The sequence below is a fragment of the Cricetulus griseus genome, chromosome 2, assembly GCF_003668045.3.
Source record: "Cricetulus griseus strain 17A/GY chromosome 2, alternate assembly CriGri-PICRH-1.0, whole genome shotgun sequence".
In the NCBI taxonomy this organism is placed as follows: domain Eukaryota; kingdom Metazoa; phylum Chordata; class Mammalia; order Rodentia; family Cricetidae; genus Cricetulus; species Cricetulus griseus.
Window position 1 is genome coordinate 368,134,612 of NC_048595.1, and position 67,406 is coordinate 368,202,017.

General features: G+C 48.6%; 1 protein-coding gene across 1 annotated transcript; it reads left to right on the forward strand.

The window, feature by feature from the left end:
* The first annotated feature begins 2,172 nt into the window (after positions 1–2,172).
* On the forward strand, positions 2,173–52,767 carry LOC103161085 (lysophosphatidylcholine acyltransferase 1). The gene is made up of 14 exons (XM_027400131.2): positions 2,173–2,461; positions 21,129–21,271; positions 26,688–26,902; positions 32,984–33,096; positions 34,306–34,366; positions 35,971–36,029; positions 38,057–38,091; positions 39,443–39,497; positions 41,705–41,787; positions 46,622–46,747; positions 47,145–47,298; positions 47,589–47,687; positions 50,008–50,149; positions 50,676–52,767. The coding sequence occupies exons 1-14, from the start codon at positions 2,327–2,329 to the stop codon at positions 50,858–50,860; spliced, it is 1,605 nt and encodes a 534-aa protein (XP_027255932.1). The 5' UTR covers positions 2,173–2,326; the 3' UTR covers positions 50,861–52,767.
* Positions 52,768–67,406: the final 14,639 nt, after the last annotated feature.

Consider the following 67,406-nt stretch of genomic DNA (forward strand, 5'->3'; position numbering starts at 1 on the left):
CATCAGGACCCAAGGATCCATAGTGGGTTTCCACCTGGCCATGCTTCTCACAGGGCCTACACAAAGGCAGAGCAGGGCAGGTAGTTAAGGCAAGTCCTCTCCTGGGACTCGAACACTGATCCTGCCTGGCCTAGTCACTCTGCTTAGATTGTGGGGCTGGGACAGTGCCCCTCTCACCACATTCCTTTCAGGTATTCATACTGTACTGTGAACATCCTGGGGGTGTGAATGAATGACTACAAACTGGGATGAAGAAACAGCTGTATCTTCTCACAGCCCAGAAAGATAGAAGTTTAAGATCCAGGTAGAGGCAATTCTCCCTGATATCCCTAATGGAGGCCCCTCCCAGCTCTCTCCAGCTTCAAGTGGCTGAGTAGCCTATATCAGCAAAACTCTGGTCTCACATGCATCCCCTCCTGCACTTGTATCCTTGTTCAAAACCCCCATTTATAAGGGCAGTCAGTAATACTGGATAGGTCCTGCCAACCTATTAGATTCTTCTTGATCATCTGCAAGAGACTTTCCACATAAAGTTACCTCCATAGGTGCTGCATAGTAGGACTTGGGGGAACACAACTCAGTCCACAACATACTCTAACAGATCCCCAAGCCAAGAGCTTTAATTGGATGTCTGCTCATCTCTGTAGGCATTTCTCTTACACACTGCCAAGAACAAATTTGTGTGTGTGTGTTGGTATTTTGCTTTTTGAGACAAGGTCTCCTTACCTAATCCAGGCTGGCCTGGAATTTGCAGTGCTCTTGCCTCAACCTCCTCGCTTGAGCAACAATGATGTACCAGCACACCGGGCTTATATCAAGTATATATGACTCCATCCTGTCCTCTGTGACTGGAAGACCTGGGTTAACACACCTACACAAGATGTCCACAACTCTCTGAGACCCAGCTTTGAGGCTACAGAAATCCTGACCAAGAACCCCCTCAGGTCTCTGCCTGTAGACTTCAGGTGGCACCTGAACAGCCTGTCTTACTTGGGGTAAAGGTCTATATGCAAACGGGCCTCTGTGTCCTGGGTTTTCTTGACAAGTTGCTGCAGATCCTTGGTTACTGCACTCTTATGTCTAAGATGGGAGCAAATGGGAATTAAAAGCTAGGGTCAGCAGAATGCTCATAGCTGGGCCACAGGGCAACACAACAGAATATTAGGGCTGTTCACAATCCGTAAGTCCTTCCACAGGCTTCTCAGGCCAGAGGAAAAGCTGTGTGTACTAATGCTGCAAGGCTCACCTTACAGCATAGACAAAGGGAGTCTCAAGGGGTAGTCGGGTGTGGAATACAAGATGAAGCTTTGAAGTGACAGGACCTGCGACTGCTCAAAACACAGAACAGGGCTCAGCACGGCCCCAATTGTCAGCAGTTATCAGAGGTTCTGGTCACTCCATGAACAGGCTTCTATGAACAGGTCTGGGAGCTCTGGTGTCCACAGGAACACAGGGCTTTGGGGGAGGTGAGACAGGAAGCTAAGGGGGGCCTGGAATTCTGCAGAACTTGGCTCCTTCTTCCAGTCTGGTGATTGACTGGACCCTCAAGTCTCCCACCACCTGCTTGTTGACGGTTCTATGATACACAAATAAATACACCTAGTATTGCTACAAAAGACATTTTTGAGTTTTTCAAATGTGTACATTTTGACGGGAAAGCTATTTTGTGTCCTAGTTAAAAACAGTGATACAAACTACAAAAGGCATTCAGTGAGTCAAATGTATACATTTTAACAGGAAGGCTATTTTGAGCCCTAGTTAACAGGGTAACACAAATTTGGGTCCCCTAACGCATTCCTTTAATCCAGGATGGCCACTGATGGATTACAATGGTTAGGGGAAGAAAGCTGCCTGCGAGGACAGTACTGCGCGGAGAAGCGGGCATGGCGCAGACCTGGGTGGTTCCAAGAACCTCCTTCCAGGGTCGCAGGTGCCGGCGTAGGCTGCCTCAGCTGCGTCAGTGGGATCCTCAGCGGCCGCTGCGCCCACAAGCGTCGTTTCTGCGGCCTAAATCTCAGGGTGTCCCCACTCATTGGAAACCATAGGTTTCCTCCGGGTTCTAGGAAGGTCCAAGCGCCTCGAGCTGCGCAGGCGCAATCATAGTCCAGAGCGGGCGGGGCGGGGCGGGGCGTCCCGTTGGCCCCACCCACGTCACGCTGCCCCTCCCGCGCCTGCGCCTCCGGGCGGCCGCGCATCCTCGGCCCTCTCCCGCGCGCTCTGCTACCTCTGCCGCGTTCTGCTCCTCTGCGCTCGGCTCTGTTCCGCTCCGCTGAGCTCCGTCGGCTGTGCTCCATCTGCACCACTCGGTTCCCAGGCGCGAGCCGCCATGAGGCTGCGGGGCCGCGGGCCGCGGGCCGCCCCCTCCTCCAGCTCAGGGGCAGGCGACGCGCGGAGGCTAGCGCCCCCGGGGCGGAACCCCTTCGTGCACGAACTGCGGCTGAGCGCCCTGCAGAAGGCCCAGGTGGGTTCTCCGCAGCGCTGCTGTACTCTGCCCAGGATGCGCCCGGGATGCGGTGGGGAGGGGCTGGGCGCCGCCCGGTCCTTGGAGAGCCGCGCCCCTCCCCTGCAGCACCCTTCCAGCCCGCGCCAGGGTCCCGGTTCCCGCCGCCTGCGCGCAAGCTGACTTACACCCTCTTTGGTTTCGGCGCGGGACCTTGCACTCCATCCCTTGGGCCCCACAACCTCATCCCGGCCTGGCGCGGGTTCCCGCCAGCAGGAGGCCTGGTGGTGGGCGGGGTGGGGGTGTCCCTCGTATCTAGCAGCCCCTTTCGAGAGCCTCCGCTCAGCTAGGAGGCCGACTGTGTTTTGGTGGCCTAGTGCCGGAACCTGGATGGTCATCTGGAGCAGCAGCGGACGTGTGAACCCCCTGGCATAACCCGGCGGGAGGATTTCCACATCCATGTTTGCAGATTGTTTCCTGTGTTGAGTACACTATTTCGGCTGTTAGCGACGCTCCCTGGGGTGATTGTGCTCTGAATCAACTTTATACAACCTAGTTCCCACGTGAGAGGAAACCGGTGTGCTGCGGTTTATTGGTGGGAACCTGGATCCAGGCACAGTTACCATCTGTTCCTGTGGCTCTCACTGTGAGACCTGGCACGCGGAACCTCTCCTACTCTGGGACCAGGTCTGTGGTGCTGTGGTCACTGTGGGGGCCTTTCTTTGAGTATTGGGTAGAGTTCACGGTTTCAGACTTCCGTGGCCTGTGGTTTATGGGCAGAGTAGTATTTCTAGCTATGAAGAACCAACTCTGAGAGGAGGTGGTGTTTTTAGATGTGTAATTTATCAGACGTAGTATTAAGGTGAAGTTTGTGAAGTCCGTTGAAGTTGTCACTTTCCCAGGCACCGGCTTCTTCTCAAAGCCTCTAAATGGGGTTGGCTATCGTCTGTGGGAACATGATGGTCGACATTTGAACACGGAGAGGGGTAAGGAAAAATTGCTTCATATCGGGCCCCAGGTCTTATCCCCTTCCCTGCTTGTATCTGGAGCCAGACAGATAGGAGACAAGGCAGCTGCCTGTGGAACTCTGCCTGGAGCCTCTGCTGCTTTCCCTACTGCCTGGGGTTGTGACCAGCAGGAAGGCTTAGGGAGCAGTCATCCCTGAGTCTAATTATCCCTCTGTTTCATGCCACAACCTCCTACCCTACAACTCTCTTCACAGTCTTCCTTCTTCCTCCTGGATCTGCTGCTTGAAAACCTTCCAGAGATAATCCTCCAAGGGAGCCCTGACACCTTCTTGTGGATTTTGGGGCTCCTCCCTGGCCAAGTCCATGCTGGTTCACCCTACTCCATTCCAGCCTGGTTACCCTGCTGCCACCTTAAACAACCCATCCCTAGTAATTCTTTCCACTCCTAGCCTTCTTAGCCTCCCTCTACCCTGTCTTGGTAGGTTCCCACCACCATCCTAATCTGGTCTGCCTCACTGTCGTGTTGCCTCCACCTCATACTTTATGTTCCTCTCCCCCTCCCGTCTCTACTCAGTGTGCATGAAGCTTCTTCCTCTCAGAAAGCTAGCTCCCCACTCTTTATGCATCAATCCTTGCCACAACCTTAACCCACTTAGTCTGATGATTCTAGAGCCAGGTCTTTGTTGCCCAAAACATGTGCCCTTGAGGTCCTGCCCAGAACTTTGGTATGTGCAACTGCTTGGGTGTCTGTAGCCTGTTGGTAAATGTCCTCAGAATTCCCTGTTACACATCCCCTGAGCTGTGCTTTGCAGAGTCTTTGCCTTTATGGAAGACTTTATTGAAAAGTTTTCTGTCAAGCAAAAGAATTCTGCTTCCCCTTAAGGAGGAGGTCCCTTTAAAAAGTCTGAAGCTCAGAAACTTCCTACTCCAAGTGGTTCTAAACTGCCCTGGGAGGGGTTACTGTGTAGCTTTGGATTAAGGACACACAGGCCACCTCAGCCCCCAGCAGCCCATCTGTCACTTAACTACAGATTTAGCAAGCAGCTTAAGCATTTAGTGGACAGAAAATAACAGGCTAAGATCTGCACACTGGGGTCTGAAGTACTTGCCGCTTTCTGTCGCAGCAAGTATACAGATGAAGGGCAGGTTTCAGAAGGTCTTGTGCTGTCAGCTAAAGTTCTTCACAGTTTGTTATTTTTGAAGCCATGAAGCGGTTTTCTGTCACAGGGTTTTTGGGGTAACTCCCCATGGACTCTGGTACAACCATTTCCCGTCCCAGCTCTGATGGGTTTTCCCGGTTTTGAAATTTAACTAGATCTGAGTTTACTTCCTGGACAGCAGAGTCACTTTCTACTGGAGCCAGTCCTAGTTTAGTGCAGGTTCAGAGGCAGCTGCAGCCCCACCAACCAAGTCCATTCCAGAGAAGGTGATGGTGAGGTCAGGTATCTGACAAGTTCTGCCCTAACTTCGGATCCCTGAGTGGAATTTGCCTAAACACTGGAAGTCTCTTCTGGCAGGCTTTTCTTCTGGTGTCTGAGTTAAGGCAAAGCACAGCTGGACTGTCACTGTGGCCTGGCTCCAATAGGAATGGTGATGCCAGAGCAAAGTCCTGACAGCACACATCCTGCCACTCCTGCAGATGGCTGGCGTTTTGTATTTAGTCTCCAGGCCCCAGGCATATGGGTACAGGGAGGTGCCACCCACTGGACACTGCACGAAACTTAATGAGGGGCACTCATATTTAAAAGATCTTGTTGCACCCCACCATGCTGTGTGGAGGTGCAGGTGTTCTACAGGCTTATGGACAACAAACACGGGGAGAGTGCTGGACAGGGAAGATTTATAGGAGGAGAGGAGAGGAGAGAAACTAGCGTAGCTGGCTTGGCTGCACAGTGCTTAGCCCTTCCAAGAATGGCTGGAGCTGATGTTAGGTTTGGGATGCATACTATCTGCAACATTGCATCTGTTGCTGCCTGTGTGCCTCTAGAAGACCCAAAGTTGTTTCCCTGTGTCTGGCATTCGGTCGCTGTGAGCTACAGCCCCTAGACTCTAAGGCCTAGAGGCAGGTGGAAGGCCAGCCTGAGTTCCTGCGTCACGGATGAAGACTGAAGTGTCCCTGTCTCACAATAGTGTGGTACCTTAGTGAAGACGTCTGCCTGCCCTTACAGGGAGCCTTCATCTGTAGTCTTTCTAATGTTCTAGAAGGTGGTAACTAAAGAGTGGGAAGGCATAGTCCAGGGAAAGACCTAACTTTCACTTTTATTGCGTTTTAGAATTTGGACTTTTAGCAGCATGAGTGTTTTATTTGTATGTAGGTACTTTACATGTAAATGTACACTTTTGTTTCTTAGCCGACTGGAAAGCACGAATCTGTGCAGTAGTTAAGGCATGAAGCCTGTTTTAACCCAGTGTTATTAGACGAACTCATTTGAATGTCCTTGTGCAAATGTTGGTTTATAAGGGACAGCAGATATCTTTGCTGTTGTCCTCGCTGATTTGGTGCTTGCGTGTGTGTGTGTGTGTGTGTGTGTGTGTGTGTGTGTGTGTGTGTGTGTGTGTGTGTGGTGTGCACACATACACGAGGCCAGAGGTTGACATTCGAATGTTTTTATCAGCCTTCACTTTACGTTTTGAGATACGGTCCCTTACTGGAGTTTATTCACCACTTCACATGACCGATTGGCTAGAGATTTTCTTTTCCGTCTCCCCAGCACTGGGGTTACAGACACTCACTGCCACCACAGGCTTTTATGTGGGTGCTGGGATTGAATACAGATCTTCATGCTTATGTAGCAAGCACATTACCAGTTGGGCCATCTGCCCAACCCCAGTCCTGTTTTTTGTTTTACTTTTTAACTCTGTGCTTCACTTCTGCAGCCCCTTAGTGTTAGCAGTGAGTGGCAGCTGGCTTTTGTCCTGCTGTTGACTGTGCTCTGCACTTTTCTGCACACACACACACACAGAGCCTGGTCCCCAACTAAGGCCTAGGTAGAGCGTCACCTTCCACAGCACAGATGGGAGCTGACACTGGAGAGCTTCCTCTCACCATGACCCTGGTCACAGTTCCCAGCAGAGTCCAGCAGAGCACACACCTTTGAAGGTATAAATATAATTCTGGCCTTTTGCCTGGGGCTGGTCTCAAGAGAGTGATGTCAAGACCTACCCTCTGCACAGTGTCCAGGACCTGGTTCCTTGCTGGATTCAGCTGGTGTCACAGCTTCCTCTGCAGTTGCTTGGATGCTAGTGTGCCAGGAGGAGCCACTGGCTGGTTTCTTACCTTGTGTTCTTTTTCAGCTGTAACTCCAGCCCTTTCCTATGTAAGCCTTTTTCTTTTTCTTTCTTTTTTTTTTCTTCCATAGAAGTAGCAGTGACCTATACCTAACCTATGAAATGCGCTTAAGAGTATTGAATTTTAAGGGAAGCTGTGGTTCCTGGGGACCCTAGGTCAGCCACCAGTAGGCCTGTGCCAGTTTCATGAAGTCAGGCACTATAGGCGATCTCCATAGGGTGGTGCACATGGCAGCTGGGAACTTGCAGTATGGTTATGGAGCTTCAGGCTGTTTGCATGCTGCTCCTGGAGGCAGCTCTCCTGTACATATCCCCTTGTGGCAACCTCAGTCTTTATTGTCACCATTGATACACTATATTTTTTTGTGTGTGTGCAATTGAATTACCTATTTCTCAACTTTTTTTCTTTTTTTCACTTTTCATGTGTGCATTCATGTTTACTTGTGTCGGGTGTGAGCATGTGGGGGCTCATGCATATGAGGACCCAAGGATGATCTTGGGAATCATTTTCAATGGCTCTTCCATCTCGTTCAATGAAGCAGGGTTTCTTAATCACACCCGGATCTCAGCAATTATATGGTCAGTTTGGCAAGTGAGCTTGCTTTGACGATCCCATCTCTGCTTTACGAGGCTACAGTTAAAGGTGAGCTGCTACACTCCACTGGGGATTTTCTTGGATTCAGGGAATCCCAAACTCTGTTCCTCACACTTGAGTGGCAAGCAGCTTCATCAGTGAGCCATCTCCCTAGCCAGTATTTCTTGTTTTTAAACAATGGCAACTGTGTGCCTTAAATGGTGGCCGTCTGGACCCAGCTGCAGACCCCAGGCTTGGAGCCCACCTGCTGGCCTTATCAGGCACCTGTGTGTTCGCTGCTTCCATTTCCCCCAAAATAGCAGAGTACCCACCTACTCCCCTGCAATGTTTGAGAGGATTCCCCGAACTTCCTTCCCCGGGCCTATGGTGAGGCAAATCTTTCATCAACTTCTGTCTCTCGAAGCCGCATTCCAGCTTGCCTGAGCCAAGGATCCAGGATGACCTACCTAACACAGGCCCGATCCATAGTCTAGTTTCATTGGACATAACCTAGGGAAAGTGCAGTCAGACCAGATGACCAGGGCTGCAGTTGCTCAACGCTCAGTCCTTGTGTGTCTACTGCAGTATGTTAGAGTATCCTTACCACTCCTGGCTGGAATTCCTGATGTCTCTCTTGTTCCTCAAGCCTGTAGTCTAGATGTGGAAATGAGTCCAGAGGGAAGTGCCCAGTGTTGGGGAGGCGGGTGTTCATGGGCTCCAATAATAGGGTGCTTTATTGTATCACCATGGCAATTTTCTAGTGAGTTAAACCTAACTCGTGTGTTCCTGGGCTTTTTCCATGTGGAAGCCCTTCAGCATGCTGCATGGGCCATGGGTAGAGGTACTAGCCGTGGTTTTACCTGGGACATGCCACTGGGGTGGGCCATTTATGTTGGGGACAGCTCCTTCCCTGAATCAACGCGTTACTGTTCAGTTGTGTTGGCTGTACAGTCAGAAGAATGACTTATTTTCCCTAAGAAATTATTTGTCATCTACAGGCTTTTTAAAAACACAGTTTTTTAACTACCCAAGTAGACATCGAGCTGGACTGACCTAAAGTCTGAGAGGGCAAGGACTGGCTCCTGGCCATGCGGTGGAGAGGAGAGCTTGTGCTGGCCTGTGCAGAGATCAATGCCTGTGGGCTTGTGTCAGATAGCAAGTGCTACACTTTCAGAGTCGCTGAGGGTCTTTTTGCCGCTTAGTTATCCTGTAAGGGGACAATTGCTATGGACAGATCAAACTCCAGGGCCACCTGTCCAACAGGACGTCTGTCACCTACAGGAAGGAGTCCTTGGTTACTTTGCCAAATGTCCTGCCACTTGTTCTTTGACTTTCTCATATGACCTCAGAAGTTCCCCAAAGCCCAGCCCGCTCCCAAACTGACTTCATCCTCCCCTTCTCTTCATAGACCTCTTCATTCTGGCCAGCAGCCTGAGACTGTATAACTCCACTAGTCAGTGAGTGGGAACCTTCCCTCTAGAGGCGTGGGTTTATCCAAGTCAACTCCCATCCTTCAGAGGGAGTCCCTGTGGTGGTTTGAATAGGAATGACTCCTATAGACTCATGTATTTGAATGTCTGAGCCACAGGAAGTGGCACTGTTAGGAGATGCGGCTGCAGCTGGAGTGGCCTGCCACCCAAGGGCTCTGCCGAAAGTCCTGAAGGTTTACATTTGGGGGCTGTATGCACTGTCTTCAAATAATGAGACTCAAAAACAGAAGCTGGTCCTAAATCCCTCTCCAGAGCTGCAGGGACTCAGTGGCGGTTGACCTACCTTAGGGAGCATCAGAGGCAGGACTTCCCACCGCGGAGGTGGGCTTTGAGGTCTTAGATGCTCAAGCTATGCCCAGTGTGATACACAGTCTCCCTCTGTTGCCTGTGGATCAAGATGTAGAGCTCTCAGCTCCTTCTCCAATACCATGTCTGCCTGCATGCTGCCATGCTTCTTGCCGTGACAATAATGGACTAAACCAACTTCTGAAACTGTAAGCCAGCCCCAATTAAATGTTTTCCTTTATAAGAGTTTCCGTGGTCATGGTGTCTCTTCACAGCAATAGAAGCCCAGAGACAGTCCCAGTACACCTCCTTCCCTCACCAGCTAAAACAAATAAGATGTCCATATGGTATTTGTGGTCTTTTCCATCAGGGAGCTCAGAGTGTGCTAGGGGGAGGGGTGCCCAACCAAAGAGGTTGTATAAGCCACAGAGCATGTAAGCCGCCTCCTTTCCAAATAACCTTCCTGCTGAACAGTGAAAGCAGCTGGAATTCTCTGGGGCTTGAATCTCATGACTCCATTGCTCAGCACAAACATTGGGTCTTTGAGACAGCTATAGATTGGGGTGGGTCTTTCTCCTGGCCTCAGCTGAGTCCTGGTTCCCCAAGGAAGATGGGACCAGAGTTGAGTCCCTATACAGCTCTCAGTCCTGTCTGTCCCACTGCATGGTAGACCTGTTAGGAGAGATGTTGGGAGATGTTGGGCCCCAGCCCCCACAGGGTCTCTGTGAGTTGATAACCACAGGTGCATCCTGTTTTCTAGTCCTGGATTACAGCCCAGGCCTTACCCCGCTTGCATCAAAAATACGAGCTCTTACACCCGGGGTTTTGCCACTGTGCTGTAAGCCTGCATATAAGGCTGTTCCCTGCCTGGAATAAAGGCAGATATACACACACTCTCATATCACTAGTGCCTGGATGGCTCAGTTTTTAATTAAATCTCCAGGATTTTGCCTGATACTTAGTCATGGTGCAGACCCCACAAGTGGAGGTTCCATTAGACTTAGTTGTGGTGCAGACGCCACAGGACCTCTACTGTTAATGCTCGTGCAGGGGTCCCCTCCCCTGTGTTGTCTGATATTCATGGGTTCCAGCCCCCATGACCACTGACCTAGAGAACACATTGCTGCAGACTTACCCCTGTATCTCAATATTAGAGTTAGAATGTGAACATAGTGCTTAGGTTGAGGAGAGCATGGTTTATCCTGCGCCCTATCTGGCTGGTATCCCTATGTCCTGGACACTTCCAGGAAAGACTTGATGAAGGAACAGCATGCTGATATGTAGGCACTTCTCTGCCAACTGACACTTGAAGTACCTCTTCTTCTTGGAGCCCCCACCCTCAGCGAACAGGGGCAGGGTTAGGATCGGTGGGAGCCAGTAGAAGCAGATTGCTTAACTTAGGCTCTCTCTGGTCTCCCGAGACTGGAGTGTTCACCTATAAGAAGCTGGAGCCTCCTCCAGAGTCACAGGCCCCGGGAAGCTGTTGGCAGGGCTCCCATCTCAGTTCCACCTGTTCCTGGTAGCCTTGGGCTGTTTATACTCGTGGTGCTGAGATGAGTGCCTGGAAAACTCCCTTTTGAAGGACTGTAATTATGGGGAGTCCTGCCCCCCAGTGCTCCCTAAAGTAGGTCACCTGCCACTGATTCCCTGCAGCTCTGGAGAGGGATTTAGAACCAGTTTCTGGTTTTGAGTCTCATTCTTAGAAGACAGTGCATACAGCCCCCAAATGTAAGTCTTCAGGAGTTTCTGTTTCGACAGAGCCCAGGCAGGCCACCCTGACAGGATCCCAGCTGCAGTCTGTGACATTGCAGTGCTACAAGATCTACAAGACTGTTAGAGCAGAGCTAGGGGGATCAGAGGGACACAGCCACCCCCTGCCACCACCATCTCACACACAAGGAGAGGACTTATGTTGATAATTGTGTGTGTAGTAGGGAGAGTGGGAAAAGCAGCCCTGGGAGACCTCTGAGGCCAGAGGAGAGGTTCCCACCATGCCTGCCAGGTTGTTCCTGAGTCAGAATAAACATTGACCTGGGTACCCATGTGTGCTGTTCAGCCTGGACCTTCCCACCAAAGAGCTCTGTCCTTTCTGCCCTGATGGGGGAATGTCCTTCCCTTGGTTGATGAATAAAACACTGTTTGGACAATAGAGGCAGGGAGATAGATGTGACTAGGAGAAGGGGAGAATTCTGGGAAAGGTAGGCAGAGAGAGAGACCGCAAGAGATGCCATGTAGAGACTGGGAAGATAGGATTTGCTAGGCATTCTCTGGTAAGATAAGGCCATGTAGAAATACATAGATTAGTAGTTATGGGATAATAGTGAAGAGAGCTACCCAGTAAGAAGCTCTAGCCATCGGCCAAAAGTTTTGTAATTAATATAGTGTCTGTGTGCTTGTTTGGGGCTGAGAAGGTTTGGCGGGACCTGGAGGGACAAGAGAAACTCCACCAACACTGTCTCTTGTGTGGGACACTGTCTTCTGCCCATTTTCTCCAGTCCTTCTGTCCTGTAGTCACTGTAGTCCTGTAGTCACTGCAGAGGCCTCTTAGAGCATGTGCTCCCTATATACCCTCAGCCTCGTGCCACACCCTCCAGCACATGCCCAGCAGTGCAGACAGGATCTTGGTTTATGCAGTTCTCAGTTGCATCAAGTAGACTTAGACATCACAGGTGTTGAGATGCGTCTGCTGAGTGACAAGATGACTTTTCTATTATATGCCTCTCTGTTTAGTCACATCACCCATGTATTAGTACAGGGATCTGCCTGCAATGGGGTTCTGTGCCAGATAGCATGTGGGGCAGAGGCTGGTTAAGTGGCTAGTCCACAGGCTCCTGGCTGGGAGAAGACATTACAGTAGGGCCAGAGGGAGGGTGTCTAGGAGTCTGTATCTACAAGCCACAGAGCTGATGAAAGCTGGGCCTTTCTAAGGGCTGCGCATGTTCTTCACCTTGAGCACAGGGCTATAGGGCTCTCGGAGCCCAGAGGCCTATGTGATGAGGCTAAAGAGTAGAGATAGAAAGGTCTTGACTAGCTAAGGCCTATCCAGAACCCTCTCTTGGCATTGTCTATTTTACCCTCTGGCCTCAGGGGAATCCTCCCCTAACCCCCTGCCATAAGGGAGGGTAACAGCTTCCAGTGTGGTAATCTCTAAATCTTAGAGTGAGGTGGCCACAGCCTGGGTGTGCTTAGGGTGTTACTTCTAAACTTATCCTGAACTCACATATTCTCTGGCCCTTCAGTGTCTCTAACTGAGCATGTTCTTCAGGGTTCCCAGGCCTGCAGTTTACCCCCCCACCCCCGCCCCTGTCCCCACCCTATGTGTCAGTGCCTTGCTTCTTTTCTGCCAAAGGCTGCTCTGTGTGATGGTGTAGCTTTTCCTCTGACTGCACAGATGTTAGGGCCAGGTCTTGGCACTCCATGGCTGAGATAGACAGCTACACAGCCAGCCTACATTGCTGTGTATGGGGTTTGCACGGGGTGCAGGTTACCCAGCACCCCACCTATCACATAAGGAGACATAACCATGTGGTGTCAGGACCTGTGCTGTGGGACTTGCTGAACTAGAGGGATGGACAGGTACCCAGTGGGCACAAGTCCCAGCACCTGCCTATAGAGGCACAGCTGTTAGCAGGGAATAGCCAAGTGGTAGTACTACATACGAAATGGCCTGTGGAGACCTGAGCGGGTAACCAGCGTGACCTCCCAGGTCCTTATTTGTTAAGTCAGGGGTTTCCAGAGCCCTCTCGGGGCCTGGGGTTTTCTTGCTCATAGGGTATCTCCAGCGAGAGAGATGTGTTCCCAACCTGTGTCATCGTTTGCAAAGACATCAACCATATGTGGTTGTGATGGGGAAAAACAGGACTGTACCTGAGACAAGGGAGCTATCCCTCTCAAATCCACATGTGCAGTGTGCCCTTCTGTGGTCTTACTTAGCCTGCAGCCTTCCGTGGTCACACACCAGTTTCACCAGGATCTAGGGCAAATGCCAGGGTGTTCTGGTACTACCCCAAGGATGCTCTCCCCAACAGTGCCATCTCTATCAATGAGGAACTGTACACAGGCCTGAATTGGAGGTGGGGGGGATCCAGCTGACAAAACAGCTTCTGGGATCTTCCCACCAGACCCACAAAGGTTGCTGAGAGCTGTCTGCCCCAGGTTAGTAGTAAGCACTCCTCATTTCCACACTGTGCGCTGAGACTGATCAAAGTGGCTGTGAGGACTATATAGCAATGGTGTGTGGCAGGGACAGCCCTCTAGGAAAATCACTCCTAATTGCCCATGTGGTTCTTAAGGTGAGTCTGTGAGTTTTGAGTGTTTCCCCCAAAGACAGGCTCACATCTGCACCAAGAAAGGCTGAGACTTCACTAGACAGCCCTTGGGTGGACCTGGCGTAGACCTGGGGAGTTGGGACTGAAGGTTTGGAAGGAAAAATAGCTCTGTCTTAGAAAAGCTATATTTAATTTTAGATTTGAGTGGGAGAACTAAGAAGCTCTTATAAATAGCCATAGGCACAGCCTCTCTGAGGAGAGTTCTGGTGGAGACGTGGCCGCTCGCTGTGCATGAACATCTGAATACTTCGGCCCGATATACAGTTGGGATCTAAGGCCATCATGACAGGGGCACTAACATGTCAGCGAGGAATGAACACAGTGTACATATGGGCAAAAGATGTAGACAAGTGGGCGAGTCACAGAGGACACACAGCATCCAGCAGATAGTACTGCACTGTTGAAGCTGTTGTTCATCTGCCTCCTGCACCCTGTGTCAGGCCTCATCTTGAGCCTCTGGGGTGTGCAGGATACTGAGCAGTGGGCAGGTGCTGTGGGATTGGTCAGACAAACCTGTTTGATAGAGCTGTTTGTGAAAAGATAAAACTGCCTGCAGCAGCGGAAGACGTGTTCTTGTCCCCTTCTACTCTCTGTGTGGCCACGAGCCTCGGTTCTGAGTGTGGCTGTTGAAAGCTCCCTGCCTCAGAGCCGTGTTCAGTCGGAACAGAGTCACCCTGGACCTCATTAAAGTATCAAGGCTACATAAGGCATGGGGTGCCTGTTGGCTAGTCTCCTTATTTGCTTCTGTATGGTCTGGATCTAGTTGAAGTCACCTGGGGCTCTGGGTGGCCTTGTGGGGCTGTGGGCTTCAGCAAATGTGCCTTGGGGTTCCAGCTGAGGGATATGTGTGGGATTCATAGTGCTTTTTAAAGCCTGCATGTACTCTAAAAGGAAAGTGTAAGTTAAACTGCGTGCGTCTTTCTTGTGTGGTTTGGGGCAGTGGCTCTCTTGTAGGTAGGTTTCAATGGTTGTACTGCTCCACATATTGGTTGTTAGTTCCTGGTTTGGGGTGTTGGCTCACAGTTGACCCCAGGGCTAATTTTCCCAGGTGTCTCAGTGCCCTGGAGGCATCCCTGTAGTTTTTACCTCTCATCTCTAAGCCATTTGGGAAGTTCATTGCTATATCTTCAGAGTCTCATTGACTATCAGCCTACCAAGATATCTTTTTGGAACACACAGGGACCATATCATCTGCCTTCCCTTTTAAACTCAAGCAAGTCCTTTTAGGAATGACGTTGCTTACATCAGGGCTCTGGTTAGGCTCCTGCTTCTGACTCCTGTCACTTGGTACTTAATGTTTCCCCCGTTACTTCTCATCCTGAGGTCATACAGACCAGGGACATGTGACATTTGCAGCCTTATTTCTACCCCCTCCTTGGCCACCTTAGCCATCACAAACCCAAGAGCCAGAGGTCCATCTTGGGCTGCATTCTGAATCTGTTTTTATAGGTAAAATCAGAAGGAACTGGTAAGAGAGAAAGACAACTGTGGCTGTGTGTCCCTCAGGTAGGACCTGTGGGGCAGGACAGCTATACCCTAGAGAGAGGAAGCTGGAAGGAGTGCACACTCAGCCACCATGCTGGTGACCATGAGTGTCAGGAGGTCTGGGGTGATGTCATTGCGGTGGTACTGTCCCTGTGTCAGAGCCAGCATGTGTCGGAGATATATGCATCCTGAGAAGGCCCTGATATCCGTTGTATCCCCAAGAGGTTTCTCCTATTGCTCACGGAACCTTGGCCTTGGGCTCTGATGATCTGTCACCTTGTTCCACCCCCTGGCCAGTTTCCCCTCAATTTTCCCCCCTATGGTTTGAAGTACAACACTGCCTCCCTGGTAAGATTTTCTTAGGATTCCGTGGGCGGGCAGGCTGGTCCTGTGGTGTAAGGACACATCTCTGTTTCCCACTCAGGGTGGCCTACCGGAGTTTCTCATTCCCTCTGGGGTGGTTAAGGGTTTGGGGCAGTTCTTTGTGTGTTCCACTCAGGCTGCTCTCCGTGTCCCCTGCAGCCCTTCATGTTGTATACCAGTCCATCCAATCCCTGAGCAAATCTCCTAGCTCCTTCCCTGACTTTCTGGATGAGGAAGTGACATGTAGACCTGCCGGCTTCTGATCCATCACCTCAGGAGCTTGTAGCAGGTCTCTGGCACCAGGTGCTCCGGTGGTTGAGTGTGAGGGTTAGATCCCTGTTGGTTAATTTTACAGTTCTACGTGCCCTGACTTGGGCTGAGTATACGTGGATGTTGGCTTATTGCTGTGGTTGGTTCCTTGATGTGGTCCCAGCTAAGTTGCTGGCTGTGTTATAGAACCCCCATCTGTGTCCTCCAGACTGCTACACCTGTCAGGGACTCCTCCAGGTGGCCATCTCTGTGACCGATAGCTATGTTTGCCCCAAATGCTGACATCATCCAGGCAGATGCAGAACCATCTGTTTGTTTCACCGTCCCTATGCTGGTTGCCTCGGATCTGTCCTTGGTGCTTTGTGTAACTCCAAGCTCCACCCTCAGCTGTCCCACAGAGAACCTAGGCTCACCTGTCCCCCAGTGGTGCCCCTGGGGTGGCATCCAGCCCTGCTGCCACCAGCAACAATAAAGTTGGCAGCCTCAGACTGTCTCCATGATCGATGGAGGAGCACATTTCCCCCAGGGTACAGAATTTACCCATATTCCCACTGAGCATACAAGGCCCGCACCACCTTCTGCATGGACCCGTGTAGCATAAAGTACCGGGTGCTCACTTGTCCTAGAATCTTCCAGGCTTTGCTTCACGGGTCACAGAAGTTGCCCTGTCAGGTGGATGGTAGCCCCTTAGAACTGGCACATCCCTGGTAGGCGGAAAGAGACCCTCAAGTCTGGAAATGGCCAAAGCTCTGGGACTTTGGAGAGTGAATGTGTGGAAGGGGCTTTGCCCAAAGACTGGACAATGAGGCAGAGAGAATGACCACCACCAGAGTGCAGGGACACCCTCTGCCAGTAGCTCTGGGTCATTGTGGTACCTGCCTAGGGCAGGGACAGAATGGGACCTTGGCCATCAACCTGGATTGGCCCATATCTAAGTCCCGGACAAAGCTGAGAGTCTTTAAGCAGCCTTCCAGGAAGTGTCTGACTGTGACCCTTGGTTGATTTTTCTAAGGAGCCAGAATGAGAACTCCCAAGGGGTCCCTCAGAATCTAATTTAGACTGTGTCCTGTGGTGCTGTGATGGACTGTGTGTGTACCAATGCCTATCCATCTAGACTGTGTTTCTCTTAATTGGTTGGTTTGTTATTATCAACCTTCAGAGGGCAATTGAAGTTAACACAGCCCCGAGCCAGTGTAATTCCTTACTGAACTGTGCTGCAATTACTCACTTCTGGCTCATGGGCAAGATAACCACATAGTTTGCTTGGCCTGGCACCTTTGAGAGTGATGTTGAGTCTTCACTCTCCACAGTGGGACTTAGGAAGGTGGGGCTGTGGATCCCAGCATCTGTGGGCTCCACCTTCTGTGTCCATGGGATTTTCATGGTGTTGCAGCCTGGAGTCCAGCTCAGTTGTCACCTGTCAGCATAGCTGAGTCCTTTACTCTCACATCTCTCTCCTCTTTCATCTGTCCCGTAGCCTGTCTGTCCCTTCATTCATACTCGTGACCAGCTCTTCCCTGGCCAGATCCTGTTTCCAATCTGCCACATGCTACCTCACTTCTGTAGTGGACAGACATTTCTGCATGTAGTTTTGGTAACATTTTGTAAAAGCTCTGCTGGACTTTCCATACACGCTGCATGGCATCCAGCATGGCACTGGGCCTCATGGGTGTGGATAGTGGAATCCTGTCTCACTCCCAGAATTTCACTAGCACACACTGCTCATGATGTAGACAGAGCTCTCGATTTCGTAAGCTACAGCAAGAAAAGGTGTCTTGCGGCTTTGGTAGAGAGGCAGGCCCTGCCTTGGCGGTGGCCGCCCACACCTGGAAGGCAAGGTGTCTGGAAAGTTGTCGGACGCTCTGTTGCTCTTCAGGCTAGCCTGCTTTTCTAAGAATGCTTCTTGTGACTGCCTAGAGCTTCTCCTTCCCACACTCCACACAGTCACCACTAGATTCAGCTACTCTGGTGTCATAGTCTCCTGGTTAGCTGTTTCCTTTGCTGGGGCTTAGAAACCTTGGCCTCTCCTATAGCTGTGGTCCCCTGGTCTGTTCAGACCACTTTGCCACTGATGAAGTAGGGACCAGTGGCTAGGCTGAGTCTGCATGAAGATGGTAGCCTGTGGAGAAGTCAGAAGACATGAGCAGAGGGTACAGTAGTAGGTTCTAGAAAGTTCTAGAAGGACTGTGGCAGGCCTCATCTGTTATGAGCATTCTTTTCTGCCAGCTGGGTACCACAGCCACATCAGCCCCAAATGAACACTCAGATGCTGTATTAATTATAAATCTGTTGGTCAATGACTAGGGCTTCTTATTGGCTAGTTTTGTCTTATTAACCCATTTCTATCAGTCTGTGCATTGCCACAAAGCTGTGGCTTACCCGGTAATGCCCCACATGGTGTTACTCCTCCAGCAACATAATGAGAGTCTGTCTGGCCACACTTCCCAGAATTCACCTCATCTCTTAGACCTGCCTGTCTTGCTGCCCTATTGGGCACTAGCCACACAGTGTTTTATTCATCTACCAATAAGAGAACATCTATACAGTAGGACTCCCCCCCCCCCCGTCACCCATCAGTCCTGCCTTGCTTACCTGGGGGAGGGTTCCCTGCTCCCTGGGATACAGACAAAAGCAAGAAATCCAGCACTGGGTGAAGATAGAGGCAGAGTACAGAGGAAGCTAATCCCGACACTTGAGGCCTCTCGACCCTCCCCAGTGTGCTGTACAACACCACAGCAAGCTGCCTCCCCGACTTCATGCACCCCCACACACTGCACTGCAGAGGACTGTCTGCTCCCCTCTCCTATGCAGCACACCGATGCAAGGGGCTTCCTCCCTAGCTCACACACCCACCCTGTATGTTGAAACAGTGCCGCAGAGGCTGCCTCTTCAGCTCTCAAGTTTGGCATTGTTGGGACGCATGCTAAGGGCTTCTAGGAAAACTCCTCATGGAGAACAAACAGGATTAACCCAGTGAGAAATGAAGCATGGATTTTAATTGTTCTTAATGATAAAAACTCAGAGTCAGCTATCAGGATGAAAGCTGGAGGATCAGAGAAGCAGAGTGGCCAGTCACTAGAGAGTTCTTACCGCTACTAATGCTCAGACCAAAGGGGCGATCCTGTCCTCAGACTGACTGCTCCTGACTGTATCGGTCTCTGCAAATCCTCAAACTGCCTCTCTGCCCCTGTCTCCTCTGCCTTATATTCCTCTCTCCACCCAGCCATATCACTTCCTGTCTCCACTTCCCTAATGCTGGGATTAAAGGGGTGAGATCCCGAGTGCTGGGATCACCTTTGTGTGAGCTCTGTTTCTCTTTTAAACAGATTCAATCTCGTGTAGCCCATGGTGGCTTTGAACTCACAGAGTTCCATCTGCCTCTGTCTCCTGAGTGCTAGGATTAAAGGTGTCCATCACCATTTCCTGGTCTCTATAGCTCTGGACTCTGATCTTTAAGCAAGCTTTATTTGTTATAGCAGAACAAAATATCTCCACAGAGAAAAACAGAGTTTGAAAAGCTGGGGTCCTAGAGACTTGGAAGCTGCAGCCAGCTAGCCAGAGTGGCAGTTAAAACAGCACAGGGTCAGTGGGGAGATTATAGGTGTGTCTCCCCTGAAAACCAGATCAGTCACCAGCAAGCCCAGCACCCTGAACATGAGCCCTGACAGGTAGCCTTCCAGCACCCCTAACATGAGCTCCAGCATGTTACTTCCTAGCATTGCAAGCAAGAATCTGACATTGGAGGAACCCTGGCCACAGCACTTTAGCATGTTGCCCAAGAACCAGTATTATGTCCCAATAGATGCAGGCAAGGTGGTTAATGATGTTCTTACTCCAAAGATGTCTACTGACAGCCCACTGCAGGCTTCTGTGGGACAGAGAGAGTCAACACTAAGATGTTATATGTAATCATTGTCCTGGGGAAGGAACTATGTGTTGGAGTAGACATTGGTACCTGGATCTGCCCTGCTCTTGGGCCACAAGTGACTCTTGGACCTTTAAAAGGTGTGAGTATAGATTCATTCTCAGTGACAAGTCCACGCTGATTGCTGGGGCTATGAAAAATGTCTTCCATTAATGCAGCATTTGGCTCTGCCCCACAGAGCCAAACTGCCCACCACATGTCTTCCAAATGCAGGGCAACAGGCAGCCACCTGGTCCTGTAGCCTCCTACTGTCCTAAGGTGAGCAGTGCTTAGTGAGCCATGCCTCCCTTGGGCTCTGCTTTCCGCCCAACCTAGCCTTGGCTGGAGAGCTGTCCTGATTCCTCTGCTCTCTTGTCCAAGGTTGGTCTTGAGATTCCACTCTGGTCCCTCACTGCCTCCATAGTATTTAGGACTACATATACTATCTGTGCACATTAGCAATTTGTGTATTTGCTCATGTGCATGCCAAACGAACACAGAGGTCAGTCTCACATGGGGATTCCTTAAGCACCATCTGCCTTGTTTGGAGACATGGTTTCTTACTGGTCTGGAACTCACCAAGTGGGCTAGGCTGGCCAGCCAGTGAGCCAGCCCCAGAGTCCCAGCAATCCCAAGTGCTGGGACTTTACAATTGTGCTAACACACCTAGCTTTTCTTACTTGTGTTCTGGGGTTGAATTCGGGTCCTTGGCTCCTTACAGAAAGCACTTTACAGACTGATATATCTCCCCAGCCCCACCTTGATGATTTCAGGGAGAGTTGGGAAGGTATGATGATGTGTTGAGCAAGGCATGGAAGCCTGGCTCCAGCTTTGGGTGCCAGTTCCTCTGGGAAATAGTGTCAGAGTCAGAGTAGAACTGAGTGTGATGATGGAGGTTTCTGTCCCATAGCTCAGTTGGTAGAGCATGAGACTCTTTTTTTTTTTTTTTTTAAAGATTTATTTATTTATCATGTATACAGTGTTCTGCCTACATGTATGCCTGCAGGCCAGAAGAGGGCACCAGATCTCATTATAGATGGTTGTGAACCACCATGTGGTTGCTGGGAATTGAACTCAGGACCTCTGGAAGAGCAGCCAGTGCTCTTAACCTCTGAGCCATCTCTCCAGCCCAAGCATTAGACTCTTAATCTCAGGGTCGTGGGTTCATGACCAACGTTGGTTGCCATTTGATAATGGAAGTTTCTGTCCTGCCTGGTCCCACAGCCACTTAGCCCCAAATAAACACAAGGACGCTATATTAATTATAAAACTATTGACCAATGGCGCAGGCTTCTTATTAGCTAGCTCTGTCTTAATTATTAACTCATTTATATTAATCTATGTATTGCCACAAGGATGTGGTTTACCCCTAATCTGGCGTATTACTCCTTTGGCAGCATGGCATCTCCTGGCCTCTCTCCCCCCAGCATCCTCCTCATCTCCTAGCCCCGCCTATCTTCCTGCCTGTACTGGCCAATCAGTGTTTTATTCATCAATCAATAAGAGAAACATATATACAGATAACATCCCCCATCATGAGTGTGCCAATCAAGCTCTGCCATGTTGTTCCCAAGATATCCCCTGAGTGTCTTTAGTCAGGAGTGGGAGGATGGGGGCAACTGTGATGGCAGTGTCCTGGCTACCTGGGACCTGGCTCTGCAGAACCCCAGGCTGCAGGCAGCTCCAACAGTTCTCAAACAGGAGTGCTTAAAAAGTAACACCTGTCTTCCCAGGTGGCTTTCATGACGTTGACGCTGTTTCCCATCCGGCTCCTGTTCGCTGCTTTCATGATGCTGCTGGCCTGGCCCTTTGCGCTTGTGGCCTCCCTGGGACCGCCTGATAAGGAGCCAGAGCAGCCCATGGCCTTGTGGAGGAAGTAAGTAGCTCTTTTGGCTAACGGTGTGTGAGTGTGTGAGTGTGTGTGTGTGTGTGTGTGTGTGTGTGTGTGTGTGTGTGTGTGTGTGAAAGAGAGAGAGAGAGAGAGAGAGAGAGAGAGAGAGAGAGGTCACAATGTTAAACTGCTCAGTCAGTATGGACCTGTCTCTCCCTTTCTAAGCCTGCTTTATTACTGGAACCTGTTCACCAGGGACCAGTCATGCTTCCTTTGAAACTAGCTTGTCCCTACCTGTCTCTTCCTCTGGTCTTTGTAGGCTTCATCTTCAGGGCACTATGGGTCATAGAGCTGCTGTACCCATGTCCCAGAGTGTAAAGTTTCCTTCACCACCATGGCCTCCTGTGTTCTAGAACCTCTTCTGTCTCTTGATGGCCTGAAGACTAAAACCAGAGCTCCCAGGCCACCCTCATCCAGCTCCGGGTCTGCTGGTGGGAGTTGGGGAATGTATTCTGAGTGGACAGCTCTTGGGCTGAGTTGGTCCAGCACCACAGTGACACGGGTCCCTGCCTCAACCGCCACAGAATGGGTGCCGTGATCAGGGAAGGGAACATATCTTCTACCTTTTGAGTGGCAGGTCACAGTTGACACACCTTGCCCACCTGGGATCACTGAAAGTCGACAAGCCTGCTCTCTTTTAAGTCTAGTGATCTGATACCACTTTCTGACCAGACTTGACAAAAGCTGAAGCTCTCACTAGCTGGATCCAGACAGTGCTGTCCTACTGGGGACCTTGAGCCCGTCCAGGCTTCCTGAGTGTTGAACACTGTCACTCTGCAGGCTGAGTCTCTCTTTGACCCAAACTGGCCCTTGCCTTGAAGTATTAGATATGAATAAGCCTCAGCTGTTTGGAGATGCATATGTTGGGAACACAGCCAGTGCTGTAGACACTTCTGAGTGTTTCTTGTGTCTTTCCACCTGTCACAGGTACCTTAGCCAGTGCTCTAAGAATGCCCTGCTGTTGTCTCTAGAGCTCCCTTTGCCAGCTCAGAAAGACAAACAAATCCTTGCTGGAGATGGTGGCAAAAAGGCCTACAGGCCAGATTAGCTACTGTGCAAGTAACCTTTTCCTAGAACATGGCCATCCCTGGGACTTTCACAGGGAGCAGGGGACTCTGTGGCTCCAAAGCCTAAAATGTCACTATCTGGTGCTCTGCGGGCTGTGTTCACCGGGACCCTCCCAGCCTTTCTTTTATTGTGATGCACAGGATGTTTGTTCAGGACAGAGGCAAGAGGGGAACCTCATCTTCTAAATTTCATCTCTCTGGGTGTCGATCACCATCAGATGCTGTTCGTCACCCAGTGTGGGCGTTGAGCGAGGCTGGCTGTCCATGAGGTTGTTGCTTGCTCTCAGTTCTTCATTTGTCTGCGATTTCCTAATCCTCTTAGAACAGCATGCTTTATTGTGACATCCTTTAAAAGGGTTTAAAAATAATAAAAACGTAACATATGAAACTGGTATGAAATAAAACCAAGCACTTCAAATCTAGGCCAAACGAGATCCCAACTTTGAGCTTGGCTAAGTGCAGGAGTTCCGCAGGGAAGCAGACTTGGGCGGATTTAAAGCTTTGCTGTTGCTTTACATGCCGCCTCCCCGGCATCACAAGGACCCGATTCTTCCCCACACCAGTTCAGAGTCTCTGAGCAACAGGACCATCTTCAAAGTGGGTGACTCGGGTTGTGTTCCCAGCCTCCACACTCCCCTGGGACTCTCTTATGTGCGTACACACTCCATGGGCTTCAGCAAGCTACAGAGGGCTACAGAAGACTGTTTGCAACAGCTCTGTCTCTGTGTGTCCAAGTCACTCAGTCTGTTCACACACCTTCTTTCACTGCACAAATGCAGTGCTAATACTGTTTCATGTGAGTGAGTGGGAGGCTGAGATTTCTTATGGCCACAGTTTCCCTCGAGCTTGGTATGTCTTTGTCAGCTCAGGGTACATGTCATTCTGTGTGAGAGAGAGGAATGTGCTTATGCCTGGACATATATTGTTTATAGTGGTGTATGTGCATGCATGTATATGAGTGTGTGTATGTGAAGCGTGTACATGTATGAATGCACACACATGTGTGCATGTGTGCGTGTGTGTGTGTGTGTGTGTGTGTGTGTGAGAGAGAGAGAGAGAGAGAGAGAGAGAGAGAGAGAGAGAGAGAGAGAGAGAGAGTGCATTTAGGTGAGAGTATGGATATGTGTGTAGGTACTGGAGTATGTTTATTGTATTTGTTGACGTATGTGCATGTATGAGTGTCCACAGGTAAAAGTGTGTGTGTACCTGTTGGAATATACATTTTTGAATGAAGATGAGAGTACGCATGTAGGTGCTGGAGTATGTGTGTATAGGTAAGCGTTGAAGTGTGAACATATGAATGTGCCCGTCGTACTATATACCTGTTCATGTAGATAAGAGCATGCAGGTGTGCATAAGTTGAAATGTTCATGTGCGTAGGGTGCGTACACGTGTTGGCGTGTGCATGTAAGTGCATGTTGGTGAGTATATGTGTAGGAGTGTACATGTGCACCTGTGTGTGTACACAGACGAGATTGTATGGTTGTATTTGTAGGTTGGAGTGTATGTAGATGAGCGTGTGCATGTATGTTGAAAGCATCATATGTACAGTAGTGTACACATGTATGCTGAACCTGCATGGAGCTTGCTATGCCTGGTGAAGCCCTGGACACCTTCATTCAGTGTCTGTGGGAACTGAGTGGATTTGTGGCCCTAGGCTCTCGAGGATGCTTCTGACCCCCTGAAAGGAGACATAGTGGCACAGAATTAGGAAAAAGCTGGGTTTAAAATAACTGGCTACAGAGCCATTGAAGTTCTGCTGAGTTACAACAGCAGATTCATTCAGACTCAGACTGTTACGTTCACACAGCAAAGCTGTTGTGAACAGATTGATGTTAAAGACGACCTTTTTTTTTTTTTTCCTGGATGAAGTTAGTGGCATTCAGACATCCTTAAAAATCTCAGGCTTTCGGTGAATGACACAGTTTTACAAAGAATGCTTATTTTAAGTCACTTTCAAAGTACAGTGTCTTGAAAATCATACTGCTGCCTTTTGGTAGTACTTACCCCTACACTAGTTCTTACCCACCAGAGCAAGTCGAGGGGTGGGCCAGGCAGCTAGCAGTCAAGGTCCTCCAGCTGCTGGTCTCTCAGCCACAGGCAACTGGAGAAGGGCATGTTCCTGAGGGCTCCTTGAGACTCAGTCCTGGGTTAATAGGTTAATGTGTTAACTGTGAGACTGAAGGAATGAATATCTAACCCCCTACCCTCAGAGAGGAGTCCACATCCTGGGTATAAATATGACTTCCTCTGTCTGAAGAAGCACAGCCTCAACCCATAATTTAAAGTCTTTAAATTACACACATTCTCTGCTTTGCTTTTGGACTGTAGCCTTTGGTTTTTTGTTTTGTTTTGTTTTGTTTTTTCTGTCTTGCCGTTTGAATGTCTCTGTTTCTTTTTTGTGACAGAAAGAGTGCCAAAGCGCCACCCCCCCCACCCCGAATTCAGCATCAGTTCTCCAAGCCCCATAGGCAGGCCACACTGTGGAGTTGTACTTGCCTCCTGTGGTATCCAGGTCATGTAGTGTCTGCTCTTTTGTTTTGTTGTTGTTGTTGAAGACTTTCTGGAATGTCAGGTTCTCTTCCCAGAAAGAATTTGCAAGAGGAACTCAGACTTGATGAACTACTGACAACCAGCTTGCTCTCCCTTGCCCAGCTCTCTCGCTGGCTGAATAGGTAGTGTCCTCCCAGACGGTTCAGGTCTACAGTCTTGGGCTCATGCGCCTGTGTGTGGAGGCAAACTGCGTCTCTTTGGAGTCCTCTCTTCATCCTGTGCCCAAAGCCCCAGGTCTTCTTCAGCACTGAGCAGCTGTTGAGCTCATGTTCCATCCCTCTTCTTCTTCACGTTCCTGTAGCTTTCTTTCCAGGCCTTTACTTGACCGCCGGCCTTGTCCAGAGCTCACTGTCCTCCTTGCCCCTGTGACAGTACCAGCCGCATGAGGGTCTTCACCTTCACTGAGCCCACAAGGTCTGTCTCCATTCACACCATCAGCCTGGTGCACCCAGCCCTATGGGTAAGCTTACGGGGAAGAGCCATCCATTTGGCTCAGCTCTTTTCCCACCCCCTCCCCATACTCACTCCGCCTCCTGCTGTCTCATCTTTCCCTGAGAAGGGTATTGCTGTCAACAAGACTGGGGGTTGATGGTACTTACTTTCCATCTCCCCTCTTCCTCTTGCCCTTCTAGAACTGGTGCCTGTTCCAGTCCAATCTCCTCACAGCCTCACTTACCCCTCATCCTCATCCTCTTCCTCCTCCTCAGGTGCTGTGCATTTTACTTTTGTCCATTTTTGTTGTGAGTCCATCTAGATGTGTCCAGCTGACATTGAGAAGTGCACACCCCTGTGTCACAGCATCCTTAGAAATAGAACCTTGAATCTGCCTGCTCCCCAGTGTCTCATTGTAACTACAGCAGCTGCTGATCCTCCAAGTAAGCAGAGGTCTTTCCAAGGTGACTCCTCGAGGGGCTCTGTACCCAACAGCGATTGGCCACTACTTAGATCTGCTGGGGCTCCTCTCACAGAACCTCCAGGGGAAGTTAGCGCTTTGGGAAAAATCAAAGAACAGGGTTTTGAGCTCATTTTTTTTTTTTTTTTCTTCCTGTGTCTTTTGGTCACCTGGTGCATTCTGCAGCAAGCCTCCTCTGGAGACCAAGCTCCACCCAGGGCTGCCCATACTACATGTCACTACAGGGGTATCCTGAGAGGTGTCTGAGTGGTGACTGAGGTTTGTTGAGGGTGAATAGAAAGGAAAATACCAGGTTTGAGTGCCTGAGATCTTATATGTTTAAAAAAAAGGACATCATAGAAAACCAAGATGGATGGCCTAGGCCAGTTTTCTTTCACCTACATCTGTGTCCATCTAGGTCCTTCCAATAGCTGTACTAATTCACGTGGTCGGCCGCCAAGGCAGGGTGGCCTATGAGAAGGAGGTCTAGAAGGCTCACCAGACAGGGGACCACCCTTGCTCTCGGCTGATTAGCGTGCACGTGTCCTGCGTGCTTTGATAGCTCATCCACAACTGAGTGCTAACATGAGCTGCTGACATCTCAAGTGTGGGTGTCTTTGACCTTGGTGTGTGAGCCGCTGTTAGTGCTGAGTAGTTGTGTTCACTTGAAGGATGCTGTGTGGTGGGAAAAGCCCTTCGGTTGTCTGTCAGATGAGGTGGAAGAACATTGGCTACGGGTGTCCCAGAATCAAGCACACCAGCTCTCCTCTCAGGGCAGTTGCTGCAGTAGCCTTCAACCCTGCCCTACTGCCAAGGCCTCAGCTCATTTTCCCCATGCCCCCTGCATGCCTGTGTAGAGCAGGAACCTGATGTTGCCTATCTCTTACAGGGTTGTGGATTTCCTGCTCAAGGCCATCATGCGTACCATGTGGTTTGCTGGCGGCTTCCACCGAGTGGCTGTGAAGGGACGGCAGGCCCTGCCTGCTGAGGCTGCTATCCTCACACTGGCACCACATTCCTCCTACTTCGATGCCATCCCTGTCACCATGACCATGTCCTCCATTGTAATGAAGGCGGAAAGCAGAGACATCCCAATCTGGGGAAGTGAGTGAGCACTTGAGTGGATGAGCCCCTGGGGATGGGTGAGACCCTGGGAGTGAGTAAGCCACCCCAGTGACAGGTCCCTTCAGGCTGTATGCTGACATACAACCTGCCCTGGCTGTGCTCTGTTTTTGTCATTGTAATTCCCCCATAGGGTGAGCTTTTGCAGGTTTTATTTATCAGCACCTACATGTATGTCCTCCAGTACTGTCAAGGGCAGAGATACTTGTCCCACCGAGGTCTGTCTTGTAGACATGCGTTTCTTGTATCACAGAGCGGTTCAGGGCCTCTTGAGCTTCTGGGCAGCCTGCTCCTGAGTACCAGTGACTCCCACAGACCAGAAACAGCAGTGTCTTGGGGCTGCTGATGGGATCACAAATCCCAGGTGCCCTGATGCAGCACAAGGTCTTTCTGTCTCATTCTAGGAACTACAAGTCCAAGGTCATAGTGCTGCGTGCAAGGGGAGAGGTTGTAGTGTGTGCGAGGGGGTGTCATAGTGTGTGTGAGGGGGTGTCACAGTGTGTGCAGGGGGGATCCCTCCAGAGGCTCCATGGGAGATTGTGCTACCTGACTGGTCAAATGACCAGCTTTCCTCTGTCCCTCATCTGTGTGTGTCTCAGTTGAGAACAATGCCAGTGGATAATCCATGATGTCCTCATTTAAAAATCCACGATTTCATCTGCATAGACTTTTTTGTCTGAAAGGCCATGTTTACAGGGTCTAGGGTTGAGACGCAGAGAGAACACAGCGTTGACATCCAGTTGCTTTTCACGCCCTGTCTGGCTTCCTTCATGGTTCCCTGGCATCTCAGTGGATGATGTGGGTTTGGGGAGTAGGGTTAGAGTTACTGGGTACTGTGGTGGGTATGGTGTCCCTGAAGAGTAATGGGAGGAGGAGGTTTCAGCCTGACACCTGTAGCAGAAGAACCATAGCTTTGAACCCACATCGCTGTGAATGCATACCCCCAAGTAAGAAGAGACACAGACTTGGCAGAAAGGCTATGTTCCGTGACTCTTTCTGGTGCCTGGGCACTGCCTGTGAGCAAATGTTCTAGGGTAGCGCTGTGACTCTGAGGGTCTCATGAGTATGGCCCTTCAGCAGCCTCACTTATGCTACAGAACATACTTTTGTATCTCCCAGGCTGTGTAGGCCCTGTCAGTGTCATCTGAAAGCAGAGGGGCCTCCTGGTGTCTTAGTTAAGGTTACCATTGCTGTGATGAAACACTGTGACCAAAAGCAGTTGGAAGAGAAAGGCTTTATTTCAGCTTACAGTTAAACATCACAGCATATCTCTAAAGGAAGTCAGGACAGAAACTCGAGTCAAGGAACTGAAGCAGAGACCATGAAGGAGTACTGCTTACTGGCAAGATCTTCATGCGTTGCTCAGCCTGATTTTTTTTTTTATATATACCCCAGAACCGCCTGCCCAAGGGTAGCCTCACTCAAAATGGATTGGGCCCTCCCACATCGATCATTAATTTAGAAACACACCATGGACTTACCCAGAGGCCAGTCTGGTGATAGCGTTTTCTCATTGAGGGTCCATCTCCACAAATTGCTTGAGCTTGTGTCAAGTTGTCATAAAACTAGCCAGTTCAGTGTACCTGGTAGCCCAAATCTCTCTGTACATACAAGACTTCTGCTGTATGAGAGACCTCTGAAATCTTGAGATATATTTGCTTGGGAGGTGGGTGGAAGAAAGGATTGAGCTATCACTCTGGACTGTTGTCTAGCACTGACCTTTCTGATCTGGCCTTGACCCAGCGGTCTCTTCTAAGCTAAAGCATACAAGCAGCCTGCTGACACTTGGCCAGGTCATGAAGAAATGTTTGTCACAGCTACCTAAGAGCACTACAGCTTTTGGGTATGTCTGCATCAAGGGCTTTCTGTTCTCACCTTCATCTCCTTCTCCTTTTGCTGGTGAGCAGGGCATTCTCCACAGTTGCATATGGAAACATTAAGGAACTGGCTTGTGGCCATGGGGAAGCAAGTGGTCAAGGAGGCTAGAACCTAAGCAGATGGCAGCAAAGTCCCCAGCCCCAGATCAACCCTTTCCCTCAACACACACCTGTGACTTTTCAGAGGCACCTGGCTGTGGCTAAGTCCACTGCCAACATGGCCTCCACAGCCCACATGCTTCCCACCTAACTAAGAGGGGTGGTCATTCCCTTCCAGGGGAAATGTGAGTCTTCACTGTGGGTTCAGGCAACGCTGTGGTCAGTATCCTGAGCTAAGTGTGCTCTAAGACTCTTGGACTCTGGATGAATTCACTCCATCCACAGGGTGTTGGTACAGAGTTGGCTTATATGGAGGTGAAGAGTTAGGTTGGGGCTCAGCTAGGGGTTCGCTGTTCATACAGAGTACTAGGTGAGAGTGTCTCATCTCTGTCAAACATCTGTCTCAGTCCCCTGATCCAGATAGCCAGGACCTTGCAGAGGCGCCAATTAGGAAGGCAGAAGGCGGGACTGTATGTAGCCCTGCACCCATGAGTGGTATGACAGATCCTACAGACAGAAATGAGCTGGTCCGTGTAGGGACAATGGTTATGAAACAGCTCTGAGTGAGCGTGGTTACTCCCCTTCTTGACGAGGCTCCTGGAGGGAAGCTGAACTATTTGGGTCACAGGCTGCAGATTTATCAGTCAGATCATCAGATAAAGGATAATACTCCACATGCCTGGAAAGTTGGGTTGAATTCCAAGAATTTTTTGTAAGGTAAGTGAGGTTATAATTGGCAGATGTGTAGTCCACCTTGATGACCCCAAAATATGTCACAAGCCCTCACCGTCAGTGCACATGGCTCCTGGCAAAGCACCAGGAGGCGGTTGGGTTTTATAGAGATATTGTACAGAGGTTCCTTCTGTAGCTTATGCATTCCCTGGTCATTTATAGATAGTCCACAGAATGAATGGTGGCCAAAGGTTTATCAGAAATGTTCATTATTCAGGTTCAGTGATGTGTGCTTATAGTCCCAGCACTGGAGAAGCTGAGGCAGGAGGATTACTTGAGCCCTGGCTAGAGCATGAAGACCCTATTGTTGGTATTCAGGCACCTATACTGGCCTAGCCTGTACAGGGCTTCTGACAGGATGAGCCCTCAGCTGCAGCCACTAAGAGCACCACCTGTGCATATTCACTATGTTCCCTTTTAAAGGGGCTCTGCCCACCTCCCATCCTTCTTTCCCTCCCTGTCTCCATTCCCTCCCTCCGTCTGTTTCTCCCCCTGCTGTCTTTGCTCTCTCCTGGTGCTCCTGTCTCCCCCCTCTCGTTTCCCCTTTTTATGATTCCTTTCCCTAACTAAAAAATAAATAAATAAAAAAATACTACAACCCTCTGCTTGAGCCCTGTTGCATGGTGTCTTTCTCTCATGCACTGCTTTTCTTAAATTATAACACCTGTCTCTAAGAGGTAGAGGAATATGATTAGGTTTCAAATGTAGCTCATCCCAGTTGGTTTCTTACCCAGAGATACCTTTGAAGGCAATGTGCCAGATTAGGTGCTGTCCTGACATGCAGAAACGGGTCCTCTTCACCCCTTGATAACCCAGGGCGTGCTCTGGTTATTATCTCAGAGCAGGCTTAGACAGGCAACAACTTGTCCCAACTTGCAGTCCCTCCTTGTGATAGACAGACAGCTCCTAACTCAAAAGGCAGTGTTTTCCTCATTAGGTCTGTCAGTCCCAGGAGTGTGACCAACCTCATACCTTTATCTGTCTCTACATTATCAGCCTTCTATGAGTCAACTTTATGTGTCTATCTTAATTAGGTTTAGGGTTTTGCTTGCTGTGATAAAAAAAAAAAAACTCCATAAACAAAAGTAACCTGGGAAGGAAAGGGTTTATTTCAGCTTGCACATCAGGTAATATTCCATCACTGAGGGAAGTTAGCAGGGCAAGAATCTGGAGGCAGAAGCCATAGTGGAGTGCTGCTTACTGGCTTGCTCCCCATGGTTTTCTCAGCCAGCTTTCTTATACACCCCAGGGGTTCTATATCACTCCAACAGTGTGCTGGGCCCTCCCACATAATCATTAATCAAGAAAATTCTCACATGCCCCACAGACTCCCCTTCAGGGCATTTTTTTTTTTTTTTCTTTCCAAGACAGGGTTTCTCTGTGTAGTCCTGGCTGTCTTGGAACTCATTCTGTAGACCAGGCTGGCCTGGAACTTAGAAATCTGCTTGTCGCTGCTTCCTGAGTGCTGGCAGTAAAGGTGTGTGCCATCACCACCTGCCTCGGACAGGGCAGTCTTACGGCAAGTTGGCAAAAACCAATCAACCATTCATTCATTGAACTGGTCAAGTGATGTTTGGAAGTAAAATGCTAAGACAATGCCATCACAGGCCTGTTGGAACTTCTGCTGGGGTTGTGTCAGCCATTTGCACAGCATGGCCTGCTGGCAGGGAGCTGTGGACTTTCCCTTCCTGCCTTTGGGAGCAACTTGTCCATCAACATCCAGAATCACTTTGTCTGATGGTAGGAGGTTTACCCAGGAACCCTCAAAGGTAACCTCCTGGGTGCACAGATGACCATTTGTCCCATCCTTGAAGCCCTTCTTGCCTCCCTGTGTCCATCCTCAGATCCACTAAAGGACCGGAAGGCATCTTCCACTATCCAAGTCAGTTTTCTTATCCTTGCCATCACAGACACAGAAAACTTCTATACTCAGCCCCATGAAACACACTACACAGCAAGACTAGGTGAGCCCCGGCATTCTGGGGATGACGCCATTTTACCGAAAAGCAGACAAGGTCAGGATTGTGATGTCACTCATCCTCACAGCCTCCTGGGCGGATTCTATCATTCCTCTTCCTTTTTACTCTCTGCGTCACTAGCAGCATCAGGAAGTCGATAGGAAAAGATGAAACAGCTGCTAGAATGAAAACAAAAACAAAAACAAAACAGCAAAATGATTCAAGACTGGAAAGGACATGGTCACTGTCCCCTGTGTGTTTGGCTCTTCCAAAGAGTTATGAAGACACAGTGGGTTATTACAAAATTGAAGGGATCTCTTTTTCTTTCTTTTTCTTTCTCTTTCTTTCTTTGTTTCTTTCTTCCCCTCCCTCCCTCCCTTCTTTCCTTCCTTCCTTTTTTAAAAAAATTGCTTTCTATGCTTTTTGTAAAACCTAGGAAGAACCACAAAGTAGTCTTTTCAAGTCCCAAAAATGATTTACAAAAAGAACCTACAGCTAACATGGTCCTGGGAGATCAGCTGTCACCCTGGGCCTTGCTCCTTTTTTCTCTCTGAACATAGACTTACCTGAAGGTAGTTCATATTAAAACCTCTTCAGAGTTTTTTGTGCACTATCCTATTTTAACTTGGTCTTACTTTGGTGGTTCCCAACATGTTGGTCAGTTGAGGTCTGCCAGTCATGGCAAAATAAGTGCCTGAACCTAAACCAAATGTAGAGACCCAGTGATGTAGGGATTACTTGTGGGCTGTGTGTGATATCTAGGGCTCTTGCAGCAAAGAGGCAACAAGAACTTGTTCTTGCTACTCTGGAAGCTAGAAGTCCAAGAGGCGGGCATTGGTGGCCAAGCACATGGTGATAGCTGGCAGTCCTTGGTACTCTCTGGCTTGCAGGCACATCACATCCTCCCTTGTCCTGCAACCTTCTCTCCCCTTACCTCTGTTCTCTTACAAACATATCAGTCATTGATTAGGACCACCCTAGTTAGGATGATACCATCTGAACTTGATTGTCTGCAAACATCTTATCTCCAGTTAGGGTTACATTCCCAGGTGCCAAGAGCTAGAGCTTCAACCGTGAATTCCAAGAATGCAAGCTCAGCCCACAGTGGGGTCCAGGAGTACTTACTGAATCTCCTTGTTCTGTTAATGGAGTGACAGCAGGTCCTCTGTGTTTTAGTAGTGTCAGGTTGTGTCCTGTGTGTCCTATGGACTGTTGCTCCTCCAGGGTACACAGGTTGTGGGAGTTCACTGGAAAGTTCCTCACCCTCCAGGCATCAGCATGGCCCAGGGAGGTAGGTGTCTTTGGGGTTTTCAGCTCACTGTGGCCCCTGAGAGTTCTCTGTTCCAAACCTGTGTTTGAAAGCTGTGGATGCTGATATCCTGTCTCAACTCCTACAGCTCTGATAAGGTACATTCGACCTGTGTTCGTGTCCCGGTCTGACCAAGACTCTCGAAGGAAAACAGTGGAGGAGATCAAGCGACGGGCACAGTCTGATGGAAAGTGGCCTCAGGTAGAACAATCCTGCTTGCTTTTAGGGGCTCTCCCAAAAGGTGTACACTTGGAGAATGGGAGAAAAAGTGGAAACCATAGAGCCTTCCATGTCCATATCTGATGCCAAAGTTCTGTTTGTCTTTGGGGAGTGTGTGCATCTAAGAGTGTGCTTGGTGTTGGGTGCTTTGGGTTTCAGTATCTGGGCTTAAATGAAAACAGATTCTCTCAAATGTCCACTTGTATCATTGTGTGGGGTAGTGTCTTGCTGATTGCCCTGGGTATGATCTACTTTGTGGATTAGCCATAAGCCTGAGGAATTCAACACTTGTAGATCCTGGGCTGAGCCTCTTGTCCTGTTGTCTAGTTCCTACCTCTGCATCCATAAGGCCTGCCTTTGTCCAGCCCCCCCCCCCCCCCCCCCGTAAGCCTGAGATGCCTTTTTTTTTTCTTCCCACTTGAGCCGACAGGCAGAGGCTGGAGGCTTTGTGGAATGCCCTGTCTGTGGTGCTTAAAGCACAGCAGATCTGGCACTTAGGTGCCTATGCCCACAGGCAGCCTCTGGAGGCCTCTGGCTTGCAGGTGTGGGAGATGCCTCCCAACACACACACACACACACACACACACACACACACACACACACACACACACGGAAGTTGCTCCCTCTTCTCCATGGAGCTTACCTGTGCTCTTCGGGAATGCCCACTGACCCCACCCAGCCTCCTCAATGGATCACCTTCCCATCAGGGCTCATTTGAAAGCTATATGTGCTTTCCATCATGGGGAGTTTTAGTTTGTTATATGCTGCCTAGGCCAATGAGTCAGCCATTGACATGTCCTGTGGGGACAGGAGTTTCTTCACTCTGTAGTTTTGCCCAGTGGCTGCATAGTTTCCTGCTTGCTCCCAGCATCCCTGTTCCTTGTGGTGTGACCTCTCATCAGTGCCTCCACTCTTGGCTTCCATTCTCTCCTGTGATGTATCTGTGACTGAGAGCCATGGTGTCCTTCACTGCTGCTTATTTTGTGCTTCTAGCGAGTGTTTCATTTCACTCCTCCTGCCCCAATCATGAGGGGAGCTTCATGAAGACCCTTCCCTTTCTAGGAGCCATAGTTTAAAATTATGTCGGTAATAGGGGGGAAAAAAAGAAAAAAAAAATCATTGGTAGGTGGGTTCCTGTAGACTCCGGATTTAAGTATTATGGTTTTAATGTTATCTTTTTCCTATTTTAAGATAATGATTTTTCCAGAAGGAACATGTACAAATAGGACCTGCCTCATCACCTTCAAACCTGGTATGTAGTTTTTTTGTTTTTTTGTCTGTTGGTTTTGTTTTTAATCTTTGTCAAAAAGAGGGAACCAGTTATGAGTTTTAAAGTAATGTCATCTATTGATAATGGAAATCTTCCTTGTCTTTTATGACAAGGTCTTAGAAGCATTTCTGGAAGTCACAGGAAAGTCGCAGTGTTTGAGCCGAGACCTGGAGTGTTAGCAGGAGGATGAGATTATGAAGGTGATGGCTGTCATGAGGTGATAATGTTTGCCTGAGCTCTGAGGTCCTAACCAGTGAGGCCCTGATGTGCTGAGATCTCCTTGTCCTCTGAGATAGAAGGTGCTCTGGGCCCTGGCAGCTCCCACCAACTGTAGAGGTCTTGTAGCCTTTAGCTTGCTCTTCTGTTTCAAAGCCTTGAAGGCTGGTTTCAGAGCCACAAGAGAACAGCCCTCTTTCTCCATGTGCATGAGCAGTGACTCATCACCCTGGACACCTCCTCATGGAACTCCCCAAGTCTGACATTGGGATTGAGCCCCTGGCCTTAGCAGCAGAATTGTGATGATAGGGGCACAAAGTCCACTCCTAACTCTTCCTGGTTAAAGCTCTGTATATCCTGAGAGGATTAACAGGTTTACCCCTTGATCCTGCCATAGCACTGAGTGCTGTTTAAGAGGTGGGTGGGACTCAAACGCTTTGCAATGGGTCAGACTGTGTACAACTGCCAATATTTTGCTCTGGGCTTCATCACACTGCCCTGTCTTGGAGGTTTTGCAGCTCTATGGTCTTTTAAGTGTGTGTGGTAAGCCCAGAGTCTTCCATCTCACCAGGCCATCCTTTTTCCTGCTTGTGTGCACATGGCTGAGCCCTCCACTTCTTGACACAGATAGTGGTAGAAACTTTGGTGGGTGGAGCTATCGTACAAGAAAGGGAACTCTTATTCTCTCTCAGTGTGTCCTGGGTTGCTCTTTCTAAAATAGGCTTAGCCGCTAAGGCAGCATGTGGTGACCAAGACAGGCCTAGCTGCAGGAGAAAGTCCATAACACACTGGTTTTCAGAGGTGTGAGCCTTCAAATGACCTTTTTAAATAGAATAGGACTTCATAAACCAGGCTTGTCAACCCATCAGGGAATACATAGCCAGTATATACATAGTAGAGGAGCCTGGTGGGGCAGTCTCAGGTGATATTTCTCCAGTCAGAGGCTAGTCACACATGGAGACAGGGCTTGGCTACAATGTCCTATCCCAGATGAGACCAGGTGTACCTTATCCTGCCTATTGACCTACCCCAGATCCAGTCATGGACAATGAGTAGAAACCAAGGTGGATAGAACAGATGTACAGAGAAGAGAGCCTGACAGTTCTGAGGGCCTGAGGTATAGACACACTGGAGACCCTCACCTCCCATCTGTGTCTGTTCATGTTGGTGCTGACACACAGCAACTCCTCCCTTTATGGGCAGTGCAGGGGTACAGAAAGCAATCCAAGAACCCAAAGAATGTCTTCACTGACCTGGAAGGCTGGCACAGAAAAGCTCAGTTTACTAAGGCCAGCAAAAGTACCACAGCTAGGTCCCACCTTACCGTGATTCCTGTTGCCATCAGTGAGACCATGCACTTTCCTTGACAGGTGCATTTATTCCTGGAGTTCCTGTCCAACCTGTGGTGCTACGCTACCCAAACAAACTGGTAAGTCATGTTCTTCTGGGACATGTGTTGAGGGGAGTTCTGGAGAAATGAGAGCTGGTTCAGTGTTTTGGTTGTATCTGGATTGCCATGTCTGTGTCCTTTCTCTATGCACAGTAGTTAAGAGAGCAGTTGGCACCATCACACAGCCTCAGCCCAGAGAGGGAGGGGCAGGCTCAGCAGGTAGAGTCCCAAGTGTCAGCTGGCTCCTCGGTGTATTGGTGACAGTTCTAGAATAGTCTCAGCATTGGCTTTCACAGGCCCTGAAGCAGTGCTCTGCTTCATGCCCCATTCCAGCATTTAGTGACACCCAAACAGACAGTCCTCAGAATCTCCCAAAGCCTGGCTTACTCTGGGCAGTTTAAAAACCCAATGCTGCTTACATTCTAGAAGACTGAGCAGTAGGTAAGGAATTGGGTAACTTTGTTGTACTTCCTCTGTTCCAATTGGAAGTCTCATTGACTTGTTTTAAAGAAACAAGATAAGAGAAGGCAGTTGGGCCCAGAGCTCCTGGGTAAACTGGGGGGACCTCAGCTCAGAGGAGGGAGGATTCAGAGCAGGTCCTGCTGAGTTTTGCCGCTGGGCCTTTCTCCCAAGTGTCCTTAATTCTCCTCCAATCCCTGGGAGGTGTCAAGGCCAGCCCATTTCACAGATGCCAGCTGCAGCCTCCTTTCTGCTGTGACTCTTGGAGCAGGTATTCTCTACCTTGATGGCTTCCACAGTTAGAAATGGCCAGTCCAGGAATGTGAGTCCCAGGACTCTGAGCTGGTACTAGGCACACGTGGCATTTCTTAGTTGAGTAAGCTTCTGGTGGGAATAGTAAGGTGGGGGTATTTACCACAATGAGATCTCCCTGTCTCTAGCAATCAATCATCATGGCAGCAGAGGACAGTATGGAAGGAAACCATTCCGCTTACAACCTAATGGCAGCAATATAGGCAACTCATAGACATAGGGTCCAGCCTGCCTGTGAGGGAGGCAGGTCTGCCTGCCTGAGCATGGGGTCACCTGAGGCAAATGGATAAGCAGTGGAGGCCGTCTGGACCATCAGTTACTAACACTAGCAGACTGGATAGCTCTGTCATGTATTGCTGAACCACGGAAGAGTCCATTTCCTGTCAGTTTCCTGAGGAAGGCCCTGCCCTTTTCTGAGAGTCAGCACGCCCAGGAATAGAGCAGCCTATTTGTGGGAGTGAGGTTTCCATTCTGAGTTGATTTGTCGGCCTGGTGATGCCATAGTCCTTACTGGTCTCCCTAGAACCTTGGAAGCTTGGTTATCAGGAAGCGGGAAGTGCTTCCTGTGCTCATATTTCTAAGGTTTGTGTGAGCTTCCTTAACCATGTAGCTGCAGAGTGTACCCCCTGCCAGAGGTCTGAACATAGACCCTGCCCAGGGAGCTAAAGCAGGGTAGGAAAAGTAGGTTGAGGATTGCAAAGAAAAGCAGCCATGTGAGGTGGCCAGTAAGTATTGCTTAACTCCTGTGAAAATGTTTGGTGCAACTGCTAATGGTAATTTCTGAAATCCTTCTGGGCATACATACAGTGAGGTAGTCAAGTCTCCAGAATAGCAGGGGCCACGTTCAAAGCCCAGGGTTGACCTGGGAAGTGTATGCCTGTGGTAGTCATGGTTGGACATTTGGGTACAGATACAACCTTGGAATGAGGCTGCAGTGGCACCATGTGATCAGATCCAGGCAGACCTTGCCTGAGGGCCTCTGGAAGCATCTTAAGAGTGGGTAGGTGACACAGCAGGCTTGGGAAGACAGTGGTTACTGGAACACCTTGAGAGAGAAGGGTATTGAGTGCCGACCCTACATAGGCCACTGCTAGAATTGGCAGCCTCGGAGGTGTGATAAATACGATGGCCATTTGAGAGGTTGGGTTAGTCACGGTCCTGGAACCCAGAGCACAAGCTGCTTTTACTCTGCCTATATTAATATGGGAGGAAATTAACCACATCTCTGGGCTAGACGAACATGGCCCTCGTATGATCTGGCTATATTATTGATTCATCTGCTTTCTCACTCCCAGGACACCATCACATGGACGTGGCAAGGACCCGGAGCGTAAGTTGGGCACCGTGTCATCCTGTCTGTCCTCTCATTCTGTGGATGCACAGGTCACCTGTGCCCTCGTTACTTTTGCAAATGTGAAAACTACTCTTGACAGCAATTAGGGTCGGCCCATTGTGAAAAAGCTAAGTGCTCCCATGTGGCTATGTAATACTCCTGAATTCTGGGGACGTAAGTTCCTCGACGCCAGCACCCACGGGAAGGTAACTGAGCCCTTCCCTTACCCACCTAGTACACTTAGTACTGCCACCTGGCATTACCTGGAGTTTGGGGATGGGAGCTTTTGTACAGGCAGTGGGATTAGCATGGTGCTCGGTGAGGGAGACCCTGTAGAGTTGGTATCCCTATCTTCCCAGGACAGACACTGGGGATCAGTTGTACTGTGATTATCAACTCCATGGAATAAGAGAAACAAAAACTACAGCAGCCAAGTTTAGGGACGTCAAAGCCATCCATAACAGCAGGGAGGAGGAGCCAGCCAGGGACAAAATAGCCTCAGGGGTTTCAGGGAGGAAGTGAAATCAGATACCAGCCCCTCCTAAGCCTTTCAAGGTATTTGTAGCACATGCTGGGGAAGTGCCCCTGCTGTGATGTCAAACCACCACTTCTGAGGTAGGAGCAGTGCACTGGAAGGATTACTTGTCCTGTGCTCAGACTGGCATGTTGGGGCAGAAAAAGATTGGCTTAGAATTAGCGGGTAACTGACTGCCAGGGAGAGAGAAGAAAATGTGGCCTCTAGGATGGGGACTCCAGGTAACTCTGTAATTCCATTCAGTCAAACAAGTAGTGGCAATAGCACTGAAGATCCAGGACCCTGGAAATCAGGTGAACAAGCCATGGCATGACTTAAAGCTGGAAGTCTGCCCTGCCTACATAGGGAGCTGGGCATCCTGGAGACAAGACTGTAAAGCAGGAGGGCAAAGGAAGTATTATGACTCCCTAGAATAACCCAAGACCAAAGAAAGTAACCAGAAAAGTGAGATCTCTAGTTAATAAAACCATCCTAGCCAGGCGTTGGTGGCACACGCCTTTAATCCCAGCACTCGGGAGGCGGCGGATCTCTGTGAGTTCGAGGCCAGCCTGGTCTCCAGAGTGAGTGCCAGGATAGGCTCCAAAGCTACATAGAGAAACCCTGTCTCGAAAAACCAAAAAAATAAAAAAATAAAACCATCCTATTACTTACCTTTAAGACCTTTCAACTTTGGAAGGCGACCCCCTCCTTCCAGTTTTACTGCCTAGCAGCACCTCCTAGAGGCTCTGGGCAGAATTTGGAGTCATTCAGCTACAAGAATTAGGAGCCTTACTTTTTAACCATGTTGTAAAATTATTCAACACTATTTTTAAGGTTGAAAATCCTGTGGCTCACTCTGTGCCAGTTTCAGAACCAAGTGGAAATCGAGGTGAGTGGACATAGTATTGTGTAGTATGGGCAGCATGCATTATGGGTAGAGAGGGGGTGGTATCTGGCCACGGGCCAATTGCATTGTGGTTTATGAGATACAGGGTTCCACTGGAGTCTGAACTGATGCAGTGTTTGAACTGTGTTAGACCTGGGGATGTGGTGATTCAGTGTCACAATGTTACACCAGGGTCTGTATGGATACAATGTGTCACACTAGTGTCTGTATGGATACAATGTGCTATATTGGGGGTCTATGTTACAACAACTTTTACCCTAGTTGTATGGATACAGTGTTACACTGGGGTCTGCAGGAATATAATGTTACAAAATTAAGCCAGCATGGATACAATGCCACATAGTACTTCACAGGGTTTCTTGTTGGCAGAGTGTCATACAGTGTTGCACTGGGGTCAGCTTGATACATTGTTAAAAAACTTAAAACCAAGAGCTGTGTAGATAGTTACACAGTATCTAACATGTACAGATAATGTTACATATCTGTCCTTGAGTTTCTTTTCATTCGTCTGAGTCATAGAAAAACTTCATAGCCACTTTTCCTCTGTGGCTTTATGTCCTCTGTGTGGTTTAAATATATTTGCATAGGATTTATATTTTTTAAGATTTGTTCATTTTTATTTTGTGTGTATGGGTGTTTTGCCTGCATGTATATCTGAGCACCAAATGTATGTATTGTCTACAGAGGCCAGAGAAGTTGTCATATCCTCTAGAACTGTAGTTACAGATAGTTCTTAGGTACCATATAGATGTTAGGAACAGAACTCTGGGTCCTCTGTAAGAGCAACAAATGCTCTTAACTGCTAAATCATCTCTTCAGCCCCTGGACAGGATTTTTAAAAATTAAAAAAAAAACTAAGCCTATCATTCGTTACTTAGGTGACTGTTACCTGGAGTGAGGGTGATGGGGTTTTTTGGTTGTTTTTGTTGTTGTTGTTGTTTTTGTTTTTTTGGGGGGGGTTGTTTTATTTTTGGGATTTTTTGGGGGGGGTTGTTTTCGCAAAAAAAAAAAAAAAGAAAGAAAAGAAAAAGAATTGTGGTGGGCCTGTATCTGAAATCAGAAATGAGCCATATGCACCTTTGTATTCAATGAAACAGTTTGTTCACTTGCTATCAGTACTGCACAGCCATACAAAATAGACAGGTGTGCTACTCTGACTTCTACAAAGAGCCTAGCCCAGAGAGTGTTGGTTCTGCTGCTCTGGATGTTTTGGTAGCTCTTCTGTCAGCTGCCAGGAGAGAGCAGGACCAGGCCTGAGAAGGAACATGGTCTTGTTGTGGCTTTGAGCAGGCCTATTCAGACCTGGTCTCTCATTTTAAAGATAAAAGACTGAGAAATCAAGTCCTGCAATATGCTTTATGTGTCCTTCTTCACATTGCTGGTGTGTGGTACCAGTGTTAATGTGAGAGACCATTGTAATTTTAGGAATTTCTAGAATGTAACTGTGAAGGCTTGTATACATATAGTGGGAATTGACAGGCTTTCAGGGTGCTCCTGTATTCCAAAAGAACAGGAATCAGGGATGGTCTTTTGCCCTTTCATGCTGGTAGAGTTGGCACTTGTGTGGGCCACTAAGTCATTTTTTTAAAGATTTATTTATTATGTATACAGTGTTCTGTCCACATGTATCCCTGTTCACCAGAAGAAGGCACCAGATCTCATTATAGATGACTGTGAGCCACCATGTGGTTGCTGGGAATTGAACTCAGGACCTCTGGAAGAGCAGTCAATGCTCTTAACCTTTGAGCCATCTCTCCAGCCCACCACTAAGTCATTTTAAATGCTATGTTTTCAGGCTGATTTATCAGAGATGTAGTAGATGTTACCTGCCAGAAGGGCTTCAGGTGTAGAAATTGAAGAAGTACTGTTCTGTGTAGTCCTCAACACAAAACTGTCATTGAGGGATGGAGATATGCTTGTGGCCTGGGACAGTGGGTACTCCAGGTTTGCAGTGCTTGGCTCTGTGTGTGTGTGTGTGTGTGTGTGTGTGTGTGTGTGTGTGTGTGTGTGTGTGTAAGAGGGAGTGCAGTGTGAACATTATAAGTGTGAAAGCATGCATGGGCATAGTTAGACTATTCCAGGGGAAGGGCTCTGCTAGTCTTAATGTTTGTCACACGGATACCATTTATGGTGACTCCTGGGGTCAGTGTCTTGTATTAACAGAGATAACACGGTTTTTCTGCCCTCAGTTCCTGCCTGTGTATTGCCCTTCTGAAGAGGAGAAGAGGAATCCTGCCTTGTATGCCAGCAATGTGAGGCGTGTCATGGCCAAGTAAGTGAGCAGCTGCCAACGGTGCTGGGGAAATGGGTTTATACAAGAGTGAACAAACAGGTCCTGCACATGCTAGCAGTGAAGTGTGCTTGACCTTGGGTTTATGTCTCCCACTTTTATCTGATGATGTTTTGACTTGTTTAACCAGTCATCAGTGATCCTGGGTGTTTTCTGGGGCATGCACTGGCCTGGGCAGGTGTCAGCCTCAGGTCACAGTCGCCTCAGCCTGTGGACCATTTGCTGACACTCTCACTCCCCCTGCTGGAGGAATCATAGTGTCTGTATGCTTAATTCCCTAGGGTGAGCTGCACTGCTGCCTGACTCTTGTGCACAGTTGAGAATTACAGCACTGTTTTCACTTTCTGGTTCCTGTTAGTCCAGACAACAATCGTGTTACCCATGTGCCCTCCCTCTCTGACTCTCTGACTCTCTTCCATTACCTTCTGAGCCCCGTCTCCCATACATATACCAAAAAACGAGGCCCCAGGTACTCCTCATACATACCAGACAATGATTGCCCTTGCCACCATTGCAGCCTGAAGTGGCCAGCCTTGTTGCTTCCCCTGAAGGGCCTGTGTACTGTGGAGATGAACTCTAGTCTTTGCCAATGGCAGTTCCAGGAACCTCTGAGGTTCCACCACCTGTAGTGAGGGGCAGCCCTAACCCCAGTTCTTGACACAGACTTGGAGAGAGTGTTCTGAGAGCAGCTCTAATGAGACCCCAGTGGTTCTGTGCCTACTTCCGCCTCACCTGTCTGGATGGGCATATGCCCAGGGTAGGGCTGGGTTGCTACCCTGCAGTGCCATGCACCTCCACCACAGACAACTCTGAGCACATGCTAACTAAGGGAATGCTCAAGCCAGACCAGTGTCCCTGCATTCCAATATTCCGTTGTGATTTGATCTGCTGTGGGGATGGAAGGAGAAGGCTGGATCTCTTAGAACTCAGCAAGTAATCACCACCATAAATCATTGCCAGATTATACACCTGCAGATTTAGAGGGATTTTTAAGGAGTTAGTGTGTTACGATAAATATTTCCGCCAAAGCTGCCCAAACCCTACCGCCACGTGGGTGGTCTCCGCCAGCCGCCTGAGTTCTGCCCGCCGTGTGGATGGACAAAATAATACACAAACTTTATATTTGGTACAAATGCTGCTTGGCCAATGACTAGGATTCTCATCTGTTAGCTCAGTCTTAATTATCATAAATCTATATATTTTATAAGACTTATCTTATCGGACGCCTTCCCTTGGCATCCCTCCTTGCCAGTGCATCACATTGTGCAGCTGGAGGAAGAGTGGAGGGGAAAAAGTACTTCCTACTTCTCCTTCCTTAAATATGAGTCTCCTTGCTATGTCACTTCCTGCCTGGATCACCACTTCTCTACTACATTTCCCAGAATCCTCTTTGACTCCTAGTCCTGCTGCCTCATTGGCCAAACTTTATTATCCAGTAAGACAAACACATACACAGAAGCACTTCCCCCATCATTAGTGCAGAACACACAATAGTCCCTTAAAGTCACATTTCATCCACCTGGATCTTGAGTGTTTTGTGTCCTGTCCCATGCACATCCAGCCCCCTGTTTCAGCCTCTTCTGCGAAACTGTCTGCAGCCTGCATCCTGACCCCAGGTGACCGTGTACTTCATGGCTGCTTGCTTATGCAGCATCGCTGGGGCAGCAGCAGACTTTTACTATCAGAAGCCCATTTTCTGTTTTTGTTTCTCCTTCTCCTCCTCTCCTCCTCCTCCTCTACCTGCTTTGAAAGAGAGAGAGAGAACATGAAGTTCAGAGTGTTAGGGAGGACCTGGAAGGGGTTGGGGGAAGGGAAAACACAATCGAAATATATTGTATGAAAATGTTTTCGGTAAGATAGTATTTTTGAGACTATAATATACTCACATCATTTCTCCCTTCCCTTTCCTCCCTGCAAACCCTCCCATGTGCCTCCCACCCTACTCTCTCTCAAACTTGCGGCCTCTTTTAATTGGTGTGTGTTTGCATGTGCGTGTGCATGTGTGTGTGTTGCTAAGTACAAAAATACAACCTGCTTCGTCTTTATAATGTTACTGGTATGTATGTTTTCAGGGCACGCTGATTGGCACCGGATAACCAGTCAGGGTGCTTTTCCCTGGGAAAACTATTTCTCCCATTCTTTAGTTGCCAGTATTTCCTTGTGTGAGGTTGAAGCCTCCCGAGCTTAGCCCCATCCGTGTTGACATAGCCATTGGTGTCACCCTTCTTCAGGTCATATTTAGGCAGCTATATTGATGAGGTTTCATGGGTGTGGCTTCTCCAATATTTCTAAGAGACACAATCTTAGAGCAAGCTCCCTTCGCCTGGCTTTTGCGATCTTCCTGCCCTCCTTGTCCACAGTGATTCCTGAGCCTTAGGTGCAGGACTTGTGTTGTAGATGGACCAGTTGGCACTGGGCTCCACAATTCTGCATTTTAATTGGTTGTGGTAGTTTTCTATAGTAGCCTGAATTGCAAAGAGAAGTTTCTTTGATGAGGGTTGAGAACTACATTTACTTATCTGTGGTTATAAGGACAAATATTGAAAATATAATTAGGGATTGTGTTGGTTTAGTAAAGTGGCAGTTACAAGTTGTCTTCCCGGATCCATGACTGCAGTAGCCCCGGGTAGTCGGCTAGGTTTCCAGTACCAACCATGGTTTTGCTCTTGTTGAACAGGTCTTAGGTACAATTAGAAAGCTTTTGGTTACCACCAGTGTATGTATGCCATTAACACCCATAGAGTGCCGGGCTAGTCGGTGTTGTGGTTCATAAGCCTCATTGCTGAGTAGGACTGATAGTTACGTCCCTCATTTTGCAAGATACTTCCTGGTACCAAGGAAGCTTGTTTTCAAGAAGGATAATTAAGGTCAGATTCTGCACCCGAGCATCTGGGCCCCATGTGCCAAGTGCCTGGTGTCTTCAGCAATAAGGACTTACTCTCTACCATTGGGTACAACCAAGGGCAATAGCAGTAGCCTATGGTATTTTGGAAATCTCTTGGACAACTCTGACCAATAATCCAAAAGAGTGGAAAGCCCACTTTTCTTAAGGACATTCCCAGGGAAGTTTTAATAATGCACTTAATGAGTTTTTCTCCATAAATGTGTTTAATACAGGAAAGGTGTTTTTTGTTTTGTTTTGTTTCGTTTCGTTTCTTTTATTTTTTTTTCCCCATGAAATCTGACTTAGCCTTTGTAGACAGTTCAATTCTTAGGACAGGACCTAGGCCTCTTGAGGGCCTGTGGGATGATTCCGTATGGCTCCTCTGGACCCGTTAGTTCTAAGGGCCTGTGCTACACTGATTGAATGCAGCGCATGCACACGTTGCAGTTGTGCAGACCACAGACATGCATGGTATTAGTGGGGTGGGTAGCAGGAACAAGAAGCTGCAGTCCGGACAGCCCATGTGCCGAGAAAGGGAGGTTTGAGACAGCCGTCAAGCACACGTGTTCAATGCAAATTGTGGAGTGTAAGGTTCCTGTGGGACTGGGCATTCTGCATAGCCACTCCTGGAACTCAACACTCAGCACTGCCACCCAGGGCTTCAGTCAAGGCTTTTGCTGGCCACAACCTATTTCCTCTTTTCCAGGGCTTATGTAAAAGTCTCATTCTGGCTGGCTCTGAGGAATGTTCCAGCTGCAGGGGTGTCAGTTCCTGTTGGGGGCTTTTTTTTTCACCCATTCCCTCCAAGTTCCCATGGGCATGGGACGGACCTGCTTCCTAGAGAGAAAAGTGCCTTTTCCTGCTTGTCTATATCTAGCTCAGTGACATGGTAGCAGAGCTGTCCCCACACCCTTAGACCCAGAGGAGTAGGCCTTCCCTTCTAGCTCACCCCAGGTTCCCTGAGACGTCACGGGAAAACATGTCATGTAACCACAGCCCACAGTGTCTGTTGGATGCCAGACCTTGCCAATGGTGTGCACCTAGAGAGAGGTCTGATGGGCTCACAGCACATGATGAACCTTGGGACCGGAGTTGAGAGGGTTTTCCTGCTAACCTGAGTGCTTGGTATGCATGCTTCTACAATGGTTTTGCAAGTGTCCCATTGGTTGTCTGAGCATTGCCAGCCTGTGTGCTCACTGCATGTGTGATGCAGCAGAACTCCCTTGTTTTCAGATATCCCGGGCAGGGCATGTTCTTGGCAAGTGATAGACACTGTTATTATGGCTTCCGTCTGTGTTCATAGGAATATCCTTTCTTAATATGTAAGTTAAAAATAATGGTTTTTTTTTGTTGTTTTTTGGTTTTTAGAGACAGGGTTCCTCTGTGTAGCTTTGGAGCCTATCCTGGCACTCGCTCTGGAGACCAGGCTGGCCTCGAACTCACAGAGATCCGCCCACCTCTGCCTCCCAAGTGCTGGGATTAAAGGCGTGCGCCACCAACGCCCGGCAAAAATAATGTTTTATGTGGCTAAAATAGTAGCACACTGAGACATCATCAAAGTCCTAGCCTACACATGGGTAAAACAGCTCCTGTCAGGATCCCAGGAGCAGAGATATACCCATCATAGCCTCGGATGGGCAGAGGTATGAGATGATGCTCAGTAGCTTCCCCCGAGGGGAGGCTCATGTTAACCTGATACCTGAAAACTGGGTGTCCCAAACCTTCCAGTGCCTCTGAATTCTGGTGACCTCTGGGCTTTCCTCTTGGCATGCACCAGTCTGTTAGAGTTATTGCTTCCCTGAAAGCCGTCAGGAACTATCCACCCTGGTTGCCCTTTGACACCCATTCCCTTGCAGCTGTTGTGGTTACTGCTCCTGCTAGGTGAGGACCAGTGGCATGGGCAGGCTGGATGAAAGGATCCCTCTCTTGTAGGGCTCTGGGCGTCTCGGTAACAGACTACACATTTGAGGATTGCCAGCTGGCTTTGGCAGAAGGACAACTCCGCTTGCCTGCTGACACCTGCCTCCTGGAGTTTGCCAGGCTCGTGAGGGGCCTCGGGTGAGTTTCCTGAGGCTCTCAAGCATTCATTAGGACCCAGTGATGCTGAGGTTGCAAGGAACCTGTAACAGAATTCTTCCTCTGCTTAGGTTGGGTTTCAGATGTCATCTGAAGTCCACATAGAAGGACCTTAAGAATCTTGCTGGATACCAGCTGTGTGTATGCGTGCTGTCCCTATCCACCATACTGGGAACACACCCAAGGGGCAGACAGTTAGACACAGAGACAAAACCTGGCACCTTGTAAAATGAGGATGTGCCAGGCTCAGAAACTAGCTTGCTGCTTGTCAAAAAATTTTATTTTAATGAGTCTCCAAGCTTCACAGTTAAGTTTCCTGTTTTGGTTTCTGTGCTATGATTTTATCAATAAATCTTTCCTTTTTCTTTTTTTTTCCTAGACTGAAACCAGAAAATCTTGAGAAAGATCTAGACAAATATTCAGAGAGTGCAAGGATGAAGAGAGGAGAGAAGATTGGGCTCCCAGAGTTCGCAGCCTACTTGGAGGTTCCTGTCTCGGATGCGCTGGAGGACATGTTCTTGCTGTTTGACGAGGTGGGTCCACCGGGGAACTTGGGGCAAAACCTCTGACTTGTCACTGTGTTCTCAGTAGAGCGAGTTCCTGAAGATACTGGCTGGCCTGTTCTGTAAGTGCAGGCAAGCCTTGGTTTGCTTTCTGGCAAAGCTTCACGTTCTAGCAAGTGTGCCTGGGAGTCATCTTCTAAAGCACACTTTCCACACATGTACATATTGCCAAGTCAGACTGGGATGAACCAGTTAGCCAGAAGGTCCCGTGTGACATCCAGGGAACCAAGCCGTCACCTGAATGTGTTTCTCTTTTGCAGAGTGGTGACGGTGAGATAGACCTCCGTGAATATGTGGTCGCCTTGTCCGTGGTGTGCAGGCCATCCCAGACCCTGGCCACCATCCAGCTGGCATTCAAGGCAAGCATATCCCTTGAGTGTGATTTGTGCATCTGTTAGTTATTCTTCTTATTATTGTGACAGATTCCTGGCAAGAAGCGTGTTCTGGGAGGAAAGGTTCATCTGGGGCCATGGTTTGAGGAGATGCAGTCATAGTGGGGAAGTCATGAAGGAGGCGTGGCTGTGAAGCGGTTGGTTGTGTTCATTTGGAGTTAGAAAGCAGGTGATGGATGTTGATGCTCAGCTGAATTCTTGCTTTCCCCCTTTTATCCCGTCTGAGACCCTAGCCTCTGGGATGCCACGGTATCATCCAAGGTGTATCTCCCCATCCCATTTAACACTGTTACAGGCGTGCCCAGAAATGTCTCCTAGCCAGCATCTCCATACTTGAAAACCTCTCCCTTTAAAGTTCCAAAGGCCTAAACTCCTGTTACCTGTTTTCTGTATTCACTGCTTTTGCCATCACTGTAATGAAATACCTAACAAGAAGCCACTTGAGGGACTGGAGAGGTGGCTCAGTGGTTAAGAGCACTCGGGTCCCGAGTTCAGTTCCCAACACCCACGTCAGGTGGCTCACAACCACACCATGATTCCTTCTTCTGGCCTCTGTGGGTACCTGCATGTTTATGGTGCATATGCGTACATTCAGGTACACACATATAAATAATAAAATAAATCTTAGGCCACTTAAGGGAGGAAGGATTTGTTTTGGTTTATCATTTGGGGGAACCGCTGTCCAGAATGGCAACAGGAATGTGAGACAGCTGGCTGCATTGCAGTCACAGCCAGAAAACCAAGCCAAAGGAGTGCTGGAGCTCAGCTCACCACAGCCGGTCCGATGGTGCCACCCACATTCAGAGTGGTTCTTTCCCTCTTAGTCATGATTCACTGAGGGTACCCTCATAGATCTGCTTAGAGGTATCAGGGACCCCTCATCTCTTACATCCTCCAAAAGCTCTTTTCTTACTATCTGGTGTGCCACACCAGAGCAGTCCCCAATTGGGAACTGTCCCCAATTGCCAAGGTGGCTTATGTGGGGCACACTCCAGGAGCGTTAACTCTATGGTGTGAACACTCGCTTGCTGTTTGGAAAAGCCTGACTCTCCTGTTCCTGTACTATGTCCTGTTCTGATGGCTCAGCCCCACCTGGACTCCAGTGTCATCAAGTATAATTTGTCATAGGTGATGGTGGCAAGTGGCACTCAGTCCAAGCCTCTCATGGATGCTTGGCAGATCAAGTGTGGCAGGCAAACCGAGCATCCTGACGGACATGCTGGGGCCACCTCGCCACTGTGATAGGATAGTGGGCATCTGTTCACTGTTCCCCCAGAGAGCTGTGTCCCATTGCACTCACTCGTTGGGCCAGCGGCTACCTCTCAGACTTCCCCAATACCCACCTGCACCCATCCTCATCTGCTGTCCCCAAGACATAATGGCCCGGGGAACATTTGACGGTATTGACAGTGACAAGGTGTCAGTGTGGAGTGTTTTGTAACAAGGCTTAGTGACACTCTGGGAAAGCAGAAGAGCATGGGCAGACCAATCAAAGATTCCAGCGAGTCTAGCTTTGCAAAGTAAATGAGTTTATGGGGTTCCTTGTGCAACACTGTAGCGCCAGTTAGGGCCAAATAGCAAAGTGTAAAACAGCTTTGTGACCATGAGTAAGACCCAAGAGCATGTATACACCTGGAGGTGAAATCAAATACATGTTCCTGCCCTTTTGGGATCCCTTTGTTTTCCATGTTAGTGCCACTCCTGTAGAAAAACTTTCACATAGGGTTTTTTTTGGGAAACCTAGTAGTCCATTTTCCCAGACAGTGTACTTTCCTGATTAGAAATGTGTGTAGACTTTCAGTCCTTGTGTTCTTCAAAACCGCAGCCTCACAACCTCAGTACATTGTCCCCTTGATCACCCAAAGATGTTAGTTTATCCTTTGGCCACTAGGTGGCATAGGAGGCACACTCTTCTGCTTGCCTGGTTCTCGCTGCAAGAGCCCTGCAGCCCCAGCTTTTACCCTGGCACACTGAGCCCTTCTGCTACTCCCTGCTGGAGCTGAGTCTCTGCTCCATCTCCCCCTACTCGTTGCTTTGCTCCCACAGTTATTACAGCATCCAAGTCTCAACCAAGATGTGTTTGTGCAGTGTCCGTGAGGGACCTGTAGAGGCCAGTAGAGACAGAAGCATGACTGTCAGGTACCTACCCATGTACTTGTGGGCACCACCCACTTAAGGGTGTCAGCTGTTTTGACAAGGTGGGATCAGAACCAGTGGGGAGAATGTACCAGGCCTGGCCAACACCAGAATGAGGGTCACCAGGGTAACTCTCCACTGTCCCTGGCAGATGTATGGATCGCCTGAGGATGGCAGCATAGATGAGATCAGCCTGTCCTGCATCCTCAAGACTGCACTGGGTGTGTCAGAATTAACAGTGACTGACCTATTCCAGGCTATTGACCAAGAGGAGAAGGGAAGAATCACATTTGGTAAGTGGAGCAGTCACCCTCAAGCAGGGGTAGGAATGTAGTGAGCACTCCCAGCCCAGGTATGCAAGGAACTATAGCATCAGAAGGCCTGGGGTTATGAACGGAGCCCCTTCACATCAAGCTACCTCCTTCACTCTCATAGCACCGGGTCTCTTAAAGAAGGTTCTTCTGAAACCCAGAAATATACGATGGTCCTGGGTCCAGTTTCTCCCCGTGATTTAGAAGCAAGCTTAAAGCCCACACCAGCAAAAGCTGCAGGGGCTTCTGACCTGGGCACCCTTGGTGGGGGGGGGCACCCACCCCAGCCCTGTTGGAGCTGCTCTCCTGGAGGCTTCAGCTGTGATACTAGCACCCACAGCCTTTATCTCGAGCTCCTCTGCCATGCCCCTGCCCTTAGTCCCTGGCCTGAGGAATTCCCAGTCTTTGCACCGTTGTAGGGGTGATGGAGTGTCTTACAAAATTCACCTTTCTTGGGGAGGGTTTCTCTCTCTCTGTGCCCCAATAGTCAACTTCCTTGTCTTTGCAGATGACTTTTGTAGGTTTGCAGAAATGTACCCTGACTTCGCAGAGGACTATTTGTACCCTGACCAAACACATTTCGACAACTGTGCACAGACACCCCCGGCACCAACTCCCAATGGCTTCTGCATTGACTTCAGCCCTGAAAACTCAGACTTTGGGAGAAAGAATTTTTGTAAGAAAGTGGACTAAAGAATGGAAGATTCTGGAGGGCTGAGGCCCCTCCCACATCACCACCTGCCTCCAGCGGTCTGGAGCCCATTTGTGTACCGTGTCATCTGCATTTCCCTGTCTTCTCATGCGTCTCTGTATGTCAGCAGACCCGAGGTCCAAAAGGCTTGTGATGTGTTTGTTTCCTGTCTCAGGGCCCAGCTGGGCATTTGCAGTTAAGCTGTGTGCATATCCCACCCGCCGATTGCAGGCAGGCAGGCAGGCAGGCGGGTGGTGCTCGGGCCTCCCTGTGGGGCAGGACTCCACAGGCTGAGTGGGCACAGGTATGGATGGCTGTGTGCTCACCTAGAATCTGCTGGCCTTGAGTTTGTGTCCGTCTTTTACCTCGTCGTCTGTATGGTGTACACAGTGTGGGGACCTCTGCACACATGGCTATACACACCTATCCTGGAGCAGTCAGTCACCTTGTCCTGATTCGGTGCCTCCGTCTTCGGCTCTCAACGTGATGGGGCATCATCCGATTATAAGTGTTTCTTGTGTCCATGCAGGACCTCGTGACTATTTTATAAACCTCACTTGGGTACTTTGGAAAACATTCAACATTTTTTTAAAGAAAAAAAAAAAGAAAGTTGGTTTTCTACTTCATTTTCCGTGTTCACATACAGATATTTATTTCCTCCAGGCTTGTTTTTGATAGACTTAGAGGCTGTCTCCGGTGGCCACAGTTTAAAGCTCTCTCTGCCCTCCTCCTCGTTTAGGTCCGTGGGACATTTATCCACAAAGACTGTCCCCAGGATCCTTTTTTGCTTTGCTTAAGCCTTTCTGAATCCCCATCTTTTTTTTTTTAATAAGCATTGCCAGTTTGGTGTTTCAGTTTCAATATAACAAAATCTACTTCATGTAACTGGTGAAAGCGTTGAACGTGAGTAAAGAATCAGGCAGAGGGAAGGAACTGGAAGGCATCCCCTTGTCTTCATGATGTCATTCTAGCTCTCGGAGCAGACATACTGAGATGGGCCAGGAGGTCCTGTCCAAAGCCCACCACCAACTCCTCTGCAGCAGTTACCATGGTGACAGGAAAAGCCACCACCCTCTGAGCACAGGTGGTCTTCTTCTGTTGGGGGTGACAGCTGCAGGAGACACACCGCACAGTTTGCTGTGCTTGCCCCCTCCCTATGAAGTCAGGAAGGAACAGGGTCCAGGCTGTCACCTTTGGCATTGCCTGGTTTCATGTTTTTTTGATGACAGACTCATTCTTAAAGCACAACAGTGACCGTAGGTTTAGTTTGTTTCAAAAGCAATGGTTGCTTTGGAATTTTGTTTTTTATTCCTAAATTAGATTTTACATTCGGGGCATTACTGTAGAAAATGACCACCACCAGGCTAGTTGAGTGCAGAAACAGGTGTTTACTAACTTTCTCAGAGAAAGTGTTAGTGTGTGCTTCCCCAAGAGAAATAAACAGAACCCCTCAACCTCAGCCACACAGCGCCACACTGCCGCAGGATGGGCAGGGAGCTTGATTTCTGGGCTCTTAGCTTGTTAGGTTTGAATGAAATGTGAACACAGCCTTCGTAGCCAACGGGTTGGTTTTTATAATTATAGAGTACAAATTTTCAGAAGAGAAAAGCCACTAAAAGGCCAGTGAAGGAGACTAATGAACTAAGATGTCCCGAGGCTGGGGCTCGTGCCCCCACCGTCTGCAAGTGAAGGATTCCTGTGGAATGCCACTGGGCATGTTTGAGGAGATCCCGAGCAGACCTGGGACGGATGTTCATTCTCCCGATTACTCTTGCTAGTGACCTCAGTCCGCGTGTCAGAACTGTGAATGTACATAGCAGGCAGGGGCAGTGCCCGCCTTGCCTGCAGGCTCCTTTGGGGTGCGGTCTTCAGGTTTTCAGTGGAATAAACACAACGCAATGTAAAGTTGTACAGGCTCGAGTGTGTTTTGTTAAATGCCTCTCAGTGGAAAGACACCAGGCATTTCTTAGCCTGGTGGGAAAGCCCATCAGCTATGTGTGGAGCCGGGAGCCCCGCTGTCACACACACATGACACAAGTATGTCTCTTTGCATCTAGTAGGCCGATTCTGTAGTTTTTTTCTGTGTGATTCTAAGCACATTTGATAGCAGTATTAAAAGATGGAGAAATACAGCCCTAGAGAAGCATAGTATCTAGAAGGTAGTGAGGAGGACCCTAAAGGGATGCATGATCTCCCTGGGAAGAGGAAGCAGACCGGATGTCCTGCTGAGGGTGGGGAGAGGATGGGGAGATGGGAACATGAGGGATCTGGAAGGTCCAATTGGGAGCAGGATGGAGCAGGAGAGTGATGGGGGAGGTATCTTGAGAGAGGGGATCATTGTAGGGTTAAGGAGAAACCTGGTGCCAGGGAGGCTCCTGGGAACCCACAAGGATGACCCAGACAAGACTCCTAGTAATAGTAGAGAGGGTGCCTGAACTGACCTCCTGTAATCAGATTGCTGACTTCCCTGATTGTCATTGTAGAACCTTCATCCAGTACCTGATGGAAGCAGATGCAGAGGTCCACAGCCAAGCTCCGGGAGTTCAGTTGAAGAGAGGGTGGAAGGATTGTATGAGCAGGGGCGAGGGGGATGGGGGGAGTCCATGGTCGTGATGGGGAAACCCACAGAGACACCTAACCTGAGCTTGTGGGAGCTCAGACTCTGGACGGACAGCTAGGAAACTAGCAAGGGACCAACCTAGGCCCTCTGCATCTGGGTGACAGTTGTATAGCTTGGTCCTTTGTGGGGCCCCTAGCAGTGGGACCTGGACCTGTTCCGGATGCATGAGCTGGCTCTTTGGAATCTATTCTCTATAGTGGGATGCCTTGTTCAGCCTTGATTGGGGGGGGGGGGCCTTGGTCCTGCCTCAGCTTGATGTGCCATGCTTTGATTCCCACGGGAGGCCTTACCCCAACTAAGTAGAGACAGGAGGAGTTGATTTGGTGGAGGGAGGGAGTGGGAGGAGAAACTGTAGTTGATATGTAAAATAAATTTTAAGAATGATGAAGAAGAGAATACCAAGTTCTGATACATACCTATTCTCCCCTAAAGAGAATTGCAAAACTGCTCAATCTAACAGGAATGTTTACTGTCCCTTAAATAGCTAAATTTCACTGACAAGCGTGAGCTTTTACGTGTTCCCAGGCAATTATGTAGCTTTTATAAGTATAAATAATGCTATAATAAACTGACTTTATGAAGAAAAAAACCTGGAGAAATAGAAGTAAACAACGGCTAAAGAATTACACCCTCAAAAAAGGTTTGGTGAGGGCCTACAACTCACAACCCCAGAGAAGCTACATCCCTCTTCCAGAAGCAGATGGAAGCAGATGTGGAGATGTCTAACCATTGGACAGACCTCCTGGAGTACAGTCGAAGTGAGGGAGGAATGAGAATATGAACAAAGGAGCCAAGACCATGATGGGGAAACCCATAGAATCAGCTGACCCAAGCTAGTGAGAGATCACTGACTCTGTTACTGTCAACTGGGGAACTGGCATAGGACTGAACTAGGACCTCTGAATGCAGGTGACAATGATGTGGCTTGGGCAGTATATGAGGCCCCTGGCAGTGATTCCAAGACCTAACTCTAATGCACAAACTGACTTTGTGGAGCCCATTCTCTATGAGAGATACCTTGTTCAGCCTAGACATGAGGGGGTGGGGGGGGCACCTTGGTTCTGCCTTAAAGAGGTGATGGGACAGACTTAGTTGACATCCTAGGGGAGTCCTTACCCTCTCTGAGGAGTGGATGGGAGGTAGGGTAGGGGGAAGGAGGGAAGGGCAGGAGGAACGGAGGGAGGGGGAACTGGGATTGGAATGCAATAAATACATAAAGATTTGGTGAGGATTGAGGAGATAACTCAGTAGGCAAATGCTTGCTGCACAAGTCTGAAGGCCTGAGACAATCTCCAGAACCCACCAGGGTGGCAGGGGGATTGAGGAGGGGGAGAGTGAGGTATGGTAAAGCATGCTTATAATCCCAGTGCTGGGGAGGTGGTGAAAGGCAGATCCCCGGGTTCACTGGCCACACAGTCTAGCCTAAGTAGGTGAGTTCCACGTCAGTGAGAGACTGTCTCAAAAAACAGGCTATGTGGTGCATGAGGAACGAGTACTGAGGTAGTCCCAGAAGCACACACAAGAACATGCACACGTATATGAAAATCAAGAAAATGTAGCAACTTCCCTCAAGAAATAAATGATTGATGTTTACCGGAGCGGTGGGGCACCAGTCGTGTGGCTGGGCCCCATATAGTAAGAAAATATGGTCTTAACCTGATACTGCTTCACAAGTTTTATTTACACCCTGTGTTTTAAGATTTCTCTTTTATCAGTTTTAATTATGCACGTGTACACATGAAAGCAGGTGCCCTTGCAGGTCAGACCAAAGATGTCAGATTACCCCTACAGCTGAAGTTACAGGTGGTTGTGAGCTGCCCATGAGGGTGCTAAGAATCAAACTCAGGTCTTCCAAAAGAACAGCAGGTGTTCTTTATTGCTGAACCTTTTCGATCCCTCTCCTTTGTGTTTTTTTTTTTTTTTTTTTTATGAACTTGCCGTTTTTTAAAATGGCCAGCAACTCTGACACTAAGATTTTTTAAAATTTATTTTGACTTATTTTTTTTGAGACAGGGTCTCACCAGCTGACTGCCCTAGAATTCATTATGTGGACTAAGCTAACCTTAAACTCACAGAGATCTACTTGCCTCTGCCTTCAGGTCCTGGGATTAAAGGGATGCACCACCATGCCTGGTTTGTTTTCAGTTTTTTAAAGGTTCAAACCAAGACATGAGCTGCATGCTTTCCATTGCAGAGCTAGTTTGGGAAGTTGTAATCATTTTGCTTAAGATCACAGGAGATAGTGCAGCTCCAAGCACAGACTGGTCACACACATGCAGAACAGCAATCTGGCAAACAGCGTGCCCAAATGTTGGGGCCCTGTGCTTGTTATCAGACAGGGTATGTCTGTGCTGCTCTCACCATCCGGTTCTGCCATGCTGGAGTTGGAACAGCCTGCAACAAGCAGCACAAAAGACATGGAGCCACTGCAGAGGTCTTTTTTTAAGAAAGCTGCCTGCCCTACAGATTCCATATGAAACCAGGGTAGAAAGAGCCAGCACCTACCACTTGGACTATCCCACCACCACCACCCCAGCTTTGTAGAGTGTAGGTTACATCCCTGTGCATCTTCTAGCATGGTGCTGGAGTCATACCTATAAACACAATTATACCTTCTCCCAGGAAGATGAATTCCATGAGCCTTGTCTCCACCTTAGGATGATCTGAGTTTGGTCAAAAGCCAATCTAAACATTTTCTTACGGAAAAACTGAGTTTCAAAGTTCACTGCTCACCACTCCCAGTGTTCTCTGTCTAAAATGTTAGGGGTTCCCAAGAAGTGGAAAGAATGAGTAACCAGTTAACCAGCTGACGTGCAAGTTCACACACAAGCATGCACACAAGCACACATGCACACAGAGATGCATACCCGGTAGTCAAGCAAGTCCAGAGTCTCGTGGATGACTCATCCTCATTCCTATGTCTCACCATATGAGGGCATATGTTTACATTCTCACAGTACCTATTTATGCTCCCCTGACCCCAGATTTGGTAGCACCCTAGTCCCAGTCTTATCCATGACAATTCCAAGAGGCACATGGAGAGCCACTGGGCTCCAAAGGCAGTGGCAGCACTCCTCTCCGCCCATCCTATCCAATCTCATGACAGTGGCCCTTTCTCATACATCTTTAGGACCAATCTTCCCAACTGATTGTTGCATTTCTGTTGTGCCTTGAATGGAGAGAGAGGCAGCTCCAGGGCTGACAGCACATTTACTTTGTACAGCACATGTCTTTCCATCCCAGGATGAAGCCTCTGGTCTTGGGGACTGAGGATCTTAGAACAAATTATTCCAGCATGAAATGAGAAGCAGACTCTCAGGAAGTAACACAGTAACAGATACAGGCCACAGAGAGTCGCAGTCAGCAAAGTAGATCTCACACAGAACAGGGCAGCTCCGCCAACTGTTTTGTTTGATTTTGAGATTTGTAATTTAATTACAGTGTTTCTCCTTTCTTCCCTTAAAATCCTCCCATCTATCCCTGCCCACTGTTACTGTCACTGTCCCAAGCTGACAGGCCAGCCCCTCCTGAGACTGCCTGTCAGATGGCAGGGAGAACAGTCTGCCCTGTATGTTGGTATTTATCAGTCACCCACCTGCCTCACTGGGCAGAATGGCCACTGGGCATACCCCAAGGCCATAGGCAGGAGTACAGACGAGTTTAGAAGAACCTTGAAAAGGCAAAGGGATCATTTAGAATAGTGGCACAGCTGCCAGGGCATCACTAGATATCATTGAACCATCACTAATTCCTCAGTTGCAGATGCTTTTCTGGCCACGATTAGCAATGTGCACTAGTCCTCAGTTAAGGCAGCATTCCGTCTGTGGGAAAGCAGGTCCACCTCCAATGTCAGAGCCCAGCCCTGTGTCCTTCAAGGCTGATTTGGCTGTGTAGTGAGTTCTGTAGCCATGGGTGGGAGATGGACAGTCTTGAAGAGAACTCTCACTGCACTCCAGGCAGTGTTAGCAGGAAAATGTAGAAGCCCGATCTGTGTCTAGGGTTTGTATCAATCGAGAAGTCTTTCTAGCTGTGATAGAAAGGGCCAGAGCGACTGGAGGAGCTGTCAGGTGTGGGAATTAGTGGACAACTCTGACCAGCATAAGTAGTTACTGACCAGCTCTGCTGCTGATCCACATTTGATCCCCTACCCCTCTTTTCTAGCCACTTGCAAAGGAACCTATGAGGAGAGCACCAGGCTGGTGGGAAGAGACAAACACATGCCATACCATGTCACACCTGAGAAAATCCTAGTGGGAGATTCACTGAAGGAAGAAGCAGGAACCTGGAGGTTATCAGTGTGTAGTCCCAGCAAGCATGGGCAGGAGATGTAGAGAAAGGAAATGAGTAGCCCAAGAAACATGGTCAGATAGCCATTCAGGGATAGAAAAAAATATTTGACAAAATAATAGCCATAATTTCCCCAAATCTATAAACGCAGGCATAGAAGAGGCAGCTCAGTGAGCACGAAATCGAACAAATACCAAACAAGCCAAGCCTGGGAAAAGGTGCTTGCCACTAGCCTGATGACCCGAATTTGACCCTCAGGACCCACACGGTAGGAGGAGAGAAAAGCTCCCACAAGTTGTCCTCTGATCTTCACATGTATGTCTGGCACAGGTACATGTACACACACACACACACACAATACATACAAACACAACAGACACACACACACACCACATCACATCACACACACCAAAAAAAACACACAGCAGACACACAAACACACACAACACATATCACACACACACAACGTAAAAGTTTTTTAAATAAAAATGCAAGGGAATCCAGGAGAAACGTGTGTACTCCTGAGAAACAAAGCCTGCCAATGTGACTGCTGAGTCCCATACAGCCATCAAGACCCATCCTGACAGCCAAACTCTCAGTGGCAACCAATTTCTCAATGGCCAGAGCCACCTTAGTGACGGCCAACTTCTCAATAGCAGCCAAAGTTCTCAGTGACTGCTGATTTCTTGGTGACTGACAGCTGTCAACGTCTATATGACCACCAACTCCTTACTCATTGGCCTCTGACTATGCTAGCCAGAAGGCTGGTAACAGCCTCAAAATTAAAGACAAAAAAAAAATGCCAGCCTGGAATTCTGTGTTTAAAAATATCTTTCTAAAGTCAAGCAAAATAAAGACATTTTTAGTAAGCAAAAGCTGAGCCAATTCATCATTGCCAACAGTGTCAATAGCAATCCCCAAAATGCAAGAAGCTGAGCACAAAGACTAGGTATTATCTGAAGTTACACTGTAAATGGAGTTCTCTGTAAATTGGCCTAGATAATAAAAACCCAGAGTCAAATACAGAGGAAAATGATGAGAGATCAGAGAGAAGGAGCAAGCCATAGACACACCTTACCTCCTTCACCTCTCAGCAGACAAGACAGCAAATTCCTGTTTCTCCCTGCTTATATCCTGTTTCCACCCAGCTACCTCACTTCCTGTCTGTCTGCACAGACCTCCAGACCTCTATGGTTAGCTAGTGGCAAGCTCCATTCTCTGACCTTCAGACAGGCTTTATTTTGTTTAAGCAAGATGTCACCACATGCACTGTTGAAAAGTATATCACAGCCAGGAGTGGTAGCACATGCCTTTAATCTTATCACTTGGGTAGGTCTTTGAGTTCAAGGCCAACCTGATCTGCAGAGTGAGTTACAGGATAGCCAGAGCTACACAAATACACACACACACACACACACACACACACACACACACACACACACACACATATATAGAGAGAGAGAGAGAGAAAGAGAGAGAGAGAGAAAGAGAGAGAGACAGAGACAGAGAGAGAGAGAGAGAGAGAGAGAGAGAGAGAGAGAGAGAGAAAGCAAGTCTTCTAAAGGAAACAAGTAAACAAGTTTGTAAACATGAGTTTTTATCTAAACTAGGCAGGACAGTAGGAGGAGTGAAAGGAAGATAAAACAAATATAGCCAAATTTAAACCTCATCCTGTCAGTATTTCCATTAAACTCAAACTTAAAACTCCCAGTGGCAGTTGGGCTGAATGGAAAATAAAACATCTAAGTATATGTGGGGTGAGCACAAATAGAAAGAAAAAGCATAGGAAATATAGTGACACAGGCTAACATGACCCAAACTTGTAGGGTTTCATTGTGCTAGTGAACTCTGAGACAAGGAGAACTTGCAGGTCAAAGAAAGACACTCAGTGAGAAGGAAGGTTCCTTCCACAAGATACTGAAGTCCTCAAGAACATACACCTGATACCACAGAATCAGTTAAACAGCACCAAGGGGTCTAAAGGCAGTAAATTGGTGAGCATGGTTGAAGACAACTGGTCAGAAATTGATCCCACTGCGGAAGGGAATGTAATTAAGTAAACATTTAAATGACCCTCTCTATCATACTACTGAAGCAGCACAGACCATGGGCCTGGTACTAGAGTTAATCTTTTGGAACTCAGTAAGTCCCAAAGGTCAGGATAAGTTTGTTTCTCATCTACATGAAGCTTTCCACAGACAGAACTGAACTGTGTAACCCACTCAGCAGCAAGGGATGCAAGCTGTGTGCTAAGAAATGATGACAAGAGCCTCCAAATGATGGGCAGTGCCTACCTGTCCAGTTCTGTGAGAGCTGGTTGGGTGCTGGCTCACTTTTAGGCTACAAAAAGTTGCTTCAGGTCAGAAGGAACAGGGGCTGAATGTGCCTCTCCAGAAGGGAAGCCCAGGTTGTAAGGGTCTCAGGGTGAAATCTACATTGTCCGGTGTCAAATCCTTAATCAGAATACAATCTGGCAGGAGACTGTGACCTGTAACCAACAGAAACTGGCCCAGAAGTTGCTTAAGTGGTAGAAGCCTGCCAGCATAATTAAAGACGAGTTTTCCAACAATTACACTGTTTGGTTTCTTGAAGATCAAATTTCTGCAACATGAAGACTTTGCAAAAACTGTTAACTGTTCGTTCGTAAAAACACTTGCATGTCCACCATATGACCAGCTACTCCACAAGAGCTCACCTAAGGGAAGTGGCAGCACACACCGGCCCAAAGATCTGTGGGCTCCATCATGACGGACAGCTGTCTATGTGTAGCTATGGGAAACTACATTGCATCCACACAACAGAATACTCCCCAGCAAGGAAAAGCTACCTACAGAGGCAGGCAATAGCTGGGACTCACCTTAAACATACTAAGCGAGGGAACAGAAATGAAACAGTATTTGCTACAGAATGATTATATATATATATATATATATATATATATATATATATATATATAAGCTGATTCGAAGCCATGGTGAATGAACCAGCAGTTGCCTGGATATGGCAGGGTAAGACAACAGGAAAGGACTGAGGAACACCCTAGCTTGACTTTCATGTCCTGCAATAGAGTCTTGAGTCTTCAGCAATAAGGTCTTACCATCTAGCAACCAAGAGAAAGTGGGCAGGGTAGCCCACTTGATGAGCAACCAAGAGAAATTACAATAGCTGGTCTTATTTTGGGAACCTGGGGGTCCTCTGACCAATAACTAATAGAGAGACATTGCACACCTGAAATTTTTAATGAATACACATGTCTTGGGGAGGAAACTTTGTCTATGAAGCAGAGTTGCTGCATCCAAACTCCTTTTCTAAATTATATTTTTAGTTAGTTCACAATGTAGTGTGTTTCTATCAGGCTTTTTCTTTCTGAAGTTTGTTTTAGGCTATTTTAGGACCCTTGTATTCCTGATACATTTTATAACCAACTTGTCACTTTCTTCAAAAAAGCATGTTAGATTTCTGACTTAGAATGAGTTGTATCTATAGATCAATTGGAAAAAAAAAACAGTATTTGGTAGTCTTGACCCTGAGCTGCTAATAAATTGCCTTATTTTCTCAGGTTGTTATTTTGATTTCTCAGGATTTTCTCCATTGGTGTGTTAGTGACTTGACATTGCTGTGATAAAACACCATGATCAAGGCAATTTACAGAACAAAGGGTTTATTTGGCCTTATGGTTTCAGAGGGTTAGAGTTTACAATGGCAAGGTGGAAGCAGCAGACAGGCCTGGAAGCTGGAGCAGGATTCAAAGTTCACATCCTGGACCACAGGCAGAAGAGAGAGGAGGAACTGAAACAGTGCCATCTTTAGGCTCTCAAAGCCTGCATCTGGTTCCATGTTCCCCCCACCCCCACCCAGGCCATGCCACACCTCCTAGACCTCCTCAAACAATGCCACCAACTGAGGATCAAGTTCTTAAATATATGGGCCTATAGGGCACATTTCCTATAGGGCACAATAAATCATGAAACCTTCCCAGCAAGTGCTTCTTACCCAGATCTCAAATGTCGTCATGTTCTCTGCATGTGGAGCCATCCAATAGCCAATGCCTGATGGTCACTCAGACCAATGAGCTGATCTTCTCCCCTCCGTCCAGCAACATGTTATACAGCAAAGCTTCAGCCTCTTAGGTGTCTTGTAGTCACAATCCTGCAGTCTGGTTGACTATCTTCCTACCTCTGAGAGTGTCCTTCTAGTGTGTGCAAACATGGAATGTAAGCTCTGTTTTGTTCCATTTCACACACTCTACCCAGTAATGACAATGCCATATACTCTCTCTGGTAATGGTAATACCATTCTTTCTCTCTCTCTCTCTCTCTCTCTCTCTCTCTCTCTCTCTCTCTGATGATGATGATGATGATGATGATGATGATGATGACAATGTCATATACTCTCTGGTAATTACAAGTAACCTTTCAGGCCAAACTTCATGGAATTGTGGGCTGCTTCGGTGACATTGTGACTTGGAACTCCTTGAGTTTCAAGTATATCTCGGCAGCATCCTTACTTAGGAGGAAAGTGTGTTCCGAACAATATTTAGCTATTACCTCAAACTCCAAGTATGTGTGCACTGGGTCACCTGTAATGGCAACATCTGAGGCAATCTCCCAAGCACTACTGTGTGTGCTAGATGACTGCACCTCACAGCAGAGAAACGCTGTACACCTACTGAGTGTGCATCTCAAAGGTGAAGCCTGGCCACCTGTGCTTCTTGTGAAGCTCGTTTTATCCTGGGAGACCTGATGTACTCTAAAGTTTGAAAGCCTCCCTAGGTCACATGGCCTCTTACACAGCAGCTTGCACTTCCAGAATCCATCTTGCTCTGGTCTGTTCAAAACCGAACAGTCAGTGAAAGTCATGGTAAATGGATGGGAGGCATTTCCATTCATGTTCCATGTTGTTTCAAAAAAAAAAAAAAATCCAGACTCCCTGAGGGACCCACTCTCTTCTGAATACAGACCTAGAGTGGTACCTTTTTAATGGATGTCATAGCCAATCCCAGTCGCACCAGCACACAGAAACTCCATCAAGGGGCAAACATTGCTTATCTTTTCTTTCCAACCTTCTGCAAGTACGTGTCTTACCAAACGTGGAACCAGGCTCAGCATAGTCACTACTGTCTTCATCAGAGCAACTGTGATTACTCATAGGAGACCCTTGACAAGATTAGATTTGTTGATGATCTATTTAAAAAGGGGGCCTGGGGTGGTATATAGAGAGGACTCCATCTATGGATCTCCCAGGAGGCTGTCATCCAAGTGAGAATGCAGCTATTTGGGTAACTCGAACTTTTTCTAAGTACCCCCTCACCCATGCTTCTGTGATTAAGCCCAATACACTGATAGGTTCACCAAACTGGACTAGGGTGGAATCGTTTCTGTAATCTGTTGTTAGTGCCCTTTCTGGGATGGAAAAGTGTTATGGAATATTATCTTAAGGTGTGTTACATTCATCTATGCTGTGGCATATTTGTTTAATGTTGCAAAGATGTGTTGCATTCTTTTATGTTGCATTTGTTTAACTCTGTGAAGCTGTGTTACTTTGCCTGTCTACACCTGATTGGTCTAATTAATAGTCAAGCTGCCAATAGCTAGACAGGAGAGAGAAATATGTGGGGCTGTCAGGCAGAGAGAATAAATAGGAGAGAAGAGAGAGGAGTAAGGAAAAAGAGAACCAGGGCCCAGCCACCCAGCCATACAACTAGCCATAGAGTAAGAAGGAAAGAAAAGCATATAGAATAGAGAAAGGTAAAAGCCCTAGGCAAAAGGTAGATGTGATAATTTAAATTAAGAAAAGCTGGCCAGTCTATGGCCATACCACCCTGAATGCACCTGATCTCGTCTGATCTTGGAAGCTAAGCAGGGTCGGGCCTGATTAGTACTTGGATGAGAACAACTGGCTAGAAATAAGTCAAGCTAAGGCCTAGCATTCATAAGTAAGACTAAGTCTCCATATATTTATTTGGAAACTGGGTGGCAGGTCCCCAAAGAGCTAAGGGTAAAAATACCAACTACAAACAAGTGTTTATTTTCATCTCCCTGGGAAGGTGTCCTGACAGAATGGACCGGCAAAGGGAAGCTGCTTATCTCATGGCAGCCAAGATATGGAGAGAATGCTTCCACTAGGTGGGCTCTATGTTCCTTCTTTATCCTGTCCTATGGGATTCCCCACACACATTTGAGGCAGTTTTCACCTCTCTTAGAAACCCCTCTGTAAATATCCTCACAGACACACCCAAAGGTTCATCTTACTGATCTCCTAGGTACACTGCAATCCTCTTGAGCTGTCAATCCATTACTGTCTTAGTCACTGTTCTATTGCCTGCCGTGAAGAGACACCATGCCTGAGGCAACTCTTATAAAAGTAGACATTTCATTGGGGGCTTGCTTACAGTTTCAGAGGTTTACTCCATTATCATCACAGTGAGGAGCATGGTGGGGGCATGTCAGCACTCATGGTGCTGCAGCAGTATCTGAGAGCTACATCCTGATCCACAAGCAGACAGAGAGAGAGAGAGAGAGAGAGAGAGAGAGAGAGAGAGAGAGAGAGCCTGGCATGGGCTTTTGAAACTTCAAAGCCCACTTTTCAGTGACACACTTCCTCCAACACCTACTCCAACAAGGCCACACCTCCTAATTGTTCTAATCCGTCTCAAATAGTGTCACTCCCTGATGATTAATATGTGAGCATATATAGTGTCTTAGTTAGGGTTTCTATTACTGTGAAGAGACACCATGACCACAGCAATTCATACAAAGGAATTTTTTTAATTGGTGCTAGCTTACAGGTTCAGAGGTATAGACCATTACTGTCATGGCAGGAAGCATGGCAGCATGCAGGCAGATGATGGAGAAGGAGCCAAAAGTTCTACATCTGGATCAGTGTAGGAAGAGAAACACACTAGGTCTACCCTGAACATTTGAAACCCCAAAGCTAGCTCCCAGTGTTACACTTCCTCCGACAACATTCTTTGAATGCAAGCAATGTTTGCATTGAATTGTGTTTGTTACAGAACAGAGGCATCAGAGGTTAGAGGTGGCATCTCCTGAAGTCCCTGTCACCAGATGGAGTATCAAGGGCTGAAACCACTCCCCCACCCCCAACTACAGGTAGAAATCATACCCTCTCTTGTCAGGTAGCCTTCAGAATCGGGACTTGGGTGGTGATCAGTTTTCAAAGGCTCTGCTTCAGAAATGTTATTTGTGCCTTATAAAATGGCCATGGAGAGAGCTCTGTTCACCTCTGCCCTGGAGAGGAGATCCTGGAGAACTTAGTGCTTGCCATCTGGGAGCAGTCCTCCCCAGACACCTGTGGCCCTGGGGATCTGAGACTTCCAAGCCTTTGCTGGAATAAATGTTTGCTAACTGACTCCAAGGCTGTTGCTTTTCAGCAGCTCCAGTTCACCATGTCAGCCATAGCAGTCTGCCCTCCGAATTCTAATCTTCATGGAAGAGCATCTCTGGGGGTTTCCCGCCTGGCATTATCCCTGTGTTTGGAGGGAGCTGAAGGAAAGTGATGAGGCCACAGGACGGGGACAGAGAAGTAAACAGTAAGTGAGGACCCAGGCCATTTGTGAAAGGAGACACTGCTAGGAACTTGGTTCAGTGGGGTCTGCAAGCAAGACAGCCCCTCCAGAGCCCCCATGCTTGAGCAAAGCTCTCAGCTGCTCTTAGGGAAAGCAGAAAGGGAAAAGAAGGGTGAACGGAAGAGCGAAGAGCGGGGAAGAGAAGGGTGTGAGAAGATGAGATTGCAGAAAAGGGAGGGGCAGAGATGAAGCCTGGACTTCCGCTCTACGAAAGGGATCACACTGCTGCATACCCTACAGTGTCCTGGACCTTCCCGGGTGTTCACATGTCACACACATCTGGGCAGGAGAACTCCAGTCCCTAGTTTGGGGCCTGAAGCAGGGTAATGACCACACAGGCTATATTATAGACGCTTCCAGAGAAATTGGTTTCTGATACAGGTTGACTGGAGGGAGCTTCCTGCTTTGAATCAGACCGCCTGAATCCCTGTTTAAAAAAAAAAAAAATGTTCAGGAGAGGCTCCGGGAACCAAGCTAGAGCCCTGAGGTGGGCTGGGAACAGGCACACACACTATACACACACACACACACACACACACACACACACACACACACACACACACACACACTTGTGACCATGATACCTGAGAAAGGAGGTAGAGGAGAGTCAGGACGGATTGGAGAATATTGATGCTAAGGTCAGAGCTCAGGGAATGAGGAGGAAGAGTCCCTGAGCAAACTGGCCAGGGCAGGGGCAAGACACGTTGTGAGCTGGCTAGGAACACAAGTGGGCTACCACCACAGGACTGTGAGGTGTGTCCCACTTGCTTTGCCCGGGTGGAGCTGGAGCTGGAGCTGGAGCTGGAGAATACGGGAGCAGGATGGAGTAGACGTACAGCATCGAAGGGAAAAGTGGGGAGACTCGGGTGAGCCTTGAGAGCTCCAAGCAGGTCCCCCAGGCACTGGTCACTTGGCTCTGCTACTCTGCTCCTCGCTTTGCTGGAACCAGTTGCCTGGGAGCCCCTTGCAGGCGCTGGCAAGACAACCCAAGGAGAAGGAGCACCAACTGTCCGTCTGGTCTGCAACGCGTCCAACCGAGATACCTTGCTCCCACGTGGCCGAAGCTTTCTGGCCGCGCAAGACACTGGTTTGCCCAGGCTTAGTGGTCTCTGGCTCCCTGTAGCCATCCTAACACCCAAGAGATGCAGGAGCGCTGCCTAGCCTGTCCTCCGCCCACCCAGGGCGGGTCAGAGGCGGAGCCAGTGCCAGCGGGCGCCCCCGACGGCGGGCGGGGCTAGGCGGACCGACCCCGCGACTGGATAAGAGCTTGAGGCTGAGACCCGCTAGAGCTGTCAAGCAGGACTGGAGGCTTACAGGACCTCAGAGCTGAAGACCAGCGCAGGAGGCAGGTAAGGACCAGGGTGGCTCCTTGCGCATCCTTGGAGGTGGCATCTCCGTTACCCCTGCCCCACTCTGACCCTGGACGGCTAGGCGATGGAGCGACAGGCAGGAACCCCACTCTGACCCTGGACTGCCAGGAGTGAGGTGCAGTAACTAGAGCCATCCAAGCTCTGGATCCAAGTCGCCAACAGTCAGGGTTTAGAGAGCAGCTGCTTACACACAGAACTAAGGGGTGTGCGCTCAGTGCCTGTCCTGGAGTGTAGGATTCCACAGAACCCAGGCTCAAGACCTTCTTCACAGGAGGTTACTGTTACTTTTCAGGGAGCATGGCTTGTCTGGACATCGCGAACCCTTGGTGGTGGATTGAAGCCACTAGAGGGGCTGGAATCTGGAGGACGCACACCCCTTGGGGTTATTTTCACAACATGCCCAAAGCTCCATCTCCCTTCTCCCTCCCCCTACCTTCTCTGGTCTCTTCTGTAAGCCGGGGGCTGAACTCAGGCTGTGGGGAAAGACAGAGAACCTTGACTCAGGAGCCACCTGTTTCCTGATCCAGCTGGTGAAGAAACATGTTTTCCCAGGACCCATTTTGCTATCTGTGTCCATTACCTGAGCCATGAGTTAAGGAATAAGGTGGGGCAGACAGGTGCCACCTGTGTGCCTGTAATAGAGCAGGGAGCAAAACTTGGGACCAGGTCTTTTGCTATGCTCCTTG

What these genes read in the sequence shown, in the direction of transcription:
- LOC103161085 (XM_027400131.2), top strand. Translation starts at nt 2,327, where the DNA reads ATGAGGCTGCGGGGCCGCGGGCCGCGGGCCGCCCCCTCCTCCAGCTCA. An exon ending in CTGATGGAAAGTGGCCTCAG is followed by an intron (nt 33,097 to 34,305) that starts GTAGAACAATCC and finishes TCCTATTTTAAG; the next exon opens with ATAATGATTTTTCCAGAAGG. An exon ending in CCATCCAGCTGGCATTCAAG is followed by an intron (nt 47,688 to 50,007) that starts GCAAGCATATCC and finishes TGTCCCTGGCAG; the next exon opens with ATGTATGGATCGCCTGAGGA.